Source organism: Pempheris klunzingeri, chromosome 14 (genome assembly GCF_042242105.1).
Source record: "Pempheris klunzingeri isolate RE-2024b chromosome 14, fPemKlu1.hap1, whole genome shotgun sequence".
In the NCBI taxonomy this organism is placed as follows: Eukaryota; Metazoa; Chordata; class Actinopteri; order Acropomatiformes; family Pempheridae; genus Pempheris; species Pempheris klunzingeri.
Window position 1 is genome coordinate 12,734,507 of NC_092025.1, and position 62,683 is coordinate 12,797,189.

Below are 62,683 nucleotides of genomic sequence, written 5' to 3' on the forward strand. Positions count from 1 at the left end.
CCAAGGCCCGATGGGTAAGTATTTATTTGTGCTTTTCGTCGTGTGTGACTACTTCCACCTTTCATCACTTACAAAAGCACAGATTTAGCATGTCTGTTTGGGTGGTTCTGCTTTGTATTTGTGTGTCTGATCTGTCTAGCTCACAGAAGTGAAAAGGTTTTGTACTGTCTGTACTAAGGTCTCCTTAAACACACAATACCAAAAAAGTCTCTCTTTGGTTCTAGCTCTCTCTTCCTCACTTTTTTCTCTCCCCCTCTCTCTCTCACATCCCTTTTGTTGGTCTCTGTAAATATCTGTTCAGTCTGACTGCACCTTGCTGACCTTGATGGTGAACTCTTCAACACAGACTGAGAATTGGAGGTGGCTGTGGAAAAAGGGAAGAAAAAGCAGCTGAATACTGAGGTGCACACATTTAACCAGGGCAAGTGAAGAATTCTCTCTCTCTCTCTCTCTCTCTCTCTCTCTCTCTCTCTCTCCCTGCAATAATCCAACAAGCACTTAATACAGCACACAAAGCACAAGTCGAGCATATAAATAAGATTTCCTTGGAGGCAGGAACATACACTTGATGGCTATGATCTACTCTAGAGCTCTCCTCAACAATGGCCATGTTCATTGCTCGTGAGAGATAAACCTTGTAAATGACAGGCATGCCAGGTCCGTACTCATCATCTGTGTTTCAATAAATTTGAAAACATATCCGATTGTTAACATGAAATCAACATGAACGCCACATATTTTGAGTTTTTTTAGTGGACCAATTAACAATGTTTCGACACACTGGGACTGTGTTAACATCAGTGATGCTGTCACAACAAATAGCCCGTAAGCAAAGGGACTCAACAGAATGACTGGTGATATGTTGCCATAGATACAGTAGCTATTATAATGATAAAAGCTTTATTCAAGCACCATTTAGCACTTTGGAAGCTCTCATTGAGCAGCAAAATTTTTGGATAATATCAACAAGAACAGACTGACATATAGATGTACCAATTGCAAGGCAAAACAACTGCTTTTTTCCCCCCATAGTGAGCACTGTTAAAGACCATATAGCCGGACCATGTAGCCCCAAGTTATTCCTGAAACGTGTGTACTTGTAAAGTTCGGTGAAAAAGTTTGATCTTTATTGAGTTTGTTTACATGTCGATTCCAAATGTCTCTGACCAGAATATTTAATACACTAATTGCTTAATTTGCAAGAAAGTTGCATATATTCTCTGACCTAGCACAATAACAACTGGTGACTTAATGACCTCTGGCGCCACCATCCAGGCCACTGCTCAGTTTTTGAAATGACTGCCTTGACCCCTCAGTCAAAAACACAAAAATGTATGTGGCTCCCGGGAGAAACTTCAGCCTCAGTTATATATTCTAGCTGTGCTGTCATAAACTGATTATAATATTGGCTGTATGAAAATAATGTTTATTTTAACATAACTATTATGCAATCTGTTTAGTACAATTGTTTTTAAAAATGATGACTAATAGAGTAACAGCTAACTGGGAATATTTTTGGAGTGTACTTGTTCCTGTTTGAGTTATGTTGGTCAAAGACAAACAAAAAAAAGAGTTGAACACATTTCCACCCTGGTGCAGTTTATTCCATCCATCCATCCATCCATTCCCTTCTGCTTATCTGGGGTCGGGCCGTGGTGGCAACAGGTTAAGCAGGGCACTCCGGACGTCTCGACTTCCGAGCAATGCTTTCCAGCTACTCCTGGGGGATCCCAAGGCATTCCCAGGCCAGGCGAGATATATAATCCCTCCAACAGGTTCTGGGTCTGCCCGGGGGGTCTCCTGCTAGCTAGAGGCGTCCTGTTGCAGGTAATTGCTTATACTAACATGATACAGGAATGCCTTTCTCGTCCCCCGTGTGAATACATCTGCAAACGTAGTAGTTTTTTAAACCCAAATTCTTTTATCACTGCATTTAACTCCTTTTCAAAGTTGAATGGAGTTACATGGAGCTTGATGTGAGGCATTGTGCTATCTGCACTGCATTGATGTGGTTACAAGAGCAAAGCCAGCAAACTGTGCACTGACTCAGAAGCATTAGTGCTTAAAAAGCTGAGCATAATTAAATTGCAGTGCATTTCTCATTTTCTACTAAAACTATTCCTGACAGCACTGCAGAAGGTTTGAAAGAAGTTTGAAGGTAAAGATTTTTTTTTACATTTTTATACAGGCCTGCTGTTTTTCCTATAGAGATGGAAATGAGTCACACAGGCACTCAGTGTTCTTTTGCTTTGTCTTTAGCAAGTTAATAAATGTGTTTGTTTTTGTGACTAGCCTTTTGTAGTTGCTTCTGTGCCAATCGTTATTTCTCTCTCACTCTCACACACTCTCTCTGACATGCACACACACAGCTGTCTATGAATCCCCAGAGACCAATTTGCTCCTGCAGCTGGCATACTGTAGGTGGTACAGGCCATGGGGCATTTACCCATTTACCAAAGTAATGAGGCTTACTACTATTCATGGATCTCTTACTCCTCCGTTTTAAAAAAAAAAAAAAAAGTTGAATGCTCCCCCACTTTCACCCACACACAGTGGAGGAAAGTTTTTTGTTGACTTTGGCTCAACCTTAGTGAAATAATTCCTACAGCACAAAATCAAACTGAAACACAATTTAGCAGCCTTATAAGGCACAATTAGCCCTAAAGGAATAATTCCTCAAACAGAGTTGTTGCGGAGCAAGAGCAGCAACACTGTGACTGTCTCTTTCGCCAGAAAAACATATTTATGTGTAACAAAACAGCCCCCATAGAGAAGAGGTACTGGAGCAAATACATTACCTGAGGGAAACAACAAGGTGTGCCAAAGAAGATTTGCAAGCTGCGCAGCCCCAATAAATCTGCAGGGGGGAAGAACAGAGAAGAAGAACATTAGTATTATCTGAAAGCGCGCAGTAATTCTGGATTGCAAAAATCCCACCTGTATCCATTACTGGTCTGGCATGTCCTGCCAGGGCCAGGACACACTTTTTTCCATGGCAGCAAGCAGCTGACAGTAAATATAAGCAGGAATATTTTTCTGTTGGGAGTAATAACAATCAACAACATATGTTTGCATTCGTTATGGAAAGGCCTGCTCCGGCGGAACTACTGATGGGCCCTTGACATAAGTGGAGGTGGCAAGGTAGAGGGTCATAGCACTGTACACTGCGGTGACAGCAAAGAGACTCTGACATTTAAACGAGCGCCAGTTTCCCTCAGCTAGCAATTGGCTGACAGAAAAGCTTGTCCACATAACCCACTGAGTCATCTGGGTAATAATTAAGAGGTGGAGACAAGGCGTGATGAGGAAATTAGGACGATAATTGTCTTCCTGCTTGAACTTCAGCTAAAAGCTTTTTGTCTTAGAGAACAATATGAACAAATTACTTGGAGTTCAAGCAGATTTTTGGCCAAGAGGGTGATTTGAGGTGCAAAAGGGTAGCAGATAAAAAGTCATAGAAATAAAAAGACCGCATATGGCACATAAAAAAACATAATAAAAAAAAACCACAATGTTTAGGCACATTAAAAACATTAAACATGTGGATGCATCAATAAAAAAATACATAACATAATGCTCCAATTACAAGTATGAGCAACAGTGGGCATCACACCCATCACAACCTTAAGTCCTATTATGGAAAACACCAACCCCCATCCTGCTCCTCATGTTCAAGAGACCAATTGGCATCAAATGGTAAATGGTCTGTAATTGTAGAGCACCTTTCTAGTCATTTCAACTACTCAAAGCGCTTTTACTTCACATCCTCATTCATACAAGAGGAATCTAAGTTGGAGGAGACTGTTCATACACTGAAGCTATGCAGGTTTTAGTCACAAATATTAGACAGCATAGGCTACTGGAAGCAGTGGCAGGAGCTGAAACTTATGCTGAAGTCAGGAAGATTTTTTTTTTTTGTCTCATTGAGCCAGTGCATGTTAAGACAGCTGAGGGAGAGGAAAGACCCGAAGATTCAAGCACACAAATGAAAGCAACTTGCAGTCCCACCAGAGAGTGTCAGCAGCAGTCTAAGGTCTGAATCTGAATTACAGTCCAACACTCAGCCGCCTGTTTACTTGGTGGAGCTCAGCCTGGTGCGAGAGGAATGGTAGATGAGGGCACAATACCCTTTGTGGATTTGTAAGCTTCATGTATATGAGTTGAGGGATTTGAGGACAGGGCGAGAAAGGGCAACCAGTGACTCGAGCTGAAAAGAAAAATAATACAAGCCAAAAATATGTAGATTAATTTCACAGGTACAAGAATAATGTAAGTTATGAGTCAGTGTTGCCATGGCAAAGATATGGTCACTGGCTGGCAGGTACCTTCTGTACAATGTCATCATATTAGCTCTGTTTTATGAGGTTCAGCTTGGCGTTGCTACGTGGATGTAAAGATAACTGTAATGATTAGGTGAAATTTGTGGGTTATATGTAGTGTACTGTAGATTAGAGGGTGGGAATAAAACTTTAGTCTAAAGATCTTGTCCCATCCTGATCCTTTGACTTTTAGTATTGATCCTATTATTTTTGTCCTTAGTTATTATATTTTTAGAAATCTTGAGTTAAAGAGATAATGTAGAAGCTTCTTCATTTGAATTACCTGTGCGGATCATGCTGCAATTCATGAAAACAGGCCGCTCTATTACAGATTTTCTAAATTCACGTTGCACACGATTATGCCTTTTAACTGTGTGCTTAAATAGGTCATATAATTAAATCTTACATGTAATTAATTACATGCAAATGTTCTTCCCAACCACGCTTTGCGGCAACATTCCTGTCCCAAGGCAATCCCATTTGTCCTGCAGGATTCTGATTTCATTTGAGCTTCCATTGTCGCGAGTCTGATCAGCACTGACGACGGGTGTGAAGAAGCGGGGTTCTGTTTAGCAAAGTCTCCCAGAATTTGTGCAGGCTAGGTTAAAAAATAAATAAATACAAAAGATGAAAGTATATTAAGTGGGAGGTGCCCACTTGATAACACCAGTGACAACAGAAAGTCCCAGCTCTCGTGTATCAACCCTCATCCCATCTCCAAACATGAAAGGAAGTTTCCTCCATAGTCACTCGTCCTAAATACCATAACAGATATTAACATCAGATCCATGTGCGCTGGCAAATGATCGTTTGTATTCTTCTCCTCCTTCCTCTGTGCATGTTGCAAAAATGCCTGGATGTGAAATTTAAGCAGCATAAATGTCTCTCGACAAAGTAAAGTTCAAGTGAGAGCTATGGGACTCAAAGTTCTTACACCGAGGAGAGTGTTTGGGCTATAATTTTTTTTGTTTTCTTCTTGGGATTCAACCTTTATTCAAAGGGGAGAAATCCCCTGAAAGTCAAATTGTTTTTATGGGGATTTCTTAAGAACTAATTTCAAGAAATAAAAGACTTTCACAAATGAATGGTATGAAGATGTGAGCAGCCATGCTTTTAATTTGGCACTTGCCCTCTCCTGCCCTATGTTTCTACCTTTGAGCCCTTCCATTGACAAAACATACAGCTCCATTAATCATAGAGAACTGGAGTAAAAGTTCACTACGAAGCCGTGAGTAGCATCCCAGAAATATACAGTACATGTAAACATGTATTGATTATAGATTAAGTCATGTTCTCATTTTTTACATCTCAACTTAATGCCATTTCCCTAAATCAGCTGCTACAGTATGCAGGCTTTAGATAACTTGTCAGCAAGATTTCTGTTCACCCTAGGGTACAGCAGTTAACTGACAGAAGTGTGACATTTATTGCTGTATTAGACTGCTACCACATATCTCTGTTACACTGTCAAAATTATTCTGTAAGAATTCATGTAATGGGCTCCACAGAGAAGGCCTTGTGCCTAGAGCCTCATAAGAGATCCTAGCAGATTGTGTATGCATTAAACGTTCTTGTCTGAGAGCCAATTTTATGTAATTCTGCCATGTCCGGATCACTCTTTTACTCCCTCTCAGTGAGAAATATATGTACTTTGGATTTTGGTATAACTTATTGGACACAGAGTAACTCAGACACATTTAGAAAGCCATTACTGGCGCATGGCTTTTAGTATGAAAGGAAGAAATTCTCTCTCTTTTTCTCAAACTTCCAGCGAAGTTCTGTTGTCGGCGTCTTAATACATGAACACCACCTAACATCCACATAACATCCCCTATTTCATGTTCTTGTGGTTGTTTTCAGAGTGGAGGGTGAGGAAGTTATCACAACTGCAACACACACACACACACACACACACACACACACATACACACACATCATTGTTATTTCTGATCACTGAGGCCATTGGGAGGCAGTTGCCAGCACAACACTCTGAATGTGTGAGCATGATTTTCTTGCTTACAAGTGGTGGCTCCAGCGCTAACATTAGCTACTGTAGCTCTACCTCATGGCTGGCTCGAAGCAACTTTCTGAGCTGAGGTATTAGAGTTGGGCAAAGTATGTTTTCTTGGCTCCACTGCCATTGCACCTAACTCTCGTCTTCTCTCCTTGCTGTTTAACAACCTCACTTTTGCAACAACTTTGTAGCAGTTAAATAGTTTGTGCTGCAGCGCTTATCTTTTTTTTTTTTTTTTTTAATTTAAAGCTAAGAGTGTTGCTGCTGTAGAGTAATGTAGCTTGATAATCCAAGTTAGCTTGAAGTTAAAGTCCATAGCTCATATTTCCATTAATCCATTATGTTTTTAATGCACAGTTGCTAAACACTGGGTGAGTTTAAGTAACACTGCTTGGATTTTTAAAATGGATATTCCAGTAGAGAGGAGAGGAAATGGAAACAGATTAAGAAACAGTCCAGATCAGGGTTTGCTAAAGTCTTTTAAACACCCACAGTCTAAATGAAGCTCTTGCTAAAAATGACTCAGTCCACAGCCTTAACCCAACCTTACCCTCCCTCCTCTTCTTTTTCTTCACTCTCCGTCCAGCGTGATAGCTAGAGATAAACATAATATTTTAACAGCTTTTTTCAGCCCGTGTTTTCTCTTTATTTGTATGATAACAGATAAAGAGTGCACGACTAGATAAAACGTCGTGCAGAATATTAGTCAGAAACTTGAGTCATTTTCAAAAGTCCCACTCATCAAATGCCCTTTCTTTTCCTTTTCTCCTCCTCATCCATCTCCTCTCCAGCTCTCACGCTGCCTGTGGCCCAGCAGCAGCAGCAGCAGTAGTTTGTGTTGCCACAAACAGAGAGCAGGCAGGAGAAACCCACCATGACAGGCAGATAACAATGCAGCAACAGCACACTAATTGGCCTGGGGCTTACAGGGAGAGTCTGGTGTTCGGCAGCCTGGTATTTTGGGATGTGAGAGCAGAAGGGGGCTAGGTGGGAAAGTGGAGGGGGGTTGAGGATGGGGGAGGCGGAGGCAGGGAGTGTCAGTTTTGATTAGGGATGAGTTGTGAGATAAGTTAGAGTCAGGACATGTTTTTGTGAGGTGGAAAGAGTCGCGTGTGTAGGTGTGTGTTTGCATGGGCTGTTTATGCACACACGCCATGCATGCATGTCTGCCACACAAAGTTATAATCATAAGCGGTGGATGATTTTTGTCTTTTCTTTTTTTTTGCACAATGTTTTTTTAGGAGCGATCAAAGAAAATACTCATTAAGTATGCTAACACAATTATCTATTGCAAGCATTTCATTTGTAGACAAACTATTGGCTTTATTTCTATAACCCCTTATTTTAAAACCAGGCTTGGATGTTTCATTATGATTTCCAACTGGGGATTTTACAAATGTTTTATTGATTCATGCCTTTGACACCTACAGGGGCCTCAGAAACAAGCACACCCACTCTCAGCATCAATAAAAAGTACATTATACTCTCAAAACTGCATTATACCACTACCAGCTGTCTATATAGGTGTCTACCTACTTCCAATAATTTAATCAAATCCTATTCAGCTTTCTTTTTGGTCCTATTAGCTGTTCAGAAAACAAACTGTACCATTAATCATAGACTAAGACCTTTTTGACATGACATGGTGCACGCAGCAGCTCTAACATCGAGGTGTATCAGACATTTAATCATATACTGTAGTGTAGCACAATAATAAACAGGAGCTGGGACTTGTGTCTGAAGTCTCAAGACTGAAAGTACCTCGGTGGTCTGGGAGTTGACTGTGCCAATAGGCTGCCCAGTCTCAAAAAGAATCTTCTGGACTTCACATTTCTCATTCAGCAATAAGCCTTTTATATTACTCTATACCTGAGCCTGCTCTCTTGTGCTTTTTTCTCACCCTTTCCACTTACACTCCGTCTGAGAGTTTGTCAGGCATCAGCGTAAAGACGGGACGCTGGGCACTTAAAATTCTGAAGGGAAAAGAAAAAGACAAAAAAAAAAAAAATGCATTTGCATCTGTCTGGGTATGATGTAACAATGATGTCACTTCCTACTTCTCCTTATTTCTAGAGATACTTTAAAACCTCTTCGTGATGATGCTGATGAAGTCCACTAAGATTGAGACACAATGCAACCAGAATACCTGCTATTCCAAGCCTTCTTTTTATTGTGTGCACATACCGAGCAAAACTTGAACTTATTTTACATTGATTCAATTCTCTTCGTCTGTTCTGGCTGACAAAATCTTCCACTGTTCTGCAAACTAGCTTAAAAAAGCACCAAACACCAACTGAACTGACATCAATGAAAAGTCATTACTTTCTCTCCTCTTGTAAAGTTATGATACTTATGTTTCAACTTTAAGTTAGGTGGTCGTGTAACTTGCTAGCTAACGTTATTTACCACAGAACAAGCAAGTGTGCTTTTGTTGATTTTCAATAGATTCAGCTGTAAGTCAGGTCTTTCACACTGTTTACTCCATATCCAAAATCTCTGCTCTTGCATTTTTTGGCTTCCTGTCTAATCCACATTTCAAGGATATCTGCTGCAGACTTGTAGGCTTCATGTGCACACAGTTTTGGCAGTTTTCGCTTGCTCTGAAAGCTTTCAGTGCTGAAATGAAGTGTGGCCTCAGCGAGTCTTCTGAGAGCTCTCCAGGCCTCCTGTGCCTAGTTACTGTGTCTAATGTTGGATTGGACAACGGCCTCTTTAGGGAGAGCGAAGGGTCAAATTGTGATTCGTGATTTGGGCAATGTAAGTAAAATTTGGTTTGGCTTGACTTTCATTGGTCTTGCTTGTCTGTTATGTTAAAATGAATCCTCAAAAATACGCAATAATACCAGGCTGAAGATGCACAGACTGAGGTTGAAAGCTGAGGATAAAGGAGGAGAGGACCTTAAGTGGGGCCCAATTTCACAAATAATGATGAAGGCTTTTTACAAGCTTCTCATATTTACATTCACAAAAAATAAAAACAGACAATATTTTCAGTCGCACAACTTCATGAAGAGCCGTTTCTAATTTGAAAACAAATACAGATACACATTGAATGTGCTTAGAAATACACGCATCCACAATCATACTGATGGAAGATTATTTGAAATGTGTCATGGGGAAAATGGATTTGTGAAAACTGCGTGTGGACTGAAGGTAATAGAATTTTAATGGACTCACGACACGGTGTGTATATTTTGCCATTTACATGCATGTGTAATTATTTTTTTACAAAATCAGGGTTTGTACATGTTAGCACTTACTAATGTAAGAGATGGACCCAGCTGCTGTTTTTAGGCATTTTCACAGTGTTGGGATTGAACCTTTCCGTCTAAACAATATGCTGTTGTACTTAATATGATCTAATGCGGGCTGCCAGCTTTTCATTTGGCTTGTTTTTCTACAAATGCTTCGACTATATTAGGTTGTCTCGACCAAGATAAACCATAGCATGTGACAATTCAGAAACCTCTCTATTCTTCTTGGGAAATAAAGTTTCATGACTTTGTCAGAATCCTAAAGGTCAACGGTGATCATTGTCATCAGTCTTTCCAGAGACCACACTCAGCAGCCTCCTGGAGACCTTTCACGTCATGGCTTTATCATTGGTTTAGACATGACATGAGCCCCCTCCATCCAATGGCTGTGTACATGCTAGAACTAGAAGAAAGCAGAACTAGCAAAAAAAAATTTACATTCAGTATTAAATAACATAAAGACGTATGATAGTTTGTCCATTCCATCTCAAAGGCTTCAAACAATGTCAAGTGTTAAGAGGAACGACGGAGGCTAGAATGAAGAGGAGTGGTTGCTTGAGAGACGAGCGTCCGTTTTTCTCTTTAAAAGTCTTCCAGGATCCTTTCAGGAAGTTTGAGCCGATCAATAGCCTGTCAGATAGAGAGCCTTTTCACTTTTTGGACTGTCCGTCTGCTGCTGCTCAACTCAACTCAATCTAGCTCTCACCTTGTTTTCAGCCTTTCTCTCAAACTCGTTTTATTACCTTGACTCTATTGAGTGAGCCTGCCAGCTCAGAGAAACATTGTCCCCTTTTACACTGCTCAGACTCTTAATAAAAGAAGGGTCATGGTGTCAGAGATGCTCAGCAAATTGAGTGGTGGAAAAACCACACATTACAGAGTACGAACTTATTCCTGTAAAACCAAACCTGTGCTGTGCTTCTCTCAAGTGTGCCACTTCCCACCGACATTTGCCACACTGCTGGCTTTTCATTCAGTGCACTGAGGACATTTTCACTTTAAAATGGATTGTCTGAGCTCTAAATGGACTGGCTGGGCTCCTACGATTTTTAGTAATCTATAACACCATAGTTAGTGTCAAAATGAAATTATGGCTATGTAAAAAAAAAGTTTGGGAGTAAAAAAACTAGTGCATGAGCAAAACAAAAATCTACTGTATGTATCTAAGTACCCTCTGGGGTTCCAGTAGAGAAAACCCAATGCAGTGCCACATAAGCTACCCTACACCGAACTTTTTGTTTGTTTGCCCCTCCACATGCAGCTAGTGCAGTTTTTATGCAGTGGCTGTCAGTTCTGACCAACTCATGTGTCCACAGAACCTGAGGTGTAAATGGTAACACCTCAACTCTTGATTTAAACCCTTTTTCACAGCAACAGCAATAAGTTGGATTTGGCGAATATGGGAATATGGGAATGACCTCTACATTTAGACATAAACTATTACATACTCATTAAGAGTTATCAGTCAATAAAGTGATTCAATTCAAGTCCCAAACATTGTTGTCGTTGTTTGCAAATGTATCCGGTCAACAGTGATGGACACAGTTGATCATTTTTGACAGCTGATCTTGATTTATTTAGTGTAAATTTATTTTCCTCTCAATCCATCTCAAGTCATCTTGGAATCTGAACCCGCGAGGTAAAAGCCCCGGAGAGGTTTACCCTCGAGACCAGAAACACGCCTCACACCTCTGGTAATCATCAGCTGTCAATCATCCATCACTCAGAGCCTGTCAGTACATGCTCACGGCATCCTATCATTTAGATGATTGATGACCAGTTGGGTTAAAAAAAGAATAGTTTTATAGTATATTTCTGAGAAATACTTCCACATGTATGTTCATGCATACATGTAGGCACGCACTCGCATGTGAAAATAAACTACTGTCACACGTGTGTCATACTATTACACACCACTGTGACACAACTAGCCGTAATTAAACCTGTGTATTGACATTCTTTTCATCATTTACAGGATGAGCTAGGAAGGATAGGAACTGATATAGTATTGAGGAGAGTTTTGTCTGTCATCGACAGAAGAAAATGTTCTCTCAGGCAGAGAGACGGTCAACAATGGCGCTCTCTTCCATCCCCACCCTTTCTTCATTTCATCAGAGGAGCTCTCCGTCTGAAGGCACCTCCCAGTTCTCTCCCAGACTCAAGCTTCCTTTTCTCTGTGGTTTCTCTGTAGAATATCTATCTCTCTCTTTGCTTCTCTTTGTGAGTTCGTGTTCACCCTGTATGACTTCTTGTCTACTTTACTGTTAAACTCACAGTCACACATGGTATGCGAATAACTCAAATGCCTTGTGTTGTAAAATCACAAATAAATGACCTCGATACCTTGAGTTTTACAGCAGTGCTGACTTAAATACAGTTAAAATGTCATTTAAGTTGTAGTAAGTAACGGCGACATCTTTAAATTGAGTTTCCTGTAAAAGGTTAAGTAATTATGGACTGATCTCTGGAGATGTAAAATTTGACCAGTTAAAACTAAGTCAAGTCAAATTAAATTTTAATTTAGTCTAAATGTAACATTTCCGTTGAGCTAAATGAAGGACAAAGCATTAAACCTGCACTGTCAGTAAGAGTGCATTGCTGAAGAAGGAAAAGATAAGCAGCACTCCTTTTGCCTATTTGTCTGTCTATCCATCTATACTTTAATGTCTATTATTTTAATGTCCAAGATTCACATTTGACTTTTTTTCTCTCCTGAGCCGATCAAAGCTTATTATAAGGTTATTTATTTATTTACAGAGTTCTCATGTCTGCTTCGATCCACATGGTATGTCAAAGAAATTTAGTCTACTTTGTGCATATACTCATGCTCCTTCCTCCTGATGTTGCTCTCTCTCCGGATACAACATCTATCACTACTGCTGTTTGTCAATCAGCACTATGTCAGCCATCACCAGACTGTCAGTCTGGATCTGGAAGTCCCACAGGATCTCAGCTCGGTCATTCTCAACCGCTGTGGGACCCCATAATCAGTGCAGATGTTCCTGTGCACTATGTCAGCCACTTGATTATAGCGCCTCATGTACGCTGTTCGTGGCTGCATCGTACATATATATTTACATTCTATAAAAACAAAGTTACACAGTGCTTCAGATCAAACCGTATGGTTTAAAACAAGATTTCTAAAAAACAGTTACAAATACCATCAGTTTAGAAAAAGTCAGACAATAAAAGTGAGTAATAAGAGATTTAGTGGAGGATATTGAGTTTGCCTGCCAGAGTTCCACAGCTGAGGGGCCCAGACAGAGACGGCCCAGTGACCTTTTGTGACAAGTTTAGATTTTGGAACCATTAGTAGGGCCCTGCTGGAGGATTTCAAGCAGCGATCAGGCTCATAGGGAGTTGGCAGATCACAGATATAGACAGGAGCGTGACCATTCAAGGCTTTAAAAACCAAGCATTAAAATCTTAAATCAATTCTAAGACCAACAGGTAACCAGTGAGGGGCAGCAAGGATTGATGTGATGTGGTCGCTTCTCTTAGAACAGGTTAAAAGCCTGGCAGCAGCATTTTGTATAAGTTACAGTCTTTGGATGTTTCACCTGCTGATACCAGAATAAAGTGCACTGCAATAGTCATGTCTGGAGGAAACGAAAGCATTTCTGACCTTATCTAAACGTGCAGAGGAACCTGATCTTGGTGAAATGTCTCAGTTGGGCAAAGCAGGACAGCACCACTTGAGCATCAAAAGACAATTCAGAGTAAGAAATAACACCTAAATTGCGTTATTAGACAAGTCACCCAGACTAGAGGAGAGATTGGTAATGCTGCTAGCGCTGGGGCCAGAAAAAGTAATTAGATTTATTCATATTTTTTCATTCATATTCATATTTTGGAGTCATTATTCAACTGCAGGAACATTTTTCAAGAAAATAATTTCTGAATTGAATGTCTAGAAAGGTTATTGCAATATTTAGATATAATATACAATATATAAACTACAATATATCACTTTTAAAATACTCGTAACATGATTGAAAATTTTATTTGTATTTCCTATGCCTAGATGAAAATATTTTGACAAACAAGAGAAGACATCAATGAACGCCAATAAAAGCAACATCCATTCTCGACTCATTTGTGAAAAGTGTTTGCCATCAGTGCTAAACATGTAAAGGCCACAGTCCATTGAATGTGCTGACATCCAATTAACTGATCAAGCTGTTTGGAACAATAAATCTTTATTTTAATCATTGCAATTATTGTAGTTCAAACTGAGTCATTGCCGTATATTGACACCAGTGTAGGCGAATAGGTTACACAGATATTTGTAACGTGTGGTGTGGACAGTTTTTCATCATCTTTTTATACCACAGAATGAAAGCCAAGCCCAGTCGAGGGCCAGAACCAACCTTGAGGTTTTTGGGAGGCTGCCACTGGGCACAATGTACCTTTGTAGCAAGGTCAACTAATTCTAAAAGAGCTCAATGGCCAAGCCTGATGCCCAGTGGCTTCACTGTGGCATGGTTATGTTGGTACTTTGGATGTATGTGTTGTAATTTCTGAAACATGGTTTCACTCATCACACACTAATGGCCGCGCTTTCCACATGACATGCATTTACGAGAACATAAATACGCTCTTCATAAATAACTTCTAATATATTACACAAACACCCACGCACGTATCCCTATAAAAGGTGAGTGTTAAGCCAGGCACGCTCCTTCATCGACCCACCGAAATGCCTGAAAGCACATTGACCGTGGTAGCCCAGTGGGACTGCAGAGTCAATATAAACCAACAGGAGCGATGATTGATTGATCCCCTGCTACCCTACTCTCCTTCTCTCCTCCACCGCATCGTGCCCTCCACTCATGCCCCATCTTCCCTCTCCCTGCACTCTCCGTGGGCTTGTTCAGACCTAGAATCTTCAATGCAAATGTATCTAAATTGGATCAAGACCCAGTAGACATGGATTGCAGTTCACACCTGCCATTAGAATGCATCTCAGACCACGTCCACACTAAGCCAGCTAAATCTGAAAACAGGTCTTTTTTTTCACTCCATCCATCCTTCCATTGGTATTTCCCACCCAAAAATTGAACTTTTCAAAAGCGTTCTCCAGACTGGATTCCCAACCGTTTGGAAAATGAAGTAAGACACTGTTGTCACTATCTTCCTCTGTGATGACAGAGATATGAATGTGTTAATGCAATACGTAATGTGTCAGTCGCACAATGCAGGTTATACTTTGTTCATTAATCTGACTTTGCAGCCGTAAAACAGTGAGCCGATCGCTGTCTCAGTGCAACACTGCAGTCGGACAATGTAGAGAAAAATATCGACAATGTGTAAATGACAACAACTAAGTTGCTCAACAGAAAAAAACATTGCAGTGGCTATTCGGTACCTTTCCTCTGATACCAACTTCAAAAATATGTCAGAGATGTTTTAGTGATTTGGTATATTCTACACCATGTTCACTAGTCTTTCAGTGTAGTGAATATTGATCGGGCTACTCAGGACCACATCACCCATAACACATTTTATTGCCAGGTGTGTACAGCACTTATTTAAAATCCCTGATTTCATTTTCAACCCCCCTCAACCTTCTTATTATACAGTTTCCCCAGATACTGAGGTTGAGCAACAGTGGCACATGTAGGATTCCACCTTTATTCATAGAGTATTGATGAAATGGCATCTTAGTTTAGATGTGGATTATTAAATAGCTCCCATTCGAGTACCAATGTACTCTTGTATTTCTCATCTGTTATTTATTATTCTATCTTTGGGGCAGAAATGAGGTCTGCATGCCTGACTGGAACTGAGGTAGGAGTTATGGTTCATGGTGAACTCCCATCTGTACCCTTTATCAGGATACATATTTTAATGAGCCAAACACAGAACGAGAGACAGGAAGCGAGGTCAGCTTTAAACACTGTGATTAGCAGTTCAAAGAGAACAACCGGGGTTTCATCTGCCTCTCCTCCTCTTGGCCTCACATCCCCCCCCCCCACACACCCAGTTCCTCTCATCTTCAAACGACCCGGATGGAGGGTGGAGGGTGAGGGATGGCCTCTCCTGGGTCAGCCTACAGGGAGCACTGATGGCAGGAGGATGGAAGGCTGGAGGGCAGCTTTGTTGCCTGCTTGGCCTCTCCCCTTGCTGGGCAATGATTAAATCAAGGCCCTGGTGTGAGGCCCTCTGCTGGGGCAGCAGTGGCCTGCTGTCCCTGGTGAGCTTGGATGTGTCCCTGAGAAGAGATGCTTCAAAGTATCTATTATTTGTTTTCTGAATTCATTGTCATTCAAGTTCCCTCACAGGACTCTCTTTTTTTTTTTTTTCCTTCCGCAGGCCAAACACTCACAGATGTCCCATACCTGCCCAGAATCTCAAGTTGTTGTTGTTAACCTGCTGGATATCAAACACAAGATCAGGGTAGATTCTCTTCGCTGATATACTTCATATAGCCCTTGGACTTCAAGGGCACAAGGCCCTATGTTAAGGTGAGAGAAAGCACAAAAAGGTACTCTCACGCACACACACACTAAATTTGTTTAAGAATTTCAGATTTTTAACCCCATTTTGTAGAGACCACAGAACCTCAGAAATTAAAAGCTCAAAAAAGTGGCCAAGACTTCAGGGCTGAAACCGAGGAGCAGGTGAGAAAATCTGGGTCAGCTGTAAATGAGCTGTCCCTCTACAGCTATTATTGAAGTACCTATGAGCAATCCCCAGTTGTTCTTGTGGAGCTGCTCAGCGGCAAACAGCAGAATGCGGTTGCCCTTGGCAACTCCCTGGTGGGAATCTATATAACTGTATGAAAGTGACACAGTATGGTGCTGAAAAATAGCATGCAAGCTCAGCCAAAGCCCCTGTGTAAATAAAGATTCGAAAAGATAAACGCTAAGAAAGAAAAATTTAACGTGCAAATGTTTTAAAGATTCTAACTCCCCCCCGCAGTGAACAAGCGAGTGATTGCTTTGCCCTAGGTCCTTTTCCTGTCGGCTTGACAGAAAGAAGGAGGGATGCATTCAGGGAGAGTTATTCTTATGTAATTACTCTGAAATCAAGAAAAAATAAGCCTTTTTGTCTTTACTTGTAAACTTTTGGGAGATTCTAACTCCCTCCCCACAGAGTAGTAGTGAGTGATTGCTGTGCCTCGGGTCCTGTTCCTGATGGGTTGACAGAAAGAGGGGAGAAATGCATTCAGGGAGAGTCATCATTTATCCCTATGTAATTACTCTGAAATCAAGGTGCTGAAATATCTGTACTCAGGCTGACGGAAGAGAAAAAAGCCCCTGAAGGACTGTCTGAAACATACGCTGCCAAGGAAATGAAGAGACGGAGAAGAGAGGCAAATCGAAGGAGCACAAAAAAAAAAAAAGTGAAATGAAGAGATACGAGGGGATAAAAGTCGATACAAGGTCAAGCAGTTTTAAAAGAGATGGTCTAATAAGCAGTCAGATACAATGATTAATCAGCAGACGGTGATGAAGAGTGGAGTGGAGAGGAGTGTGTGTACTTGCATACATTAGGTGAGCTAAACTGTTGTCATATAGCTATTTTAAACTACGCGTAAATGAGTCACATTATCTCCATCAGGATGATTTGTGTTATTTCAGGCATCGTAGATTGTCAATCACCGAACAATAAACTAAATAGAATTTAAATATATCATCTGTAGTCATCAAAACATTACACTTTTGCATTTATTTTAGTTTACTGTTTGGCCAGCACGCAATGGGAACATCTGCTGCTGGAAATGTGTACAGTATGTTTCTGAATGTGTGCAATTGGGTACAATGACACACTTATTACTTTAGTTTATACTAAAATGTTGTTGAAATTCCGGTCTGAATTAGCACTCCTTTCATCTTCTAAATATCCGCATTGAAAATTCTCTCTTTTCATTTTTTCCCGCAGTAATTCTCTCAAACAGGAGTCCTCTCACCCTCCCTTTCTGCCAAATGAGAAGTTTAGTTAACACATCCAGCACTAATCTCAGGACCATTATGAGCATTGCAGGGTTGAAAGAATGGTAAGGGAGGGGATGAAAAGCATGGAGGGCTTTCGCCTCCTCTCCACCACGCTGTCCGCTGATGAGGGGGTTTTGAAGATGTTTGAGTAGATCATTAAGGAGAAAATAAATCCCGGATTCTCTCTCTTCTCTCTTCTCTTTTCTCCTCTCTTCTCGTCTCCCCCTCTTCTCGGAGACAGCAGTTTCTGAGCAACATGTCTAATTCAACACGCATCTTTAACACACACTCTTCGTTTAAAAGCCATACATGCACTCAAGTGTCTGTGACTATGACAGGAAATGAATATTTAAGCATTGAGCCGCAGGTGTATGAGCTGCAGCCATTTCTTGAGTCTTCTTGAGTGCATCATTTATTTACCAGTTGGAGGCTTCAAAGTGGGTTTAAATATCATAATTTTCTCTCTATGTTCTCTTTAATCAGGCACATCATCTCCTCCACCCCCTTCCTTAACTTTAGCCTCCATCTGCTTTGCTCGCAGGTGCCGTGGGGAGGTTCTCAGTGTAGTCTCTGAAAGCAGGTTTCTGTCTCTCCCTTGTCAGGGGTTACAGATCAGGGTGTGCTAGTTTCTTAAATCATCAATAATAGTCCAATGCCTTCTCCCAGGAGTGGGAGACGTTGTCAAAAGAGGGACAATCTTTGAGATGCTTGCATGCAAAGCAGGGAGAGAAGTGTGTGCGCATAAAGGAACAAGTGAGCAAAAGTCGTTGAGTTTCCTCGCCTGGACAGGATGTGTAACCATGGCTAAGTCTCCCAGTGATTAGGCTTTGATGTTGCCTTGAGTGATAGATGAGAGAGGGGAAGGAAGGTTGGAGAAGAGGAAAGGTGATGTTGCTGACACAGTACTTCGAGACAACTTTCTTCTCCATACTTTCTTTTTTTTTTTTTCTAAAGTCTTTGCCACTTTTCTATCTGCATTCCTAGAACTCGGCACTGAAAAAAAAAAAAACAACAGCCTCACTTAAAAGATGGGAAGTGCATAAGTGGGCGCGGTGACGCGGCAGCCGAAGGAGAGGGGTGTTTAAAAAGAGGCATGAAACGGGTAATGTCAGTTTTTATTCTAATGCACGAAGGAGGCAGTTGGAGGTCACCGCAGTATTCACAAGTGTGGGTTAATACCTCAGACAAACACAACGCTGCACCATAAACAACGCAGATCATCGCCACATACAGTAACCAGCATCAAGAGAGTGGATGGTGCTGATCAAAACACCTCTCTTTTCTTCTTCTCTCTCTAAACAACAGTCCCCGCAAACGTTTCCAATGTGTGTTGCTGTTTGTCAGAGCTTGTGGGTCCATTTGTGTTCAAATAGCTTGTGTCCCTGGTAACAGATTTGGTCTCAGTGATTGATGGCGAGAATGGCCAGTATAGCCTGATATTCCTCCTCTGCAGGAGGAGGAATAATGTACTCTGCTAGCACAAAGCATACGGAAAGTCTAAACAGAAATTATCTCAGTGAATCCTGATCCCCTGTTAGAGATAAATATAATTAGTTATCCACAGTCTTTTTTTTTTTTCGCAGCTTTGTACATGTGTGCTTGTATCACAACATTAATCTTCTGTCTTCAAAGGACGCTATTACCTGAGAGCACTGGGACAGATGAAGAGCTAATTCCAAAATTAGATTTCTGTCTTTAGAGAAAATTGACTCCCTCTGTCATAAAAGCATGATTGCATTCACGAAACCAAAAGCATGCGGTTTATGAGTCAGAAATACAGAAAAGGCGTGCTTTAGAGAGTGAAATGTTTGTTTTAAAAACTGACTGACCTCATTTTGTCTAGACTAATGGACATAGTGTTGCATTAATGGGAGTCCTCAGTGAGATGTAGAAGGTGTAGATCCTCGTGTCCTTCCATTGCAGCTCCTCTTTTTTTTTTTTTTTTTTTATCCTCATTCCATCTTCATTACCTCCTGACACACACACACACTGTGTTTTTAATAAGCTGGGTTATTCAACCCTGATGTTTGTTCCATCAGTGCAAATGAAACCTTGGCTTCTATAACTTTGCTTTTACAGTTACTGTATCCTGCGGGGGCAATTTAAAGTGGCATCGCTCCTGCTGCGCTACTTAAAGAAGAAAGACATACTCCCTTTTACCACGGTCCCCTGCACACACCAACAACTAAACAAATAATGATGTACGTCTCAACCAAATTAAATTGCTTTTTCATACAAATAATCACCTGAAATGGTCACATAGCGACAGCTTCCTCTCAGCAATGAGAGGAGTGATTTGATGAGCCTTATGAAGCTTTGAATAGCAGTATTGATGTCATCTATATTCATGCTGGCTTATTTCAGACACATTCACTGGATCAGGAAATGTCATTGTATTTCATTAGCATTTATACATGAGTGAACTATGAGCATACCTTGGCCACAAATAAGACACAGCTTCTTGCTTACAAGGGGCTACAGTGCCCCCAAGTGGCTTTTAGACGAATGGCATGCTCCTGCTTGGTTGAAGTACTTCAGCAAAGTCAATCCAACTTTGTGTGTCTCATTTTAACTTTGCTATATTACAACCATGGACATGATGAGGAGTTGCAGTATGTATGAATGCCGGTTGTGGATCAACTTGGCTCTCCAAAACACAGGCAGGAAATTCATAAAGGTTCTTAAACCTATGAGGTTGTAGAGCTATATATCCAGATTACATCCATAAACCTATACAGTGTATTCCCTCACCTTTCAGGAATGTCCTACTCATTTGTTTCAAGCATATTCCAGCAACTACTACATTTACAAATAGGTTTTTAAAGTCATGAAACAATGGCTTAGTCACTAGTCTTTGGTTGGTTCCAGGATATTTGCATTCTTGCCACATCAAAATGTCAAGAAATATGTTTTCTGCCATGAATGTCTGATGGGGACAAAAGGGGCTCTGGGACTTTAAAAGTGAAATGCCGCCCTTAATGGGAAGATATTTATCTCCAATTATCGTTTTAATGGCAAAGGGTCATCTTGATGTTAATTAATCACAACATATCACTCCAGCTTCATCTGTGGTGACACTTTAATTTCAGCAGTTATTATCACTATCACGGCGCACACTACACTGTGTCAATTAATGGCTCTGTAATGACCCTCTCTAACTGCAGCGCACATGTCGGGCATTTATTAAAGGAACTGAACATTGTCACCGTCCAGAATGTAGATTATGTGTCCCTATAAGAAGAGACATATGCTCCTCTCAACTCTCCCACTGTCCGCGATGCGGTAAGCACGCCACCATACATACAGTAGCAATCAGGTGCAATTTTAGAGGTGCGCATTTGGATCTTTCATCTTCTCCTGACTATTTTTCAAAAAGCTGCCGTCAGGTAAGTAGGAAAGTGAAAGAAATAGCCCCGAGATAATGAGGGGTGAATGAAAGTCAGCTAAAATGAAAGGATAACATTTTGGAGGAAACAGAATTTGTGAGAAAAGAGGCACCGTTTGAAAGTCTTTCAACAGGTCTTATTTCACTCTATCCATCTACCTATCTATCTATCTATCTATCTATCTATCTACCTACCTACCTACCTACCTACCTATATATCTATTACATATCAATATAGCTAAAAATCTATTGGTAACCACAGACCTTGCTAACAACAAGCAGCCTACTTAACAGTACACACATTCCTGATGTAGATGTCAAATATGTGACAGCAATCCATGATTTCAATGGTTAACACATCCAAGGCCAAATAGACAAGCACGCCACTGTCCTACAAACAGGGCCAGTCGGAAAAGCTTGAAGCTCCAGTGTTACTTCACTCCATTTGTAAATACTTGGGTCAAGATTTAGGTCAAGTCTGTTTTATGGATATTTATGACAGGTGTCTGTGATCTCTGTCATGGCAATTTCATAGCAACAAGAGGACGTGTTGTGTGGACTGTCATGGCAGGCTTCATTGTCAGACACAAATGAGCTGTTTGGTTGAATGCGTTCAAGTGAGATTGCATTACTGGGAACTGTCTAAAATGATAAAAATATATATATAGTTACGTGTTTTTACACTTTGAACATTTTAGTGGTCAGGCTTACATGTGGCAACAACTGGGTGTGAATTTCCTTACTGTATTCTTATATAAGGCACTAGGGAACATAATTAAAGTACATTTAGAGCTTTATGGAAATATAAAGGTTAATTGCACCATCAATGCTCTGAGGAGGCACAAGTCTTTTGCCTGAAGTAATGTGGTACAATTGTATTTCAATTTGTAAATGAGAAAAGAAACTAAATAATAAAAATCAGCATGAAGAAAATAGGATTCTTTTATTTGTACTGTAGACTTTTGGGGACATTTTTTATTATTAGACCTTTATGTAACTCCCACATAGATTACAAGATCTCTTATTTGGGAGAGCACTGGTCAAGGTAGCAGCAATACAGTGTTTCAAACAACACACAAACAGTAGTAACTCAGATAATCATATGCCAAAAAACAAATGGATCTAGCAAACAAAATAGTTACAATTTCCAATTGAATTTGCCTCCAAACCCTTCACTTCATTTTAAAACGCCCTAATCGTGATTAGCTCATCTAACTGCAAATCTGTCTGCAGCTTCCAGGCTGCAGGGATGGAAAAAAATAAAGGGCTGTTTGCCAAATTCAGTGTGAACCTTAACGACGGAGAGTAAGAGGATGTCATTTGAGCGCAAACTAAAATTACTACTTTTGAATGAGATATACCCACAAAGGATGGGCTTATAAATAACTATGTACCAGTGAGTGAGTCTACGCAAGGCCAGTGAAAGTCACAGAACTCTGGCATATAGGGTGCGATGATGAGTGACAGCTTTGCAGCCTGTGACAAACCCTAAAGCGTTGTGGTACAAAGTATCCAGCCGATGCAAGCACTGGGCAGAGGAACGCATGTACGTCATAGGACACCTCAACCATCACAGGAAAAGCAGACTTTGTTTGTGAAATAAAAACCTAACTTGAGCTTCAATTTCAGTTGGACAATCATCAATCAAACTAATGAAACTAATGTCTTCCTGGCCTTAGAAAACAATATCAATTTAGTTTTTGTAGCATTCAGATTTTTTTTTCAGATCAAGGCAGACTGCAATACTCAAGTGATGCACCACAGCAGTAAATGACGGTATTGTTGGCATGAAAATGTGTGAACACTTTGATCCAGACTGGTGTCATAGGTCCATCACAAGTGTGTCCACATTGGAAAGCAAAGTCAAAACTTTATTATTCTCTCCTCTTTAGTGATTATTCTGTGTGTGTGTGTGTGTGTGTGTGTGTGTATTTGTATGCAAGCTTACACTCTCCTGTACAGCTGGTTACACACGTGCGGCTGCTTACATGTGTTGATGTTAATGTATGCTGGGTACATGCAGCGTCACTGACTTGGTTTCTGCCTTCAACTCATGTATATTGCTTACGCTACCAAGGTTGATGTGTTTCTGTCCATATTTTGTGTCCCTTCAGCGAGGTAATTTTCAAACCAGCCAACAGCCTGCTCAGACAACCCAACATAGAGCCCCTGTTCTTTCAGGACAAGGTGGTCAAATGTACTGAAGGCCTTTGAATGATTGATAAGAGGAGCAGCACAGCTTTTTTTTGTAATCCATTGACTCAATTTTAATGTTAACAACCTTAAATGATAGCACTGTTTTGTTTCCTGAAGCCAGACAGACTTCAGTCGGTCATTTAGCTGTCCTTCAAGGACCTTTGATAAGATGTTTAAGTTGGAAATAGGCCTGTAAATGTTAAGTGATGTAGGGTCAGGGAGAGCCATGGGCACATTTCCACATTTTTCAGAAGGCATTTTGAATGAGACTGAGGTTAAAAATGCTTATTAAAGATTTAGCAATAGAATCAATGGTGAGTTTTCAGATTACTTTGACCTGCAGGTTTTTTGTGAACTTCATTTACAGAGAGGGCAATAAAATAAAAGGGGTGACCATCAAAATTAGAATCATGTCTGAAGAAGGCAAGATTTTTAAAGGCATGGACTGGTTCACCAGGAAATTAAGTGCTGATTGAGACATCCCAGCAGTACCACATTTCTCAGTTGTTTATTCTAAACATTAAGTTGATTAAGTGCATGTGATCTGTCACATTGGGCTCACACAGTGGCGGAGAGCCTTCCTCCATTTGCAGCAAACCCTCCAAGAAAATAGTGCCAGTGTCCCTGGTCCCAGCTAATGTCACTGTACAGGGGAATAAGAAGCTGATAATACAGCAAAAAGAGCCATCTACAGGAGCGAATCAGATCTGGAAGTCCTATATGAGGGTTGAGTGCAAGACTCAGCAAAGTTATGAAAAACAAAGTTATGACAAAAAGAGCAGGAGGTTTTGTTTTTCCAATACAAACACTGAAACACAAGATTCAGTCTATACATACATGGTGAGGATGGAAGATACCTCCCAAAGTGGTTGAGTCCCTGTGGGACTTCCAGATCCAGACTGACAAACTGGTGATGGCTAAGGGGATTTCTTTTTTCCAAGTACAAAGACTGGGTAGGAGGGAATAACTAGCCTTAGACTGGGTTACTGTGCACTGAAACATGATCAAGCACCCATATGCAAAATGCATCTGTGGAGAGGCAGAAACTGTGTATCGTGCTGTGGTGAAATGCACCAGTTACCATGCAGAGAGAAGTTACAGGTCTTTTTTTTTTTTTTTGCAGAATGATTGAGTTGAGTTCTACAACTGACCTGTGGGGGGCAGCAATGCGCTTGTGTTGAGTCTAGTCTGCCGCAAATTCATCCGCAGAAGAAGAAGAACCGCAGTACCTGACAGAAAATGGTTGACTGGAAATGTGGGGATAATTTCCTTCAGCTCCGAGCTCATTACTGAGGTTGTCCCACGTTTGAGCATGCACTGTGGCATTTAGCGGAGCAACGCAATGTTTAAAAAGGCGAAGCGAGCTAACTTTCGTCGGAGAAATGAGTCCGACGAGGACGAGCAGGAGGAGAGTCGGCAGCCGTCTCTGGCGCCGACATCGTTTGGGCCTGTGGTGGAGGAAATCCCGTTCATGGAGACCTCCACCAACAGTGTTACGGTAGCACCGAGCAGCACGGATAACTACCACAGCAATGGCTTCCAGGCTACCACCAACACTGTGACACTTAGAGCTGTCAAGAAGGAGAAGAAGGGCAAAGACAACACCACAGTTCCGGCGCCTGGGCCCACTAAAGCCAGTTTGCTGAGTTTTGTTGATGAGGAAGGTAACTGATCTGGTAACCGATGCTAGGTTAGCTAGCCGGTTAGCTAATGGAAACGTGCTTCATAATGCATTTAAGCATTAGTGTTAAGTCTTTTTGTTGTTGTTTTTTTGTTAGGATGTAGAATTGTTATTTATATTTGCATTCACTTTTATAGATAGACTAAGCGGGAATCAATCCCCTGACCACCAACTTAACCCGGGTGGTGTGCATGGCTAACTAGACTCACCATTCACTCTCTGTTTGTAAACAGAGGGGTCCGAGGTGTTCAGAGTGAAGAAGTCCAACCACAGCAAGAAGATTGTCAAACAGCTGAAGAAAGAGTACAAGGAGGATCTGGAGAAATCTGGCTCTGTCAAACAGGAGAGCAAATCAGGTGCGTTACCCCACAGTGGATGTCCTACCACCTCCATCTACCACCTCCAGTGTCACATCTCGTCTAGGTTAGCTGACCTCCACAGTATGTAGTTGAACCACAAGATAGTGATAGATATCTGAGGACAGGTCAGCATTTTGCATTGACATAGAAGTTAGTAGTATCACAGCATCTGTGTTTGCAGTCAGAAGTAATTGTCCTCATATTGAATGCAAAATCTGATTTAAAAAAAAAAAATCGTTATATCTGAATTTATAGTCAGCATTTCTGTCTGAAATTAAATTCAATTTACGGGATTTGTTTTCTGAGGTTGAAGATGTGTGTTGACGTTACACACGCAAAACATCACATTCGTGTTACGTTATGATCATCACGTGTGCATCTCCAGCTGTATCCCATGAAGAAAGTGGTCCTTCTGATTTTCTCAAACATTCATTCCAATGTGCATTCATTTCTGACTCTGCTTAGTGTGTGAGTGGAGGGATGGGGAAGGGTGAATTAGTGAAGGGATCAGCTATTCCAATGATCAATGGCATGATAGCTGATGTCTTTTTAGGCAGTGTAACATGATTTGGTCATCACCTGCAGTTCTGTTGAGATGACTGTGAAAGTTACCACGTATGGTGTAAAAACACGAGTTTCATGGAGTAAATGCTATTGCTGAAGAATATGAATATATGTGTTTGGTCTTATGGGCCAATGTAAGACCAGTGTAGCAGCTCTCCTCAGGGCCATTTGTGGTTTCCTCAGCACACTTTTTGATGCAGGAGGTCAAATAAGTAGTGTAGGTGGCTTAAAATTAAGGATTTAACTAATTGCCCCAGAATGTGTTCGGGAGATGTAAGGAAGGCATTTTCTTGCCATGGAGATGCCATTGTCCATTTTCCTAACCATCATAACAGTATGTTCTAATCATGACAGTCAACTATCTATTATTACACCCAGTAATATGATGATGGAGAATCTGAATGGGCGAGTGCTTTCACAGTTAGTCTTTAAACGTGAATCATATTATCATTTAGCATCAGCTGTAACGCGTTGGGGATTTAGTGAGATCTATATTCCTCTTTTCTGCTGTTTTCCCAGATGCTCCACCTCAGCCTGCGATAGCTATCAAAGAGGAAGTCACTAGCCAAGCAGGTAGTGAACAGGGGGAGGAAGAAATGGAGGTGGATAGTGCTGATGAGCAGGAAGAAGAGGCAAGAAGTCAAGGAGGCCAGGCACATAGTCAAGTCTCCAAGAGCAACAATAATGAAGCAACGTTCAACACGTTTTCCACGTTCGGCAGCCTGAGACCAGGTAATCTACACACACACACACACACACACACACACACACACACACACACACACACACACACACACACACACACACACACACACAAGCTCATATTGAAATGGTTGTTCATTGTTTCAAGTATCATCACTCATGCAACCAGTTTAACCATCATATGGGCACTTTTTGTGAAGAACGGCCTATTTGATAGATGTTTGGATTTTATTGCAGGGAATATCAGTGAGTTTGGGTTTCATAATATTTTCTATATTGAATTCTGTTGCTAGGCTTTGAACGGACTTTGTAGCCGTCCTGAATTATTGGTCCTCTATTCAGTTATTGAAACCCCCAGGAAGTGCTTTCATCTCACTGCACACAGCGCCATGCCTGCAAACAGTATTTGTACACACATTCATACAAATACTTTGATCAAGACCTGCTTCTCTCTTACTCCAGGGGAGATCCCTGATGCGGCATTCATTCATGCTGCCAGGAAGCGCCGGCAGCTGGCTAGAGAGCTGGGGGGTGACGCCCCCCTGGTAGAGGCTGAGACTCCCAAGAAACGTCTGGTAGGAGAAGACCAAGATGCCAGCGACGACGAAGATGAGGAGGAGAAGAGGATCCGCTTCAGTGGAGTCAAGAACAAAAGCCAGAGACAAAAGATAGCTGAGGAAATAGGTACTGCAAGAAAATGGTGCACTGACAAGTTCATTGATTTTTACACTACTGTTTTCACTCGCTTGTCTCTGAGACCTAAACAAACTCCTTCACCTGCACAGGTATTGAGGGTAGTGATGATGAGGCACTGGATACAGGTCAGGATGAGGAGGTGAGCCGTTGGGAGCAGGAGCAGATTAGGAAAGGAATCAGCATACCACAGGTAAGCTATACCAAATCTCTTAACAGATGGCAAATATTTAGATTTCCTGTATGAGTCCTGATAAAGGATGACGATGATGTATGTTTCTTTTTATCCTGCTGTGTTATTGTTTATCACACTATTATGAATTCTGAGTCTGCAGAATTCCAGTTACTCAATTGACAGAAAATCATCGAGAATGATCAATTGATTTAGTGATAATTTGTCAAGCAAAAATGCCGACGTGCTGGTTCCATCTGTTCTATATCATTGTATATTAAATTATTTCTTGGTCACATGAGATGAGGAAGATGAGAAATCCAAATAATTCTCAATAGATAATGCAAATGACCATCAGTTGCAGCCCTAATGAACTGTTAGGGTATACAGCAGCAGTGCTAGTAAGTGAGAAGCATTAAGTGTTTTCCTTGTTTCTGACGATTAGGTCCAAAGCAACCAGCCAGAGGACAACACGGTCTACTACCAGAACAGCTACGAGAGCCAGCCCTATGGCTCTACCTACGGCATGCAGCATTTCACCTACAGCACTGTATCCCCGCAGACTGGCAAGGCAACTGGCCGAGCAGACAATGGCTCTATTCACTATGGGGCCCCCATTAATGATCTAACCCCTGTATCCATTGATCTGGTAAAGAAACGCCTGCAGGATAGGTAGGTTCAGTGGAAGACTCCAACAACGTCTAAAATCAGTCCTCAGCTCAGCTGCTGACATTTCTGTGTGCTGTGGTCCTGAAGACCCAGCAAAGCTACGTACAGATCTAAGGGCCAGAGAGGGAATGTGGGGGTCTGCAGTGGAGTCTCATTAGTCCCCCATGCAATTCTCTGCCTTGTTTATTACAGCAAATAAGATTGGACCAGCTTTGTTTGTCCTGAGCCCCATCTAAGTCATCTTTACCTGTCGTTCTCTGCGTGTCATGTCTGTAGGCTCAGCCAGATGCATGCAGGGTACAACGCAAGTGCCAGGCGCTTCAAACAGATCGAAGAAGACCTAGCTGCCTCGGAGAACAGCATACGGCAGCTGGAGGGCTCGTCCAATGACAATGCAGATCAATATAAATTCTTGCAAGAGATGCGAGGGTATGTTGGAGACTTGCTTGAGTGTTTCAGTGAAAAGGTAAGGGAGAAGTTATCTGCTGTCTGTTTAGCTGTTTTCTGTTTTGTGTCTGTGTGATCTCGACCACTTAATGGGGATTTTAAAATGATAGACTCGAATAAAATGTACGCATTATGAAACATTAATTGATAGTCATATAAAGCCATTTCTGATTTGTCTTAGCATTTCATTAATTTTTTTTAGACACCAATATTAATGCTAGTTAACAGTGCTGACAAGCCTATGTGACTGCAAATTAGTCACACAGGGCACGCTGCTTGTATTTCCCAGATGCTTCACAACTATTCTTATTTTAGTATGAAATATAACTATTATCTCAGTGACAAACTTGAAAATGGCTTTTGCTTCACATTGAATCAAACTGTTGAACATTGTCATCTACTTAAACAGAATTAATGTATTCTAGCCGTAATGGATACAATAAGTAAATAAGTTATTGTGAAATGAATTGAAACTGAACCCAAAGATTATGTCCAGAGTTCAATTTGCTAGATAATGAAACAATGTCTCTGACACAAAATACATTTTGTGCACCTCTAGCTAATTACTAAATGCATGTCTAAACAGAATAATTCAGTCTTTATCCAGCAGGAGCAGAGCAGCAATTACATGGAACAACAGGAACAAAGAGAACCGGCCTGTCAGATGCCAACATGCGTTTCCTTATCCACACTAATGTCTCTTTTTTTCACCCTGTTTGGTGACTCCCAGTGCACAGAGATGGGACACTAACCAAGCATTCTCACTATGATCTAGTATGGAGTCCTTTAATACAACATAAACAGAAAGACTGGAACTGTATATTATCACTGTGTTGGGTAAAAACAATTAAACTCCAATTGTGTGATTTTAACGCATTTAACGTCACAATACCTACACTTAGAATATTCAGTAACATTGTCATCTTAAACCACTGGCTGAATCAAAGGCCATAGTGTCCCAATTTTAATGGAAATGTGACATTTCAGAGATACCAACTTTTCACCCAACACTAGTGATGTTTTGGTTCCAGCGCTGCATTGTCCTTCATGCTCCTCTTGTTCCTGCAGCAAGACATCCCTGTGACTCGGAGCCCCCCCCGCTTTTGTTTTGCGTCAGAGGTCACAGAAGGCATCGTATCTTTCAGGTGCCTGCTGTCCTGGAGCTGGAGGCTGCCATGCACCAGTTACTAAGGCAACGGGCTTCACGACTTGTCCAGAGAAGACAGGATGATATTAAAGATGAATCGTCGGAGTTTGCAAGCCTTTCAAGTCAGTCCATCTTGAAGGTTTTTATGATTTATTTGAACGGCCTCGTTGGTTCTCTGTATGTGTGTGTGTGTGTGAGAGTGTGTTGTTGGCATTCTTGTTTCACAATACACCCCCTCCCCACTCCCCTGTATGTGTCCCTCATTTGATTAAGGTTAATTGAGGTGTGATTTTGGATGTGTGAGCATGTACGTACATGGGAAATGTTTTATTGGAGGAGCTGTTTCAGCTGCCCTTCAATGGCTCCCAGTCTCACAGTCAGCTGGGTGGTTGTAACTCAGCTCATGCAATGAGTCACTAAGTAAAGATAAAAACCTGTCAGTGACTTGTCATCTGTTACTTTCACTGTAACATTTAGGAAGTTGCAAAAAGGTAAGTGAATAGAAAATGAATGATACCAATATTATTTGTAACAAATGCGCGTTTTTGCTGGTGGCACCTTTTTATAGATTAGGAGGTTTAGGACAATGTTTTAACTTGTTTCATAAGTTTAACACAATCCTTATGCCTATCTCTTGCTCATCTCATCTGATTGATTTTGTAAATATTTAAAATTTGAGTACATCTTATGTTGTGTCAGTTTTTGAGTGCCCAGAATGCCCTGAATAAGAATAAGGTAATGGGTTGTCTGAGCTTTTCATTACTGGTTCTAACATTGCTCCTGTCTCTTGCAGATAAAGCTGTCATGGCTCCTAGTCTAGACTCATTTGGTCGCGACCGCGCAGCATACCAAGAGCACGGTCGTCAGAGGAGGATAGCAGAAAGAGAAGCGCGACGGTATGAAGCTCACTTGCACTGACAGACTTGCTTCCAGGATTCACAGGCTAATTTTTGGGACATGTTTCAAGGCTAAATTTACAGACTATATTGTCCCCGTGGGCTGTGTTTTCTTGCTTGCCTCAGACCACAAAATGCCAAAAAAACATGCACTGTGCAATTTCTGCAAAAATACAGTCCTGATTGTGACTTGTTTTGTAAAGCATTGGTTTGCTATGTAAGAGGTCCTACGCTTTGGCTTTGAAGGAGTTATTCTAGTGCCAAGCTGGTTCCAGTTTACCGCTTTGGCGCTGATGATCTGCTTTTGTGCTTGTGGGTGGGTGCAGAACGCGGCGGCGACAAGCTAGAGAGCAGAATGGGAAGAGGGCCGAGCATAAAGAAGGCTTATCATCCGATGATGAGGAAACCTCTACTGACATCACCAGCTTCAACATGGAGAGAGGTAAACCGCTGCAAAAATTACAGTATCGACCATCATGAGGGCAACCAGCAGCTGAACTAAGTAGAGCCTTTTGTCCCATCCAGATCGTATCATCAGGGAATGTAAGAAAGTATTTGAGGACGTGGTGGAGGACTTTCATTCGCTTGACTGCATCAAATCCCATTTTGAAGTGTGGAGGAGAGAGTATGCCGACTGCTACAGAGATGCTTACATAGGCCTCTGCCTGCCCAAGCTCTTTAATCCCTTAGTCCGTCTGCAGCTGATTACATGGAACCCTCTCGAAGTAAGTAGGCGTTTTTCAGTTTTAACACTTCCCTTTTTTTAATAGGAGGGGTGAATTCTGAATTCCATTTTGTCTTTTTTTTTTTCCATCTCCAGGCACAGTGCGCGAATTTCGAGTACATGCTCTGGTTTGAGTCGCTATTGTTTTATGGCTTCGAGGAGCACAGCACTTTGCAGAGAGGAGATGGGGATATCAGCTTGCTCCCTGCCATCGTGGAGAAGGTCATCCTCTCCAAACTGACAGGTAGAGAAACCCGCACTGATTCACTTGGCATGACAATACAGGCCAGGACAAAATATGTCATGTATTCATGTGCCGGGTTTGTGTTTGTATCAGTGTTGGCAGAGCAAGTGTGGGACCCGCTGTCAAGCAGTCAGACGGCCAATCTGGTGGGCTTCATTCACAGACTAATGAAAGGTTATCCCACTGTGCTGCACGGGGACAACCGATACACACAGGTACCATCCACTCTCCTGCTGCTAGATCCTACATAAACACGATGCTCTTAGTTTGGTTCTTGTGGTCGAGTTATCATCGTCTTGACTTCCCCTTTTCCTCTATCAGGAGCTTTTGAAAGCTATTGTCTTAAGGACCAGGCGGACTCTGGATGAGGATGTCTTCCTTCCACTATACCCCAAAAGGTATGCCACACAATTGTTAACTGAAGGTAGTCCAGTTTTTTCAGTCTGTATGATGAATCTTGATAACTGATCAAAAGTGTGTGTGTGCTTTTGTTAAGTGTGTTGGAGAACAAGAACAGCAGTCCCTACTTATTCTACCAGAGACAGTTCTGGTCCTGTGTGAAGGTATGTGCACGAGTGGAGTAAATCTGTTGCTTTCGTGTTGCTGTCCTGGTCTGCCTAGTCTTAACGGTTCTCTCTCCTCTGCGCATAGCTGCTGGGCAACATCCTGCAGTGGGAAGGTATCTTATCCAGTTCCTGTCTGAGGGACCTGGCTCTGGACAGCACTCTGAATAGATACATCCTCTCTGCACTGCAGACCACAGATATTGGGGAAGACAATGTTCCCAAGTGCCAGAAGGTAGACACCTACAGACACGCACGCACCGGGTGTTTGTAGTTTCATGCCTCATGTTTAATAGATGCAGCAGAGCTCATGTAGCCAGAATACTCGTACAGATTAGCTGACTTGTTTTTAAATTATAAATAGATTAAACAGTTTGATTATCAAAAGATACATTTTAATTATGTAATTATGTGAAGATTTGCTTGCTCTCCTCTTTTTATGCTTAAAAACAAAGATAACATTCACTGATCTCATGGATATTAAAGCCAAAGGTAAATGTGTTGTTTAACCTTTGCCTGTTTCCACACACTTTGGAACAATCGATATAGCCAAATATCCATCCATAAACTTCACATCTTGTCATATGAATGAAGTGAATCAGTCATAGTTCCGTCTATGTATAAAGACATGGGTTGACTTTATCTGTGTGTGTGCCTGCCGTAACTTTATGGAGTTATGGAGAAAAGAGAAGCGAGAGCCGCAACATGCCCACTGTCATGTCCGCATCCTCTATTTACATATTCACATCCATGAGATTACCATACGTTTAGTGATGTCACTGTGTTGACAGGGAGCAACGTCATTGCGAGCAGGTACAGACGAAACCGGTTTCTTTGGACAGAAGGGCCCCTTTTGTCTGCAGTCTGCTGCTGTACAAAAACTCTGAATTCCTTCTTGGCAACTTTGTTCCCGGCATGGAGAGTGGATGCGAAGGCGGCCTCATGTTAAATCACTGTTTGAAAAAGTGGCACAAATTGCATGAGGGTCTTTTCATTAGAGAAAGCAGCGCACACTGTCGGTGTTTGATACCGGATTCCACCAGTTTAGTCAACGGTGTAATTACTTTGGTTTGCGTGAGAGCCATTGCACCTCTGGAGGCAGTGCTTTCACTTATTGTGACGTTACACACCGTCAGTAATGCAAAGCATGGAGAAATGTTTAGTCCGACCTGTTTGTAGGTTTCACAATTATTCCAAAGACATCTGTATTAATAGTACATAATGGGTCTAATAATAAAGATGACTCTCTCTGACTTTTTACAGCTAACAGCCTTACCTTGACGTACACACTCACTCAGCTGTAACCCCTCCCTGTCCTTTGTGGTATGTTTTTCAGGTGGTGGAGTGTTTACCAGTGCAGTGGTTCTCCGTGCTGAAGGGCCAGCAGACGTTGCCTCAGCTAGAGCCATTCTGTCGCTACCTCACCCACCTGGCCAACACGTTATACCGCAGCAGTTTGAGCGGGTCTGATGTTGAACGGCGAACTGCCAAGTAAGAGGCTCTACTAAACCCTGCATAATATGCAACTGCAGACAGTTAATTTGTTTGAGGAACTTGAGTCCAGCTATGGCTCCCTCTGCTGGAATATTATGGAACGTGCTTTTTGCTTGATGCCCATGCTTTGCTCTGCTCTGCTCTGCTTCTAATACAATCTGTGTCTACCAACAGGGACCAAGTCAAAGAAGTTGTGAAGATGTTGGGCCACGTGAATGCCTTGGACCACATCATCACTGTGGCTGCGGAGCACGGCATTAAAGACATCAAGCCACTTTTGGAAGCAAAGTCGTAGAACAGGGCACGGCAGCAGCACATTTGAATCCATGGTATCACTAAGCTGGATTCCTGGGGAGGGGGGGAGTGGGAGTGTGAGTGCATAAAATTAAACTCAACAGTTGTTAACTTTCAATGAAAAGGTAAAAAAAACCCTCATGTAAATATTGTGAATAATGTAAAGAAACGTGTGCTCATACACCCTATCAACACAAGTCTGATGCTGAAAGGAGGCCTTGTGCGGTCAGCTCAAAAAGACCCCTCAGTCATACTAAGCTCTGGCAATGTTTTAAATAATTTATTAAGACTAAACAGTTGCTGACATTCACCGCTGGCATCTGGAAAACATCCGATCTCTAAATTGACATTATAATCAACCTGGCTATCTGTAAAAAAAAAAAAAAAAAAAAAGACATTGCTTAACCACCGTTACTTCTCTCACACACTCTTGTTTCCTGTATGTGTGCCAAAAGAACTATCAACAGGTAGAAACTGACACACTGACAAGGAATGACACCCAGTGCTTCTCCCAGAGCTCTGTGGAGCTGTCGATGTTGTTCTTTGATGCCCCCCTTCATCCCACTGAACTCTTGTCACCCACGGACCCACCCCCGCGACCCCCACCAGAGCTGAGAGCTCTGACAGTGTTCAGATTTGTAAGACTTTTGTTTTAGTATTTTATTTGCCTGTGAATAAAATATCCATTTGAACGATCGGTGTGTTGTTGTCATCAAGTGGCTCAGGAGATGCTGTCCTCACACTGTTGTACATGTCCTGGCCATTAAAGGGACAGTACATAATTATTTCTAATGCACTTCAACGTAGGAGTAGTTTTTAAGGAGCAGCACCATCACTAATTCTAAAGCTTTACTGGATGTTCAGTGAGCGTCAATGGAGCAGCCTCTTTGTTTGGGGCTCTTCACATTTTGCTGATCGCCTGTTTGGTGATCAGAACTCTTGACAATGCTGTTAATGCGAAATAATACTCGTGAATCTGTTAATTTCAGCGTGTTGTCACTTGGGGCAGCTGGTCACTAACGCGGCTTTACTCTAATAGCTATTGCCCAACTGTAATGGTAATGAGCGGGCGGGGCGGCATGTTTGCCTCTGTGTCCCCTCCTCCATCTGAGCGCGTTCAACAGAGCAACCCGAAACCTTAAATTCCTCCTCACCTCCTATATAGAGACATATAACTTTGCCGACCACTGCGTGTTGACGAAGTTTTGGTTTGTACAATTTCCAGTTTGAAGGCCTCTCAAAGAAATAGTCCTTATCTCGGATCAGCTGCTTCATGCGCTCCCGCGGGTTGCACAAGGTAAAGAACCACTCAGAAAACGTTGCATTGTGCTGTGCGGCCACATGCATGCAAACAGTTACGCGTTGTGGGATTACTACCTATGTGGCATGCTGATTTTGAGGGTTTACGCACAGCAGCTGGAGCGTCGTAGGGAGACGCATATTTCCGTGCGTAAATCTGAATGGGTGCGTGACTCCGCGGGGCTGAGAGCACCCCTGCTGTAAAACCACATGCTTGTCCCTCTCAGACCCCATTTTAACTGCTTCATGCTATGTGCTGCTGTGTCCTGAGGCATGCCGGTGGGTACATTAACACTGCGTAATTCCCTTCCCATGCAACTTGCATTTTACAGCCGAGTTTGGGTGATTCCACGGGCTGGGGGCTACTCAAACTGCATTGTCTGCAAGCGTGCTTATGTAATATGAGAGAGGGGATTCCTCGAATGTGTTAAGAGCGACTTTGATCGTGTTTCACTGCAGTGCAGCCTGTGCAAAGAGGGCTGATGATGATGATGATGATGATGGTGCGAGGAAGGTGGTGGCTGCACCGGAGTGGCCACACACAGTAAACACGGACATGCACAGAATCAAAAGTGGTAAAGTGGTAAAAGTACTCACAGAAAAGTAAAAGTAGTGGTACCAGAATGGAAATGAAGAACACCTTGTCAGGGTTCAAATACTGATGTACTGTCAGAACCTGTGAGGAAATAAAAGTGGACTAAGAGTGGCCACTTGCAGTTTGATGCAGGTGGGACTCTACCTGTGTCAACCTGATGGATTCTCATCACAGTTTAACATTTAGAGAAAGCAGCTGGGGATGCAATATAAGCGACAGCCCTTTTTTTTTTAACATAGTAAAAAATCCAATTCAAATTCCAAATCTCACCACGTTTTAAGAATGATTCAGTAAAAACAGTTGACCTTTTTAAGTGTTAGTGGCAGCCGTTCCCAGCCATGTCTAACTTTAGCTGTCCTGAAAGTGGGTCACTAGTGGGTAAGCTGCTGCCTGTATGTACCCTATACCAATGCTCTGAGGGGCGTGTGTGGAAGCCATCCAGGTTCACTGAGATTCTGGAGATGGCTTCAGCATGCTGGGGCTTCATATTTCCTCTTTGCTGTGTCTCCAGGCTGAGTGTGTGGTTGCCCGATTGCTCAGTAGCACCATCATAAACCCCTATTTGAACTTCACAGTGTGGAGCTTTTGTTCACACTAGTTGCAGTTGGTGGCAAAATGGAAGTGACTGTAGATGCGGTGAATAGATTAAACTGTGTACAAAACATGGATCGGGAGCTTATTGCGCTTTTAGGTTAATGTTAATACACAGACAATGTGTGTTGCATGTTTACGGAAGTGATTAATCGCTGGAACAGAGACAGATTGAGACTCTGAGAATGAACTTTTTTGATGCTCCAGACCTGCTTTGCAATGCACAAGTGACTTGTACTGTGTCCTTATGAACTATCACAATAACATATACACAATTGTATTAAATATTCTGTCAGGGGAATCGTGTATGGAGGACAATATTCTGTTTGGCACATTTTCTTCTGAAAATCCTGGATGTCTTGGATGAACAATTTAACAACGTAACAACGAGACTCCAGCTTTAAACAGAGATATCTGTAAAATTCCTTTCATACACTTGTAGGTCCTCATGTTTTGTGCTTAAAAGGTAAAGACCCGTAAGTGTTTTAGCGTCACTGTTTCATCCTTATCTAAGACCAGTTTATCTGGGCCGGCTCCTTCCTTTTGTTTCCTTAAGTATGCGATTATTTCTCTGGTCTGTGTCAGAGAAGAGACAGACAGAAGGACTGTTGCCTGTTCAGACAGCACGTTACCTGTCTTTGGGCCCCTGTCACAACCTTTTACTTTCACTAATTTAAACTGGGCTGCCAGTACGATGACGATGATAATTCTAATGACGATGAATTGATAGTCTCATCCACTTTTTACTCTGTGTTTAGATGCTCACCAAATGACTTAAATCCACTTATTTAATAGTGGTGTTGAACAGGGCTCCCAGCTTTCCTATATGCCACGCAGTGTCTCATTTGTGAATTACTTTCATTGGTTCTACAGGATCACGCCCCCTTTCCTGTTCATCCACTCTCTCCCACTGACGGGCACTGCCTCCTCTTTCTTCACATTACATCTGACAAATCACTTTTAAGCTGACGTCTGAGACAACCAAGTTGTGTGTGTGTGTGTGTGTGTGTGCGTGTGTGTGTGTGTACACATTACAGTTCATTACAGTGAATCCAAGCAAAGCATGTGTGGATGTATGGTTTGCACGCACTAGTTACAACAGTGCAGAGGCTTATCTTGTTGAAACCACTTGTGAGAGCTTGCTGAGATGTTTCTCTGTTACAAAAACCAGATAAACTTGGTTACTGTGTCTGTTTGCATGTATGCAACTGTAACTCTGTGATTACATAAGAGTTTACAGGCATCCAGAGATATTACTGTGAAAGCACATTTACCAGGGTTTTCACGGTCAGCCGGCCACTGCTACATTTTGACCATGATCGTGCGTGTGTGTGTGTGACTGCGTGCTGCTTGGAATAGCCAAGCCATGTGATTCCTCCAGATTCTATTTCTGACCGGTGGCCGTCAAACGCTCCGCAGTCTTCACAGCAGCTTGAAGAATAGTTAACAAATCTGTCTTTTGATCCCTCTATCTGTCACCGTTGGTTCGAACTTTCTGCTCGGATCACAGGTGAGGCGTATCTGTAGTTGGCTTCAAGTAAGTGCGCTGTGTGTTTTCTTATTCCACCATGTGGGAACGGGTTATTGCCATTTTGACATTGATGTGCAACTCTGACATCATATCCTACATTAACAGTATGTATTTCATAATGCTTCCTGTTTTTAACTGCCAGATTTCACTCTGCTTAAGGTGTCATTATTTGGTCTGATGAGCTGAATTAGGTCAGGGAGAGGTCACATGGTTCTTATAGGCTACTTTTGTTGGTGTTTACATGCAAGCGTGTGTGTGTGTGTGGTTTTTTTTTTTCCTGTAAGTGCTTTATGATTACCCATGGATGATTACCCTGGATACCCCTGGGTTTTACAGTAATGTGGCACACAAGCCAGTGTAATAATCAGCTAGTTATTTATCAGGGCAGAATAATATTCTAAGAATGGGCTCAGCAGTCTTACTGTTGCCACTTTCATCCTGTAATGTAGACACGTTTGCTGCATGCTTACACTTTTTAAACACGCAGTTACATCAGTAGAATTTATCAAATAGATTATTCATATAATGTGAAAATGCAACGCAGACACGGTTACGGTTCCTTTTTATTTAGAAGGAATTTTATTTGGATAGGAATAACCCAGAAGCATCCATGCAGCCATAACTTCCTTGCATATGCTGGGCAGTAATGTAATATTTCATATCACTACAATAAGCCATAGGCTGTATGTAGCAAAACACAACAAGAAACCCGACACTAACTTTGAGGTGTAAGAGCGAGATATGTTTCACCTTCATTAATTATTACCAAGATTATTGTCTTAATTGACCGTTTGATCTATCAAATGTCATAAAAAGGTGCCCATCACTGCTTCCCAAAGCCCGAGGGAGCCTCGTCTAATGTGTTGTTTTGGCCAGCCAGCAGTACCATGATGGTGCACCTGTGTAATTCTTTCCACAAACAGCATCCAGCCGACTGACACACAACGCCATTCGTGCTCAATGACACCGTGCAAAACAATAATGACCTCTACACACCTAATGGCAGCTGCAAGTGGGGAGATTAAATTTAATGTCCTCTGACTTTTGCCATTGTCATTTCAGCTTGATCATAGCGGACAACATGGTGCAACAAAAAAACAATTTAAAACTTAATTGTGCCAATACGTGACAGTGTTGAGCCAGCTTCTTAATATAGGAAAGAGTTTATTTATTGCATGAGGGAAATGTAATGTAAAAAGCTTGTATTTTGGGTTTTTTTCAAGCACATTATAGAATCTGTGGCCTTTTTGTTTTTTATATCATAAGCTATAAAAATGTTTGTTGGTTGCTGGTTATGGGATATGCCACTGTCGGAAAACTATAGTTCTATATGTGGCTTGTTTTAGTGTCTCATCTCTGCGTGATCACCCCCAAGGGGAAGCTGAGGGCTGTAAATGTGTTTGCAAGCTTTATAGGAAAACTACCACAGAAAACTTCTCCCACTGCAAATTTCAGCTTTGTTTTTATACTAGTATATTCACTCTTAGTCTCTTTACTCCATGACTGTGTGAATGTGAATATTTTTTCACATGTGGCCCAACAAGCCAGGTTGCAAAGTTGAATCTGAGCGTGACTTTTTGTCCGGTTTGACGAAAAAGGCTACAAGGTCGTTGCCTTAGCTTACCCATAAGTGGAAGTTTCCATGAGGTGTGACATGACTGTTGCACTGTCCATGTGACCCCTCTGGGTTTATGTCCTCATATCAGTGGGGTCTGGAGAGGTGCCATTATCTAGAAATGGGTCACGCTGTTATGCCGGGTCACGCTGTTATACTCTCTCTTCTGTGCGACATACCGCTGGACTTGCCAGTCCGGAAAACTTAACTTACATTGCTGCATGACATTGTTTATACCCCCTCCCCTCTTTTTTTCCCTCCCGTTCCACTCCTCCACCTTCCTCCTGTATTTTTTTTCTCCCTCCAAATATCAAGAATTACCTCTTAGTATGTGAGCTCAGCACTGGGGAATGTGCATGAGATGTTGGACAGACTACTGACCCAGAGAGTCTTCACAGCAGCCACTTAGGAAAGAGGTCTTACAGCTGTGTTTGGCCTCCAGAGGGTAGAGACGGTTTGAAACTGAGATGGCTGCTCATTCCTTCCCATCTTTTCTTAAAGCATTTTATTTTTGTCAGCACACACCACCGGGTATTTTATTCTGTTCATTCTATGTGCTTCAAGCACAGAAAATAATGTTGGGCTGTTCTTCTAAGACCCTAAGCATTGGTAAATAGTAGCAGTCTCGGTAGGTTTTGTTATTTCTGCTATGTGTAGGAGTGTCACAATGTGATGAGCGTCCCTGGCATGAGTTTCTGTGTCAGGAGTTATGATTCTCTTTGTGCTGAACACTCTGTTCGAGCGCTCAGCCTTCTCTCCTGTGTGAATTGCATTGTGTTACGTAACATATGTCGACGGCGTATCCAGCAATAAGATGGATTATCCCTATAGGCCTCCGTTTTTTTTGGCTAATGGTCAGACATTGTGGATTTGGGTTGCGTTATGTAACACCACAGGAAACAGCATTGTACTTACAAGTTTTTCAGCCCCAAGTGAGCCCCCTTATCCCAACGTGTAACACCTAACCACTATGTGATCAGTGCTTATTGATGCTATTTTGAATGTGGCTTCTACATACTTCACATGGCGTGAAGTACGGCATACTTTTGGTGTATGTCTATGTCACAGAATTAGTGTTTCAGTTCTTCCCGTTATGCGTTAACCTACAACTGCCCAAGGAGAGAATATAAGACATTTCATATGACATTTTGGTACATTAGAATGAGCTGCTGATGTCAAGAGCTGCACATAACAACTTCTGATTTTAAGTTTCTGATCACTGTCCCTCATCTTTCCTCTCCTCTGCCTCCCATTAGGGTGTTTGTGACCTCTCCACTTGAGACCTCTGAACCCCGGTCGATCTTTACCCCCTCCCCTCCCCTCCCCTCCCTGAGGCCAGACTGATCCATGGCGCTGGAGAAGCTTCTGGGTTTCGGGAAGCAGTTGCTGAGGGTGAAGGTGATAAACTGTAACACAGAGGACTCCCGCCTGTCCCGATGCCTCAACACTTTTGACCTGGTGGCCCTGGGCGTGGGCAGCACTCTGGGCGCCGGTGTCTACGTGCTAGCTGGTGCTGTTGCACGAGAGAATTCAGGTAAGTTAACGTTGCTGTAAATGATTTAAAGAGGTCTTGTGAGACAAATCGTAAAGCCTCTAACCATATGATATCCGTTGTCCCCCGTAGGACCTGCTATAGTGCTGTCTTTCCTGATAGCAGCCTTAGCCTCAGTGTTGGCTGGTCTGTGCTATGCTGAGTTTGGAGCCCGTGTTCCCAAGACAGGCTCAGCTTATCTTTACTCCTATGTGACCGTAGGGGAACTCTGGGCCTTCATCACTGGATGGAACCTCATCCTCTCCTATATCATTGGTAAACATGATGCAAGTCTGAATTTACTACCTGCTATCGTGTTTCCTTTTTGCTGTGTGTGTGTTCACACGCAGAACAGGAAGTAAGACTCAATTAATTCTACCTCAGCTGCTCTTTCTCCTTCTCAGGTACCTCCAGTGTGGCCCGTGCATGGAGCGCTACCTTCGACGAGTTGGTAGGGAAGCGCATAGAGCAGTTCTGCAGAGAGCACATGTCCATGAATGCGGCAGGTGTTTTGGCAGAGTACCCTGACATGTTTGCTGTTGTCATCATAATAACCCTCACAGGTAGGAAAGCTTCACCTTTCACCTGTCAACTTCTTACACTTGGCATTGCTGCAGTGGCGGATAAGTTTGTTGCCTCTCCACTCCAGTTTTTAACCTTTGCCCCATCCTTCCATTTTTCTTTGTCATTATAATTTTCCTCTCTGCCCCTTCTCCATTTCTAAGGTCTGCTGGCTTTTGGGGTCAAAGAGTCTGCAATGGTGAACAAGGTGTTTACATGTATCAACGTCCTAGTCTTGTTGTTCATGGTGGTCTCTGGCCTGGTCAAAGGCACTTTGAAGAACTGGCAGCTAGACCCCCAAGAGATCCTACATGCCAATTATACAAGTAACTCCAGCCTGAAGTAAGAACATGCGCACACACACTCACTTCTTTCACATATTGGAAATATGTTATGTTTGACTCAGTTATTCTAGAGAATTCACAGACCTCACCTACAGATTTTATTGGACGTATGTGAGATTTAGTTGGACTGACCTCTCTCTCTTCGTTCTTCCCCGTTTAGTCTGACAGATGTCCTGCCAACCAAAGAGAGTTTAGGAGTGGGCGGCTTCATGCCATTTGGTTTCACAGGCGTCCTGTCAGGAGCTGCTACCTGCTTCTATGCCTTTGTTGGATTCGACTGCATCGCCACCACAGGTCGGTGCTGAGTGAGACCAGCAAACGATCGCTCTGTTGGTCCTGTTCTCATCTGGTTCCACTTCTGTATCCCTTCCGCTGCCTCATATGTGTCTTTCAGTTTTGGGGGTGTAACGTAACAGAATCTGGAGTTGGGACCATTTCACTCCCAAGCTTGTCTAAACATCCAGGAGTGTTACATAAGAGGGGCAGTGCAGTGAGAAAAGATGCAGTCCAGTAGTGCGTTTGGCCTAATTTTACTCTTGCTATCTAGGTTAGGGGCGTAAATCATGATCTAAGATTGAAGGAGAAGATGTTCCCTGTGGTCCCCTGCACTATGCAGCTGTACACCTGTGAATCGGCATGTGTCTTCATGCATTTAGTTCTGTTTAATCAGTTCAAGGCATCTGGGATGTAATAAAGGGAGAGTTTCTTCCAGCTTGTACAACCCCCCACCCCCGCCCCTCAAGCTTTTCCCACCCCTCTTTTTCCTGAATTCTAATTGGCTCGTGCAAAGTTAGCCCAGAATGACTGCTTGGGTTTGTCTTGTAGGGGCATGTCTGTCACACACAGTCTCAGCCAGCCCAAAGCAATCTACGTGTATGTGTGTGTATTCTGGCTACATAGAGTCCAGTTGGCATTTTGCCAATATCCCCTCCCCCCTTCCACACACACACACACACACACACACCAATCAGTAGCTGTCACACATCAAGAAGAGTAGTGTAGAAGAGGATCCTGACAGTGTTATACACACTCCATCATCGCAATGTGATTTCACTGCAGAACAAGACGTGAGTGTTTGCCTGAGGAGCTGTTGCATAATCACCTGCAGCTGAATACTTGGGTGTTTCAGTCTTGTGGGTGCCCGGGGAAAATAAGCTCCTTGTTCAATTTGTTGCAAAATACCATGCAGAACGTTTCTTAAATACATCTGTTTGCCCAGTTTTCCACACTTGACTCTTGATTTCTGCCGATACGACCATAAAAGTGTGAATGTGTGTACAACTTCAGAATCTGCTCAGACCTTGCAAACAAACAGTGGTGTAGCAGCCAATGGGAGGATGTTAGGCTGAATATGTAAGAAAGTAAAAGTAATAGTATCCAAAATTAAATCACTTACTCTATTCAAACAATCTACTCTACAGGATCATTTGACAACTTAGTGTACATTTTCTCTGATATGGACAAAATATATAATGGTGACCCAGCTGATCAGGACAAATACTCATTGAATACATTTGAGAGGAAGATTTTGAACTATGTCACCTGCCTGAATACAGTATCAGCAACCTGCAGTCAAATTAACAATGTACAGGTCTCCATCGAAAGTGATAAACTCTCCCAAACTCCAATGTTTGGCCTCTTTCCAATAGACAGTATGCACTGTATGTCCCAAAGTGCGCTCTTGAACTTGCCACACTAGTTCCGCAACTTTTATGTCAGATGTGCAGCGCTGTATGCTCCTCTGCTTCTTAGCACATACTGGGAGAGAAGATTTGTGTCTTGAAATTGACTTTTTTTGAAACTTTTAAAACTTATTTTATCTAATAAATGAGTCAAATTTAAATTTTTGCCCCTTTTTAACGGTGTCTTTTTGATGCGTCCTGCGCCCCAGGTGAAGAGGTGAAGAACCCCCAGAGAGCCATCCCCATCGGCATCGTCTCCTCACTCCTCATCTGCTTTGTAGCGTACTTTGGCGTTTCAGCTGCCCTCACCCTCATGATGCCGTACTACCTGCTGGACAGCAAGAGCCCTCTGCCTGTAGCTTTTAATTATGTGGGCTGGGGAGGAGCCAAATATGCAGTTGCTGTAGGCTCTCTTTGTGCTCTCTCCACTAGGTAAGCAGCTACACACACCTGCATTCGTCTGCCATTAGTTTCAAAAGCATGGTTATTTGCTATGATTCTCACTCCTTCAGATAAAATGCAGTCACTTGAAGACCTTGCTGTGTCTGTGTGTGTGTGTGCGTGTGTGTGTGTGTGTGTGTGTGCGAGACAGTGTATATTTAACTCCAGAGAGCATTCGATCCCTTAACTAAAAATAAGAGCACTGCTAAGAATATATTTGACCCTCAGTGTATGTATATGATTATGTAACACTGACTCACCAAAGATGTCACCACAAGTTCTGTTCTGCATCAGTTTTTAATGCTTTTATAATAGTGGTATTATTGTACCCCCATACTTTAGTTTGCACATACTATTGCTTTGATAGATAATCATCATGGATGTTTAGGAATTATATCCATTTTTTAAAAAAAATACTTAAGATCAGGTTAATAGGCATGAAGAGTTGTGTGCTTTAATATTAATCATGTTCCTGCATGCTACTGATATCCTTCCTGTATATCTTATGCACAGTATATACTACATGTTGTGTAACTGTATGATATTCCTTGTATATGTGAGCTGCTGTCTCTGTTCATGTATGTTTCACGGCATTCTCGTGGGTGTAAGTGCGGATACTATATATCCCGGTCTTCCCCCCCTGGTAGCCTGCTGGGTGCTATGTTCCCTATGCCCCGTGTGATCTGGGCTATGGCCGACGATGGGCTGCTTTTCAAGTTCATGGCCGAGATCAGCCCCCGCACCAAAACCCCGCTAACTGCAACCCTCACCTCTGGCGTAGGGGCAGGTGAGACACTAACACGCATGTTTCAAAACAGCATCCCACTGAGGTTCACCGAGGCTTCTCTTCTTCTTCATGCTGGGCTGGGTGGCAAATGATCGCAGATTCTATTTTAACTGTGTTTTTAAGAAATGTGCCAGAAATCAGCGCTCCAGCATGGAAAGGGCACGACTAACTGTCTCTAACCCTGTCTTCCAAGGCCAGGTCTCTTTGTAGTTCGTTATACTTGGTCATTCTTCTCACGTGGGTCAGTGGCTTTGTTTTCCAATGAACTTGAGGAGACTTCATAGATACTTTCTACCTGCATTTTTGGTGATGTAAGAAGGAATAGAAATACCAAACTAAACTGCACGCCGACATAAAGATTTTTATGTCAGAACAGGGAGCATGTTGAGCACTTTATTTACTATTTAAGGGGGAAACATTTTGCATGCTGGCATCAGAATAACCGTGGTCCAACATCATGCCCCTGCTGGGCTACTTCTCCAGTCCCAAATCACCAGCCTCTTACCAACCATATTCGTCTCCTTTCACTAATTCTTCCCCTTTCTCACCTACTGACATCTTTCAACTCTTTCTCTCCCCTTGTTCCTGTACCTCACGCCTACAACTGTCACCCCAATCTGATGTTTTCCTCCCCGCTCCACCCCAGTCTGTTGGGTTCCATGTTCCCCCTACCCCGTATCATCTTTGCCATGGCTCGGGATGGCCTGCTCTTCTCCTTCCTGGCCCGCGTCAGTGAGAGGAAATCCCCCATAACGTCCACTATGACCGCCGGGGTTATGTCTGGTAAGATAAATAGGAAATGTAACACAGGAAAGGATAAGGGGAGGGGATTTAAGAGGGCTGGGGCATAAAGAGAGGAGGAAGGAGGCATGAGAGGAGGTGAAAATTGAATGAAAGAAAATCAAGAGTAAACTAAAAGGAGTACAACCTGCATGAGCTTTGACTGTGCACAAATGACCAAGACCGAGCATAGTAATAATCATTTCTACTTGGAAAGCATTGTGTTGTAGACAGAGGTAGTTACCAATATTTGTCTATGTGCATGCTATGAGCTGATAGCCTATGTTTTTATTTGTTTTCTGCTACACGTCAGTACTCTTGGCTAAATGCTAACATCAGCATGCGAAAATGCTAAAGAACTCAAGATTTAAACCCCGGAATTGTTTATATATCATAGGACTATTTTGAAAAAACAGTATGGTCCTCTCTTATTATTTTTTACTGTAACAAAGGTCCTCAGGATCAAACAAATACACTCATATTTCTAATTCTCTCTCTTGTCTCTTTTTTGTTATGTAAAGCTATCATGGCATTTCTGTTCGACTTGAAGGACCTGGTGGACCTGATGTCAATAGGGACACTGCTCGCCTACACATTAGTGGCTGCCTGTGTCCTGGTGCTCAGGTCAGTGTACGAATGGGTGGCAGCGTGAATAGAGTTTAACCAGGGACACTGGGTTTGCATCTGTCCATTTGTCATGGGTTGTCACAAGATCATGCATGAATAGGAGATGGAAATCACACTGGCAAGCAGCCAGAGAAGCACATAAATTTGGATTTAGAAGTTTGTCCAGCTTGAGGTGGAGACACTTCGCCATTCAGTCACCACCGGCTGCCACATGTTTACATCTCTTTTTAGCAGCCAGTGAAGCTGAAGTCCTCCACTCACGTTCAAAGCTGTTTTACATTACCAGACAAATTATGACTGTTGCTAAAAACTAGCAACTATTTAAGTAATGAGAATACAGAGTGAAGTCGCAACAGTAAAAAAGAAGAAAGAAAAAAGAAGCTTAGAGTGTGTTTGATTGTCTCAGGTACCAGCCGGAGCAGCCCAGTCTGGTGTATCAGATGGCCAGTACCCAGGAGGAGGTGGAGCTGAGCGACGGCATCAGTGTCCCCAGTATGGGTATCCTGCCTGGTGTGGAGGAGCGGTTCAGCTGTAAGACGCTCCTATTCCCAGACAACCCTGAGCCATCCACACTGTCAGGCTTCGCTGTCAACGTCTGTGCCTCTGTCATGGGTAGGTGATCACACCGGGCCTTATTCAACACATACATATAAAAATCCAGATCAAGACCCAGTGGGTTCATTTCAAATATCTCTACTGAGTGCAGATGAAATTGTATAAAAACATGCGTACTTCTGCAGGAGCGTTGATCCTGGCCTTCAGCGTGCTGGCAGTGCACGGAGGCTCTGCTGTGTGGAGCTCCGTAGTCCTCAGTGTCATCTTCATGGTGTGTCTCCTCCTCACCTTTATCATCTGGAGACAGCCTGAGAGCAAGACAAAACTTTCCTTCAAGGTTTGGTTCTGAAGAGCATGAATTAAAAGCACTTTTTTCAACACTACCTCTGGCGCTTACACTTAGTGTTTGCTGTGTCTTAAGCTGACAAGCTGCTGTGTTTCCTCTCTATGATATTTGACTCTGCAGGTTCCGCTGCTCCCCTTCATCCCAGTGATCAGCATGTTTGTCAATGTTTACCTGATGATGCAGCTGGACAGAGGCACGTGGATACGATTTTCTATCTGGATGGCTATAGGTAGGTAGTCTCCATCTCTATCATCTTGATTGTCCTAACTTATCTTTCCACAGTTTACTAGTTTACTGGCAGAAACTGCATTAATCCCTTTAAAGTCTGAGGAGAATTCCTGCTCATATACTTCACTGCAGATGCACTCAGACTGCACACAACCGGCAGGTGGCATCACTTTGTGGTGACACAGTTGCAAGCAGGAACTGTTTTGAAACATGTCTTTGGTGGTAAATCCAGCAAGTGTTGGCTGTCAAATTAAATATGGATGGTGTTAAAAAGTACTGTAATTATTGTGATTATTTACAAGGTTGAGAGTAGTTGCTATTAAAAGTCTATCACATAACAGTTGTCGGTCTTTCTTAGGACATTCTGAGGACTAAAAAAGCTTTCAAATCAGAGTTGCTTCAGGTCTCTAGGAGTTTATTTTCAGGCCTGATACCCACGTGTCGTGTCTGGCTCTGCTTTTTCAGGTTTAGTGATCTACTTCTGCTATGGCATTCATCACAGCAGTGAAGCCGCTTCCAACTTGCCTCAAGACACAGAGATGAATGGCTTCAAGCGCGACCGCGAATTAGAGGCCATGTCGCCAGAGAAGGAGGCCTTCCTGCACTACGGGATCGACACCAGGGATGAGGACGATGGAGATTTATAGGAAGCATTAGAACTTTCTGCGTACATGTCAGCCTGCCCCAGAAGCCAGTCTGTCTGTGTAAGAGAATTTTTGACAGAACAACCTGCAGTCCCTCACTGGCAGTTCTCCCTTTTGGTGGAAAGTGAGGAAAATTAACTTTGACCTGAAATTCACTAACCTGTGACTTTCCCTCCTTGACTGCTGGGTAGAACAGCAGCATCTCTGAAGCCATAATTGACATGTTGTAGTATTTCAGTATGTTGTAATAAGCTTGGCCTTGAGCTTCATCAGCTCATTATCGCTTGGCTGTACGGGGGTGGAGGGGTGAGGTTAAGTGGGACTTCTGATGTTGGACACATGTTTCAGGGAGGTTTAGAGATAATGGGAGACCATAATGTTTGTTTCTCTTCGTGATGGGTTATAGTTAATTACTTATTTGGAGAGTGTCTGGGTTACTTTGCTGGCACATGTGGTAACAGCTTTTGTCTGCTCCTCCCCCACATTCTTTCTGCCACAACTACTGTATATGTTTCAATGATTATGAAAATCAGGTATAAACATAGATTGGTATCAATAGCTACTCTTTGAAACCTGACAGCTCTTACGTAACTGATGTTGAGATGCTGATCTTAACAGTCCTTCCTGACAAGTGAAAGCTTGCACAGTACACTGCAACACAATTAACCCTGTCCATGATATAACTGCCCCCTTTCGTTAGCAGAAAAGGGGTGGTCGGGCTAGTAGCTGCACAGATGAGTGGGCCAGCAGGGATCTGTAGCGTACAGTTTCCATGAGTCCAGTTTTAAACCCAAAGGATGGCATTGATACAATCTGAGGCTGTCTGGTGTATTTTTGTGATAATACAGTATAGTTTTAATGCAGACACATATCTTAGCAAGAAGCAGTCATGAACAATCATAAGCCCCGAATGTGGCTGCAGAAACTGCTGTAAAAACATTAAACAACATATCTTGTTGGACAGTTCCTTTAAGATACAGAGACTCGATCTGAAGCTCACTAGGGACATTTAAAATTGTCTAACCAAGAGGCCAGTGATAGTTTAACTGATTAATCTGATTTTACATCCTCTTAACAACAATAATAACAGTTTTTAAACTACACTCTGTTATTGTGGATATTTAATACCCTTGGTATATATATGAAAACTAGTACTAGTGAATTCTGATCCACGTTGAACATCAGGTGAAGACACTATTATATGTATTTGCTGGAGGGCAGTTAATGTTATGTAACGTTAGGTGATAGTGGATTTTCACAGTGCTGGCTGCTGTGTCTTTAGTAGTCGTTTATCTTTTCAAAAAATAATACAGGCCAACTTCTTTTTTCTTAACTTTCAATTTATTTTATGCCTTTTCTCATGTTTATTATTGTCTTTTTATTACCCGCTTCCTAAAACATGTTCATTTCCACTGTGCTTTTCAGACTGATTTAACTATTAAGTAAAAGCCTGCAAAGAATTTGATGAGGTAGAATTTCACCGCTCTTAGACACTCATTTCCATTAACTTTTGTTCGTTGTCATTAAAATATCTAATGTTTTTAGATACATTTTCTCTTTTAAACCTAAAAGAGTAGTCCACCGATTTACCATTGCACTCTCATAACACCGCCAGTCATGATGGACAGTCAAAAAAAAAGCAATCAATGCAGCAGAACCAGAGATATCATCTTTTTTATTTCACACGTTTTTCTTCCATGTCAAAACTTTGTCACTACATTACCCACAATGCAATAATGGCAGTTTGAGATCTGGGTGTGTTATGCTAATAGCAGCTAATGTAGCCTCGAGCAGCTAGTGTCAAGCTGAGATCAGGAGCAGGCTTCAGAGGTCTGGTAAGATCACTTCTTTCTAATTAATTCATCTGCAAACTAGTACTCCTCAGATGACATCACTTGAGGCAATTTATCAGACTTTGCACAGCTTAATAAACATTTGAATGCAGTAAACCGACTTTGATGTGAATAGTAATAGTGTCTTTGAGGGTAATTCATCACTTGAACACAAACCTGTTCATCAACACTTTAATTATGGGATGTTATATCTTGTTCTCATTAGTTTTAACCCTGAACTGTCTTCACTGTGGTTGTGGGAGTCCTTACAACAAAGTAGCTGTCTATAAGCAGACGCATGTATAATCAAGGTCGTGTATATAAGGTATTGTTTATATTTCTTGCAGTAAATTATTTGTAAATTGGAGAAAAGGCTTATGTTATGTCACCCTGTCTGTCTAATGTTCTGTTCATTATATTGTGTTTACAGGATCAGTGCAAATGAAACTTATCCTCACGATTGGCTAAAATCCCTGTCTTCACCTTACTTTAACCAGGAATGCCTTATCAAGGAAGATCCTTAGGGTCATAATCCAGCCTCAATCATCTGCCACATCGTGTTGCTATTTCAAGTTTCTGGAGCTTTTATGAACCACTCTTGACTGGTTTTGGTCATTTGTGTACTTGATACACATTAATACACCTTGTAGACTTGCTACACCAACCTGTAAATATACTTAAGTTCTGCAAAATCTACTTTTTCGATCATTCTTTAAACGCTAACTTACGTACAGATTGTCAAACCATGTGAAAGCCTTATGTCCCATAATTTCATTTTCTTTTATTTTCTTGTTAGTTGTTAATATTCGTGATGGTTATTAATTGTTTTTTCTCAATGAAATTTACATTTGATTTTCTGTTGATGATCAGTATAAAGGGATTCATGTGTATATAAGCTATCTTCTTGGCATAGTAACTGTTATTCCTTCATGTCATGCCAAACCTCAGTGTTTACTTACTGAAATAAATAGTATGTACACATATATATAAATATATTCATATGTTTCTTTCTTCCTTCTTTGAGGATTTAAAACCCGACTGAGCTTAGCTTTCCCTTTATAGGGAATAGTTATAGTTAAAACTGGGGGTGCATAATTAGTGATGGGAAAGGGGAAGTATAGCAGGAAATTCTTCATTTAATTAACACCTGAAAATGCCATTTCCTACAACACAGAGCCTTCAGTAGTGATCAATACAGCTGCTCTCAAAGTGTACATCATGCATATATTTTGTAGTTCACCTGGAATGGTTTTCCAACCGTCTTGAAGGAGTTCCCAGAGGTGCTGAGTACTGCTTTTCTATACCATACGGAGTACCATACATTACCGGAGAATACCATACATTGCCATACATTACCAGAGAATACCATACGTTACCAGACATTACTACAGAATACCATATGTTACCGTAGAATATCATACGTTACCATAAAATACCATGCATTACCATATGTTACCATAGAATACATGCATTACCATACATTACTGTAGAATTCCATTACCATAAAATACCATATATTACCATACGTTACCACAGAATACCGTATGTTACCATACATTACCACACATTACCATAGAATACCATACATTGCTGTACAACACCTTACGTTACCATAAAATACCATGTTACCATAGAATCCCATAAGTTACCGTACATTACCGTACATTGCCATACGTTACCATATAATACCATACTTTACCGTACATTACTATAGAATTGTTCTGAATTTGTATGAGAAAACGGCTTAGATAAGGACAGAAAAACCCTAACTTTTAATTCATATACCACACACGACACGGCCAGTTATAACTCACTTTGACACAAACTTGCTAAATTGTTAAAAAAAACAGCAAAGACGTCTGATCAAAAAGTGGAGATGCACAAACACCTGTTTGCTCTCCAAGGTTTGCTGCTCCGCCTGCTCCATTGATGCCTGTGTCATATTGTGTGTCTGATGTTTCAAATCCATCATCACTGTTGATGACTTGCTGCTTTCTGTCATTTCACTGTGATTACATCACTTTCTCAGACTTTTTCTTCAAGCCCCCGTGCTTGTCTTTTTCTTGGACAGTGTTTGTCTCCAGTGTGTTTAAAACTACTCTATGTGGAAACATTGAAAAAAAAAAAGCACAAAAACAGTCTACAGTCTATTTGAGGCTAATACTGATCATTTCTCATTTTGTTATTCATCACTGTGGTTTGATTTTCCTTCATTCAGCATTGCCATGTCATGCCAACATGGTTGTTGAACATGAAAGTCTATTCTTGGCCATGCAAAAACAATCTCATGGTCTTCCTCAGGGGATGGAGTTCACTCAGTTGTCAGTGTTTCGTTGCCCACTTGGACTAGGAAGTGATCTAAGCTCCATTTTTTTACTGTAGGTTAGGGGGTGTCATCAACACTAACTCCGTGACAACTGCCGGCCTCGAAATCACAGAACTTTTTCATCGTACTTCTCACATGATCCGGCAGAGAGCGCAAACGTGTTGAGAGAGAAAAAGCCGCCTGAGCAGAAGGATGCTCTGCCAGGTGCAGCATCAGCACCGCTCCTCCCCCCTCCTCCTCCTGTCCGCAGCATCTCTCTCTCTCTCTCTCTTTGCACTGTTCCTGCCAGTCAGAGAGAGAGAGAGAGAGAGAGAGACTGGAAAAAGACACGCTTGTGTTTCGTTTTCCAACTCCTGCATTTGACACCAGACGAACCTGGAGGTAAGTCGCACAATTTAAAACCCTCTGCGTGTATTTTTTTATTGTATTTTTTTTTTTTTTTTGTGGCAACGATGCTACGGAGGCGGATTTTGCTCGTCGGGTTCGGGTCTCGGTGCTGACTCGGTTCGCTCAGCACTCTCAGCTAAACACGGATCCGGTCGTAATGTTTCCACAGGCCCGATGCAGCGCAGTGTGAGGGGGAATTAAAAATTCACATCCTGTTACTGCAAAAAAGAAAACAGACTGTAACATGGAAGTTGACCCGCAGATCATTCTGCAAGTGGAGCAGTGGGCTACAGGAGAGTACAGAGAGAGAGAGAGAGAGAGAGAGAGAGAGAGAGAGAGAGAGGTGTGACGGGGGGGAGAGCAGGTCGGTGTGATGGATGGAGCAGGTCAAGTCTCTGTGGGTGATGCTAATGATCACATATAGATTATCCAGGCTTTAGACCTGACTCCAGCTATGATCCACTGTACTGAGAGGTCACCACTTTGAGAGGATATGTATTTATTTTGAAAGGATGTTTTTTTTAATTATTTAATTATAAATATAGTTTTGTGCAGTGTCTCTGCAGATTCCTGGGAATGCCATATTCTGACAAAGTAAACATGAAGACCTAATGCTTTATTCTTTAGTATCCGCTAACTTGAGCGATGCCTTAAAAGCACAGTATTTCTATTTACTTAAGTTACTTTGGTAACAATCCCTATGTCCCAGCCCCACCATTAGGGCTTCTCATATTGGAGGGAGGGAGGGAGGGAGGGAGGGATCAAATAAAGGTGAGCAGATTGAGGGCATGTCTTTCGTACCCTGCCGTCTCTTGTCCTGATCGATCGGTGTCTGGTGATCAGGTTGTCCTTGAGACTGTGCGGGGAGGGGGGGGTGTAGTTTTCCTGTCTTTGTCAGGGTGCATCACTTATTTTGTTTACTTGACTAAACTTGTGCTTGCTTCTAATATTCTCAGCGCTGCAGCTTTGTAAAGGTTAATGACAAGGCCAGATATGTCATTTAGCATTTGGCTGCACTGCCCTGGTCGATAGATTCTACCGTTGTGTAAATTATGTGTGGGAAGTGTGGTTTTTGTGTTTATTGGAATTGTCTGTTGCCATTATCGATCCAAATATCAGAGACTTCCCACATTTATGGATCCTCCAGTCCATTTTGCTAAATCTTACCAATCCCTCCCGGTCATGTAAATGTGGAGGTTGACACTGCATTAAAGCTGGGCAGCTGAGCTTGTGGCCTTGGCTTGTAACTGCGTGCTGTCTGCTTTAGCTGCTGTTGCTGCTGTTCCAGATGCTGATGCATGTGTGATTGATTCATTACATCTGACCTCTGCAATGTCTGAGCAGCGATCAATTCAGCAGATCTCTGCCAGGAAAACCAGTGGCAGCAGTGTGAGCGCGCGTGTTAGTCCTCAGGCTAAGGTGCTTTTTGTGTGTATGTGTGTGTGTTTCTGCAGGTAAGACAGTTTGTCATAAAGCCCATGAGTGTAACGCTCTGGTGCGACCTTCAAGGTCATTTTATAGGACAGAACAGAGGGGAAGAAGGAGGAGGGAGGGAGAAAATAGAGATGATAAGTGAAGTGAAGGAGAGGAGGAAAAGTATGTCAGTGTGCCTCTTAATTTCAGGGTTTAAACATGTATTTGCTTGCTTATCTCTTCGTTTTTGGACAAGTATTGTGCTAATTGATACCACCGAGTTGTAGAATACTAATGTGTATGTAAGACAGATCAAGAGAGAGAGGCTGCAATTGTTCTTCTAAGCTGTGTTGTGATCACTCGTGATAAAACAAATTGGAGGCTTCTTTTTGCTCAGGATGAGGATGTGTGTCCCTGTGTGTGTGTGTGTGTGTGTGTGTGTGTGTGTGTGTGCGTGAGAATTCAGTGTGAATGAAGTGTCAACACACATGCAAACACACGTTCTCCAATTCACGCTGTCTTTGTCTGGAAGGTGGCAATGAGCTTGTTGTAGCTCCTCCCCTGCAGTCACAGGCAGGACATCAGAGGGTGAACAGCCCTCCGCTGATAACACACACACACACACACACACACACACACACACACACACACAAGTGCACACTTTCCTGTCCTATAGGGAAAGATGTTATTCGTGTGCGTATGTGGTGTGTGCATCCATTTGCTGAATCTGTGCAGTCAGTTTGGGGGAAGTGCTAGTGATATTCCTGTTTTTTAAAAGTATTTTATATCATTTCAGTCAGCAGGCTACAGCCCTTATTGGCCCTTAAACTCTATGGATGAACTTAAACCGTGAAAATGTGAGCGGCCGTGTTTTTATTATGACCAAACTGTAACTTGACTGTAAAAAGCCACGGAAAACATTCAGTGAGTCCACATCATACATTTTTTATGACCCTTCTCCACGCTGTATATCTTCATTCTTTTTGAGCTTTATCCATATTTCCAAAAATAAACATATCTGTCAGAACAGCAGCATATGGGATTCTGGCTCTCCTCCTTCCCCCCGTCCTGCTCTCTCTCACCCTCCTTTGTCCAGTGTATGAAAACAGTCTTTTTGTTACGCACACACAGTCAGTTCAAACCATTACCATATTTTTTTGCACATCATCACCACCCCAAAATCCTCAGCTCGCTCTATTCTTTGCTCACCTCTCACTGATCCTTTGCCAAGTGTCCCTCCCCCACACCCTTGGGGTTTGCCACTTGCACATTACACATGCACACACACTCTTACACATTGCAATACTAACTAGAATCCCCCCACATCCCCATTCCTTTCCACCCACTCCTCGCTCTCTGCAGCATCATTTGTTTCTATTATCATATTTTTTCCAAAAATATACATAAGTGACTCAGCCCGTCTAAGTTGCACTCAGCTTTTCTTTGTCTGGGCTGTCTCATCTTACCATCTTTATGTCTGACTGTGTATGCACGTCTCTGTGTGTTTGAGTAAGGCGAACTCCCTCGCGGTCCCACAGAGAATCACACTATCGATGAACTCCTAGTCTGCAGCTGCTTTGCATCTGAAGTGAACTCCTCTCCTCTCCTCTTTGTCCCCTCATACAGTTTCACCCACCAGCAATGCAAGAGTTAACGTTTTTCTCTGCGACAGGAGTGTGGGTTGTGGGTGGAGGGGCTTTGCTAATAACAATGCGGTGCAACCAGCAACCAGCCACCAGCAACCAGCGTGGACAGACACCCTCTTTCTCCTCTCCTCCATGCCAACCCCGTCTGGATCTATGTTAGTCTGCGTTTTAACTGCGGGGCTCAATAAAGCAATAAACACAAGTATCGCGCCTCCCTCCTTCTCCAATCCGCTCCTCCACACTGTAGCAGCCAGTTTATTTCTAATCACACTAATCTCCCTATCAGTTCCTCTCTGTTTTTTGTTCCCAACATATCTTCCTGATGTCATTTCTCTTTTAATTTCCTGCACATTTGTCTTCCCTTTATCTGTCTTAGCCACAATCCATTCTCACAGGCTGCATAGCGCAGCAAAAACCAGACAGGGAAGCAGGACCATCTCTGATTTAGTGGAGATTCATTCCCATTCCCAAAAGCAACACTGAAAATAATAACAATTTAATGGATGGTAGATTTCACCAGCAAGTGCTTGACAGACACATTTTCTCCCAGTGAGAAACTGTCTCTTTGTCTCTGCTTCTGCTGCAATGATAGTCACTGCCTGAGTGTGTGTATGTGTAGGTGTTACATATATATATATATATATATATATATATGTATACGCATATGCTGTATATGTGTAACTTTGCATGCACATGTGCATGGAAGTGTGTTCTTTAAGCTGATGTTTGATTCAGAGAGCAACATTTTTAGTTTAGGATTTGAATGTTCTTTATAAATCACCTGTTTCCTTTGTTAGTTCAGATTGTCAGCTTGTGTGAATAACAAAGACACAAACCCTACGTGTTAACATGTGTTGAAGGATGGATGTGTGAACACTTGCCTCCATTTTTCATTTCGCTTCAGCTAATAAATCTTATTATTGGCATCTTGCGATTTTTCTGGCGATTTCATAGCAGGTAGCAAATACCGCAGCACTAAGGGACTAAATCAGCTTTTATTGCAGATGATGTGATTTTCTCATTCCTTTTATTCAGTTAGGTATGACCACCCACTCTGACCTGAAATCCTGCAGAAATCCTTTTACAGTTCCCCCTGCGACGTAGAATGACTCCCCCTGGGGTACCAAAAAGGCGCCCGGCTGCGTATGTGTGGGAGTGGAGTGAGAGGAGGGATTATTTGGGCAGATGTAGTCGGCTGATGTGCCGTCTATAAGGATGAAAATTGGATTGATCACTTCGCCCTGCCCTCATTAACTCTGTATTATTAAGGTGGGAGAGGGGATGGGTGGAGGGAAGAGGAGAGGAAGAGGAGACAGAGACAGACATGAGAGGATTTTCTTATTTTTGAGAAAGAGAGAAAACAGATGGGAATCACTGAGGGGACAAGTCTTAATTGAATGTAGTTGGGAGCTTTATTTTGCTGCAGACAGGGAAGCGAAGACTGCTGATGAGGAGCAGCTCTGTTGTTGTTTCTACATCTGTACAGAAAGTGCAGAAGAACACTCAAGCAACTGGAGGACACTATTTCTGGATATTTCCCAGTTCTGCTTCATTGTTCTCTGTGATGGTAATCCCTTCGCTGTGCATAGTGAGTTACTGCTCGGTTCACACATACAAACGCTTGGGCACAGTTTAGTGAATCATCACTTGTGAAATTCTGTCTACATGGTGTCTATTGTGTCCTCTGCGAAAATGGAGCTTTTAGCTTATTTCACTGCTATTTCTGTCTGTGTTGTGTCGCTGACAGAGATGGGAGGAGAAGGAATGGATGACTAAAGCTTAGCTTATTTCTGAATAGACTTTCTCACTAAGCTTTATCCTGCTGGATGATTGCGTGTGAATAGAATACGAAGTACAAGAAGGAAAGAATACCAAAATGGATAAAAGGATAATTGTTTTTGCGGATGCAGCATTTGGCGGTTCATGTGCAAAAGCCTTAAATGTGTCCACATTTCTGTAGAGGGTAGATGTTCACAAGTTCACACTTTAACACACACATTTCTAACACAGTCCAGCCTCGGGAAAGTACAAGGACATGCAAGGATGATGTCATTAGAGATTAATTACATGCATGCAAAGACACAGCATGTACTGTATTAGAGGAATCGAGTTTCATCTTTAAGGATAACTGCTACACTGCATTTAAATGTAAATCCTGCACTAAATCTAATCATGTCATGTGCTTCGACTCAGGAGTCATAAATTATGGTTACGCACATGTCGACGCTCTGTCCATTTGTGTTGCCTCCATCTCTTTTGCCTCTATTTGTGTGCTGGAATTCACATCTCCGCAGAAGTATGTGTGTGTATATATGGATGAAAGAGGGATGGCATGGGGGAATGCATGTGTGTGTGTCGTTGGGGTTCCCCTGGGACCAAGGAGCTATAAAACCTGTCTGCTCTCCAGTGGGGGGAGGAGAGGAATAAAGCAAAGTGCCAAAGACAAATGGCTCCTGTAATAGCCACATGTGCTGCTGGACCGACAACAAAGACGCTGAGAGAAAGTGTTGTACATGTGTTGATGTGTGTGTGTGTCTGTGTAGGTGAGTGTGTGAGAGTTAGACACAATGTGCTCGTGTGCACATACGGTCGTTATGTCGTTATCACATGTGCACATGTGTTTCTGAAAACGGCACAAGAAAATGTACGTTACACTTTCTACCTGGCTTTCCAAGCTGTTTGAGAATAATTTGATCCACTGAATGAAAACAATCAATCCCCTCATTTTGACATGCTTCATATTTTGGTTATTCATCATGAAAACTTGAGGGACTATGGAAGTTATTGGGGTGGGGAGGGGGGTTGAATCTTTGTTTCATTATGTAAAAATAGGTATTTGTCTTTGGACCCTCCCTTTGACTTTGATAAAGAAATGCAATGCCCTCCCCCACCATAAGTCAAAATACGACCTGTCTGATAAACAACATGGTGTATATATCTCTATTTTTGAATAAAAAGCTGTCAAATGACTGAACCTTTACACTCCACTTCTGGATTCCTCCTGGAAAACATTTATGGCTGATGCCATAGCCTGATATGCATGAGATCAGATGTATGACCCTCATATCAGTACCATGATGCCTGGCTAGGGATGTTGGGACATATCTTCCAGGCAGCAGTTTCAAAAAGCACAGTGCTGTGGAGTGATAAGGAATCTGGGATGAGAAAATGTTGAAAGAACCCCCTCAGCCCCAACCCCCCACCCCGCCCCCCAGTAGCCTTAAACATTCAGACTGCCTTCCCTTCAGCAAAATTTAAAAAAAAAAAGCAAACCCATCCCCTTCTCTGACCCCCTCTCCCCCTACTAATCACTTTCATACAGTCCCAAAGAGAGAAACAAGGATAGGGTAGTCCAACCGTACCTCTTCTTGGCATGCTTCTATCATGAGATTTGCTACCTATACAACAGAAATATATAAAATGGAAATATATGTTCCCAGTTTCATCAATGGGAGCAATTTAGCCCTCATTAGCATTATATATGGTGAAGGATTTTCAATAATTACTTCACTCTGCTCTCTTGGGCTTGTATCCGTAAGTCACTTCAGAAAAGAGGCTCATTCTATAGAGGTTCAAATGATGAATTCTCTTCCATGTGCCTAATTAGAAAGCTTAAGCCCTACCGCGACAACTCTCTTCCTTCCTGGATCCATCTGTATGTCTCATCTCTCCCACCTCATGTCTGTGTCTCATTCGTTCACCCACACAGACCCACTCACATTCAGAGAAAGAAGAAAAAAAAAAAAAAAACGTGAGGATGAGGAAGGCTTTTCTCTTTTCCAATTCTACTCCACGCTAGATTTGATTTATTCTTCCATTTCCAATGAGTCCCTCATCATGTCATGTTCTCAGCTCGTCATTTCCAACCTTCTGAGAAGAGCTTTCTGTGTTTAAATGCGCCACTTGATAGGTTAGGAGCCTGGTGAAAGCCACAAATTCCAGCCCTCCACTGAATTTGATCACCGCTGAGATATCGTCTCAGCCTACCCCACGCTCTCGTCTCCTCAGTGATTTGTCTATCTGCCCACTTGCAGGGATATGATTACTCTTAGATGAGGAGTATATACCTGGTGGGGGAAAAAAAAACATGCCACCAACTATTCTAGCGTTTTGTGCGCATCATGTGTCCCTGTGACTGCACGAGTCCACGTGTGAAAGCATGCCACAGCAGAATGTGTGCATGAGTTGAGTGTAAAAGCATGAATCTGACCCACAGAGCAGCCAGTCTCTTTCTAACGCTGACCTTTTTCCTTGATGGAAGATGCAGGGGTCAGGACTTGTACCCTCCAATTCCCAGGGATATGGCATCGCCATGACAACAGAAGCAGGACTGGTCAATTTTTTCTCAGGTTTTGCCTCCTGCTGTTTTCCCAGAGGAGTTCAGACTGAGTAGTTCTCTCAACTAGTGGGTCTCACCATCAAGTGAAACAAAGCCTGCCTTCATTACATATTCAAGCCAGGATCAACTCTCAGATCAGCATTCATGTATGCAGGAATAATGTCAGTCTTGTCCTCTCTGGTATGCTCTGAATTCTATCACAAAGTCCAAATCAGTGCCACTTTTGCATTTCTTAAATAAGTTACCATATCCTCATCAGGTACATTTATCTAATTCATCCACTGCGGGTACCTGGTAAAGAAATAATGTAAAATAACCAGTGTATTTGCTCATGGCACTATAGGAAACCAAAAACGGTCCCTGTGTACTCACTGTCTTTCGGTGTTTCCTCTACTCAAAGAAAAGGATGATCAAAAATGCTTATCCACATTTGTTACACTCATGATTGCATAATTTATATTCTAGTCAAAGGAAACATGAAGTCAGCCCCGCACCAACACTAGTCCTGCTACATCCACTCGCTCCCTTGTGATCCTCTTTACTTTTAGCACCAAAGTAGGTATGTCACCAACATAAGACAGCACGACAGCAGGGAGAACCTGTCAGGATTTCTTTCCCTCAAACGTGTGTCTCACGAAGCATCCCAAGATACACTTAATTTGCTTTTTATCATCACACCAGGTATTTTTATTCACATAGTCCGACGGGTTCTTTTGTTCGCTGTCTTACTATGTTATGGGTTTTGCCAGATTGGTTTTGTCTGCCTCGCTGTGCCGTGATGTGCAGCTTATTCTGGTTCAGCCACTGTGACCAAGCTTAGTGCTTAGCCTCCCAAGACTGCTGTCATCAGCACAACCTCCAGTGCTACATCAGTGCCGTAATCGATGTGCCACCATGTCCTCTCAGAGAATTTTTCGCACTCTCTAATAAAAATCTCTGTCTCTCTCTCTCTCTCTCTCCTGCCCACCCATCTTTGAATTTTGTCTGTGTGTGTTTTATAATTAGATAATTATTTGATTGTGTGCACCAGCTAATGGTAAATATTAGCACTGTGCACATAGGCAGAGTGCAGAAGATAGTGTCTGGATTATCCTACATGTTGTTTGTATATTTGTCTACCACAATGATTTTTCCCTTTGTGTCTCAGCAATCTCTGATCTCAATCAGAATTCCACCAGTAGGATAATGGCATACTTATTTTGATCAATAACTGCTATCAATATCTGATAATTTTATAAAATTTGATACAGAGACAAATGCACATGTATTTTAGCAGGTTACAAGTTTTGACATGCAGCTCAGAATTGCAGTAAAACAAACTGTTTTTTAATCTTATTCAGCTCACAAAGTTCCCAAAAGTTGTGTAAATCGTTCTTTGTGCAGACGCTTCAGGAAAATATGATAATAATATCTTCTTAAATTACTTTTAAGAAGACCTTCAAGAATACAAATCATATCCTTGAATGTTTCCCCTCCCAGTGCATTTGGACTAAATGTAACACGCGATTCGAGCAGCATCAGATGTGCCACAGGCAGTGGGAGCTGCCGTCTTAGCAGTTCACTCTGTTCGCTGATATCACTGCCACAAGACACATAGAAAAGGCACCTGCTGACAGACTCCCCCAGTGCACATATAATTAGAGCTGGGCTTCTATTTGAACTTTGTAACCTACTAAAATATCAAGTGTGATGGTTTGAAGACGCATATTTCACTACATAATGGTCGTCTTGATCTACATACAACATTCACAGCCTTCACAGTCAGATGACTGGAGACGACAGCTGTTAGACGACAGCTTGATTGATTGAATGTGATTGAAATATCATATTCTATGAGTTCTGTGCATGATGTAGGAAATATATTTATTTCAAATGAATAAGCCAAAGATGCTCTCCTTGCTGGGCAAATGAAACTCTCCGGGTTCAAGGCTGAAGGAGAATTCCCCATAGAGCTCTTGCATAATGATCCAGAAATGGAAATGTACAGAAAGCAAATTATAACAGACTTATTTAATGCTCTCAGTCATTTTAGTTTTTTTGGGTGTGTGGTTGTTTGTTGGTTTGCACTCTTTTTTTATACCGCTCTGATTCAATTCGCCCCGCAGTCGTCCAGCGTTGACATGGTGTGACAAAAGCCCTCAGACATTTGCCCTCCCTGCCATCTGCTCATCTATTTACTGTGTGTGCGTTTCAGTGGAACCACATACAGTCGGTTAGAAGTGGCATCTCCTTGGAGCAACACAACAGTTTTGACCTGTTACATCCTGCAGAATGTTGCTTTTAAATGAAGCAGGATGTGCTGTGCGATCGAATCATGGCATTTGCTTAATCAGCCATATGGCACGTCAGAGAAGACATGTCGAGAGGCGAGTGTTAACCCTCTTGTAGAGATCAGACCTGCAGTATGGATTTATCCCTTCTGAGCTGGTGTTTTCACTCCTCGCTTCTTACGACACGTAATTTTCATGTCGGTAACATGCATGGATTTTATATGCATGTCAAAGACTGGATTTTGTGTCGTATATTCTATAAAACCAAAATGGACCATACTTGTATTGCAGATGTCTTCCCTCTATCGTCCTTCTGTCTTCTATTTTTTAATGTCTCTTGAGAAAAAAAGCTCATTACAAAACACTTCGCACCCTTCCTCCTCTTCCTCCTCCCCTGTCCTCATCACACATCCCAAGAGGGACTCCTTCACTTACATACAAACAGTCTGTAGCCTCAGCTATCCCCTACTTCCCTCTTCGCTTATCTCCTCTCTTTCTGCCCTGCGGTGAAAATCCCTCCTAATTTGGTAATAGCATTCCTATTAATATTGCTGTG

General features: G+C 42.1%; 2 protein-coding genes across 2 annotated transcripts; both read left to right on the top strand.

Annotated features, from left to right (window-relative positions):
• Positions 1-24,338: 24,338 nt before the first annotated feature.
• Positions 24,339-34,452, top strand: paxbp1 (PAX3 and PAX7 binding protein 1). The gene is made up of 18 exons (XM_070844301.1): positions 24,339-24,772; positions 25,023-25,145; positions 26,232-26,444; positions 26,877-27,098; positions 27,200-27,300; positions 27,725-27,951; positions 28,225-28,414; positions 29,541-29,664; positions 30,336-30,438; positions 30,765-30,880; positions 30,964-31,163; positions 31,259-31,406; positions 31,500-31,621; positions 31,728-31,804; positions 31,903-31,969; positions 32,058-32,204; positions 33,306-33,460; positions 33,638-34,452. The coding sequence occupies exons 1-18, from the start codon at positions 24,451-24,453 to the stop codon at positions 33,756-33,758; spliced, it is 2,778 nt and encodes a 925-aa protein (XP_070700402.1). The 5' UTR covers positions 24,339-24,450; the 3' UTR covers positions 33,759-34,452.
• Positions 34,453-37,689: 3,237 nt separating this feature from the next.
• Positions 37,690-50,679, top strand: slc7a1a (solute carrier family 7 member 1a). The gene is made up of 13 exons (XM_070844302.1): positions 37,690-37,752; positions 40,645-40,922; positions 41,013-41,195; positions 41,324-41,482; positions 41,645-41,822; positions 41,985-42,118; positions 43,716-43,938; positions 45,381-45,517; positions 46,036-46,138; positions 46,548-46,753; positions 46,882-47,033; positions 47,163-47,271; positions 47,736-50,679. Exons 2-13 carry the CDS (start codon positions 40,736-40,738, stop codon positions 47,915-47,917), a joined length of 1,953 nt encoding a protein of 650 aa, XP_070700403.1. The 5' UTR covers positions 37,690-37,752; positions 40,645-40,735; the 3' UTR covers positions 47,918-50,679.
• The last annotated feature ends 12,004 nt before the right edge of the window (positions 50,680-62,683 follow it).

What these genes read in the sequence shown, in the direction of transcription:
- paxbp1 (XM_070844301.1), top strand. Translation starts at nt 24,451, where the DNA reads ATGTTTAAAAAGGCGAAGCGAGCTAACTTTCGTCGGAGAAATGAGTCC. An exon ending in GAGTTTTGTTGATGAGGAAG is followed by an intron (nt 24,773 to 25,022) that starts GTAACTGATCTG and finishes GTTTGTAAACAG; the next exon opens with AGGGGTCCGAGGTGTTCAGA. An exon ending in GCAGAAAGAGAAGCGCGACG is followed by an intron (nt 30,439 to 30,764) that starts GTATGAAGCTCA and finishes GGGTGGGTGCAG; the next exon opens with AACGCGGCGGCGACAAGCTA.
- slc7a1a (XM_070844302.1), top strand. Translation starts at nt 40,736, where the DNA reads ATGGCGCTGGAGAAGCTTCTGGGTTTCGGGAAGCAGTTGCTGAGGGTG. An exon ending in GACCGCCGGGGTTATGTCTG is followed by an intron (nt 45,518 to 46,035) that starts GTAAGATAAATA and finishes TGTTATGTAAAG; the next exon opens with CTATCATGGCATTTCTGTTC. An exon ending in AGACAAAACTTTCCTTCAAG is followed by an intron (nt 47,034 to 47,162) that starts GTTTGGTTCTGA and finishes TTGACTCTGCAG; the next exon opens with GTTCCGCTGCTCCCCTTCAT.